Source organism: Plecotus auritus (assembly GCF_963455305.1).
Source record: "Plecotus auritus genome assembly, chromosome: 7".
NCBI classification, from domain to species: domain Eukaryota; kingdom Metazoa; phylum Chordata; class Mammalia; order Chiroptera; family Vespertilionidae; genus Plecotus; species Plecotus auritus.
This window is the reverse complement of record NC_137774.1, coordinates 59750980-59811927: the sequence shown is the minus strand read 5'-3', so window position 1 is coordinate 59811927 and position 60948 is coordinate 59750980. Positions and strand designations below refer to the sequence as shown.

The 60948-nt window shown below is 45.8% G+C and overlaps 1 protein-coding gene and 1 pseudogene across 3 annotated transcripts; one reads left to right on the top strand and one right to left on the bottom strand.

The window, feature by feature from the left end:
• The first annotated feature begins 8601 nt into the window (after positions 1-8601).
• ERI2 (ERI1 exoribonuclease family member 2) lies at positions 8602-15208 on the top strand. 2 transcript variants are annotated; one of them, XM_080681874.1, is made up of 9 exons: positions 8602-8659; positions 8884-8951; positions 9034-9117; positions 9741-9868; positions 10369-10525; positions 11589-11689; positions 11948-12029; positions 12820-12908; positions 13113-15208. In XM_080681874.1, exons 1-9 carry the CDS (start codon positions 8637-8639, stop codon positions 14436-14438), a joined length of 2058 nt encoding a protein of 685 aa, XP_080538000.1. In that variant the 5' UTR covers positions 8602-8636; the 3' UTR covers positions 14439-15208. The 2 variants fall into 2 exon arrangements, with proteins under 2 accessions (XP_080538000.1, XP_080537999.1); XM_080681873.1 differs by lacking the exon at positions 8602-8659 and having other exon boundaries at positions 8739-8951.
• Positions 15209-15477: 269 nt separating this feature from the next.
• LOC308255050 (acyl-coenzyme A synthetase ACSM3, mitochondrial-like) lies at positions 15478-57376 on the bottom strand (annotated as a pseudogene). The gene is made up of 11 exons: positions 57139-57376; positions 53997-54207; positions 37966-38172; positions 32497-32706; positions 29836-29959; positions 26171-26251; positions 23506-23607; positions 22487-22614; positions 22295-22382; positions 17949-18071; positions 15478-17599 (listed from the first exon to the last, which is right to left on the bottom strand). The product of its transcript is annotated as an acyl-coenzyme A synthetase ACSM3, mitochondrial-like (transcript).
• Between the last annotated feature and the right edge of the window lie 3572 nt (positions 57377-60948).

Sequence of the window (60948 nt, the reverse complement as noted above, 5' to 3'; positions counted from 1 at the left end):
AGACAGAACGGACACCATCCAGAACCACAGGAAAGCTGGCTGAGTGAAAATTCTACAACTAGAAGGAAAGAGAAAAGCTCACAGAGAATTGGAGGTACGGCAAAGGGTCTTTGTGCACGCAGAGAGGAAGGGCGGCTGAGAGCCTGGCTGACTTTCTCTGGCGGAAGGGGGAAGGAAGCCCCCGACCGCACTGAACCCCAGTTCTGACTGCACTGAACCCCAGTCCCGGGCAAAACCCCGTGGACCCAGGCTCATACAGGGAGTGTCTGGTCTGTCAGGTAGAGAGAAAGGCACCCGGAGACTCGGAGACCCGGGGGAGACCCAGGGAAGCCCCAGCGTGCCAGTGTGCACAAAGGCTGCGGAGGTTGCCACAGGCTTTCCCTAGCAGAAGGGAGTCAGAAGCTCCTGACTGCACTGAGCCCCAGTTCTGACTGCACTGAACCCCAGTTCCAGGCGAGCCCCTGGGGACCCATGCTCTTACGGGGGGAATCTGGACTCTCGGGCGGAGACTCGGGAGCCGGGGAAGGCAAATGTCGGGAGGCGCGCGCATGCCAGTGCGCACAAAGGCTGCGCAGGTTGCCACAGGCTTTCCCTAGTGGGAGTCAGAAGCTCCTGACTGCACTGAGCCCCAGTTCTGACTGCACTGAACCCAAGTTCCAGGCGAACCCCTGGGGACCCACGCTCTTGTGGGGGGAGTCTGGACTCTCGGGCAGAGACTCGGGAGCCGGGGAAGGCAGAGGTCTCCGCGTGCATGCAAGGGCAAGGCTGCCAGGAAGCCAAGACTGTCTGCTCCGCCCTGAGACTCCACCCCATCCAAGCTGAGCACAGAGGCTATTGCAATTTGGCAAGTCTAATCCTATAAGGCTGTCTCCAGCACCGAACTTCTCCCAGCGTAGACACAGCTGATCCTTCCAGCCAACTGGCCTGGAGGTCAATTCCTCCCAGTGATACCAACAACAATCAAGACTTAACTACAACAAGGCTGTACACACAGTCCACAAAGGGGTGCACCAAGAGTGTCCACCTCAGGTTAACTGGGGAGGCCGAACCACTGGGCCATATAGGAAACCTAGCACACAAATCTACCCTACCAACTCAGGGAATCAGTGAAAATGCGGCGTCAAAGAAACAGATCACAAACTAAAGAAATGGAGGAAAACAAACGACTGGACATAGAATTCAAAACCACGGTTATAAGGCTTTTCAAGAATATCCTAGAAAAGGCCAATAAATATAACGAGACCCTCGAAGATATGAAAAACGACCAACTAGAAATTAAACATACACTGACTGAAATAAAAAATATTATACAGAGACCCAACAATAGACTAGAGGAACACAAGAATCAAGTCAAAGAATTGAAATACAAAGAAGCAAAAAACACTCAACCAAAAAAGCAAAAAGAAAAAAAAAATCCAAAAAGTTGAAGATAGTGTAAGAAGACTCTGGGACAACTTCAAGCGTACCAACATCAGAATTATGGGGGTGCCAGAAGAAGAGAGAGAGCAAGATACTGAAAACCTATTGGAAGAAATAATGACTGAAAACTTCTCCCACCTGGTGAAAGAAATAGACTTACAAGTCCAGGAAGCGCACAGAACCCCAAACAAAAGGAATCCAAAGAGGACCACACCAAGACACATCATACTTAAAATGCCAAGGGAAAAAGACAAAGAGAGAATATTAAAAGCAGCAAGAGAAAAACAGTTAATTACCTACAAGGGAGCACCCATACGATTGTCAGCTGATTTCTCAACAGAAACTATGCAGGCCAGACGGGAGTGGCAAGAAATTTTCAAAGTGATGAATAGCAAGAACCTACAACCAAGATTACTCTACCCAGCAAAGCTATCATTCAGAATTGAAGGGCAGATAAAGAGCTTCACAGATAAGAAAAAGCTAAAGGAGTTCATCACCACCAAACCAGGATTACATGAAATGCTGAAGGGTATTCTTTAAGAAGAGGAGGAAGAAGAAAAAAGTAAAGATAAAAATTATGAACAACAAATACATATCTATCAACAAGTGAACCTAAAAATCAAGTGAATTAAAAACCTGAGGAACAGAATAATCTGGTGAATATAATAGAATCAGGGGCATAGAAAGGGAGTGGATTGACAATTCTCAGGGGGAAAAGGGTATGGAGGGGTTCAGGAAGAGACTGGACAAAAATCATACACCTATGGATGAGGACAGTGGGGGGGAGGTAAGGGCAGAAGGTGGAGTGGAAACTGGGTGGAGGGGAGCTATGGGGGGAAAAAGGAGAAACAATTGTAATAATCTGAATAAAGATTTATTTTTTTAAAAAAAGAGTGTTTGGGGGACAGCTTCACTGAGATAAAAATAATGGGGTTGAGCCTTGAAAATAAAGTCAGCCAGGTAGAAGGAAACATTGTGTCTAACCATATAGTTTGGTTTGGCCAGAGCCAAGATTGCATGCTGCAGAGCAGTAGAGATATGACAGGAGAAAAGCAGGAGTCAGACCACAGAAGATCACATGGTCTAAGCTAAGGAGTTAGACTTTATCCTAGGGCAACAGGGAGTTCAATGACGCTCCACTCCTCCTTAAAAGAGCTCTGCACTTACATCTGGTTATTAAAATAGTACTGGCCTGGTTCACAAAATTCATGCATGGGTAGGGTCCCTAGGTCTGGCTGGTGATCAGGGCCGATCAGGGCCTTTCAGCTGCTGGCTGGGGCCTTCCTTCCCTGGCTGTCAGCTGCCGGCCAGGGCCTTTCTTTGTTCAGCGCTGCCCCCTGGTGGTCAGTGCACATCATAGCAAGTGATCAAACTCCCGGACTCCTGATTGAACTCCTCAGGGGACACTTTACATATTAGCCTTTTATATATATAAATATTGTGCTTATGAAAGAGTCAGATAATAGAGAAAGGTAAAATAGATGAAAGACAATCAATAAAAATAAAAGTCACCTGTCCTGTACTTGTACAACTCAAGAGATAATTACCACTTTCATTGTAATGAAGGAGGCAGCAGAGTATAGTGGTGAGGAGCTCACACCCTGGACTCAACAACCGGAGTTCAAATACCACTTTTACTATCTGGACAAGTGCCTTAACCTCCTTAAGATGCAGTTTCTTCAACTATATAGAGTTATTATAATTCTACCCCATGAGATTGGAAAATCAATGAGGTAGTGCAAGTACAATAGACTGAAGCTAGTGCCTAATAAACATCAGATATTATTATTGCTATTTTTCCCCAAGACTTTTTAATTTTAATAGTCCATTCTCTAAATTTACATAAAAATTTGTAATTTATCTGAAAAAAAAATCCCTATTGATGACACTGTTTTTTTTTTTAAATAATTATAAACAGTGTTATCAGTATCCTTGCGTAGATATCCTTGCACATCTATTTTCTTAGGATACATTCCTGGTCAAGATAAATATATATATATACTGTCAGTCGGACATCCCTTTCACAATCCAGGACTGCTGGCTCCCAACTGCTCACCTGCCTGCCTTCCTGATTGCCCCTAACTGCTTCTGCCTGGCAGCCTGCTCACCCCCTAACCACTCCCCTGCCAGCCTGTTTGCCCCTAACTGCCCTCCCCTGCCAGCCTGTTTGCCCCTAACTGCCCTCCCCTGCAGGCCCGGTTGCCCCCAACTGCCTCCCCTGCAGGCCTGGGTCCCCCCCAACTGCCCTTCCCTGCAGGCCCGGTTGCCCCCAACTTCCCTCCTCTGCTGGCCTGGTCACCCCTAACTGCCCTCCCCTGCAGGCTTGATTGCCCCAAACTGCCCTCCCTTGCTGGCCTGGCCCCTCCCAACTGCCCTCCCCTGCTGGCCTGATCGCCCACAACTGCCCTCCCTTGCAGACCTGGTCCCTCCCAACTGCCCTTCCCTGCTGGCCATATTGTGGCAGCCATCTTTGACCACATGTGGGCAGCCATCTTGTGTGTTGGAGTGATGGTCAACTGGCATATTACTCTTTTATTAGACAGGATTATATAGGATAGAGGCCTGGTGCATGGGTGGGGTCTGGCTGGTTTGCCCTGAAGGGTGTCCCGTATCAGGGTGGGGGTTCCCTTGGGGTGTGGGGTGGCCTGGGTGAGGGGCGTGTGGTGGTTTGCAGGCCAGCCATGTCCCCCGGCAACCCAAGCAGGGGCCCTGGGATCTGGGATTTATTTATCTTCTATAATTGAAACTTTGTAGCCTTGAGCAGAGCCAAGCCTCCTGCTTGCTCCGTGGCCACAGCCATTTTTGTTGGGATTTATTTATTTTCTATATTGAAACTTTGTAGCCTTGAGCAGAGACCAAGGCAGGCCAGGGCAAGTGGAAAGCTTGGCTTCCTCCATTGCCGGGGGCAACCGAAGCCTCCTGCTCTCTCCAGCTCCGTGGCTGCCGCCATTTTTGTTGGGATTTATTTATCTTCTATAATTGAAACTTTGTAGCCTTGAGCAGAGGCCTGGGCCCACCAGGGCAGGCGGAAAGCTTGGCTTCCTCCATTGCCGGGGAAACCCAAGCCTCCTGCTCTCTCCGTGGCTGCAGCCATCTTGGTTGGGTTAATTTGCATACTCGCTCCTGATTGGCTGGTGGGCGTGGCTTGTGGGTGTAGCGGAGGTGCGGTCAATTTGCATATTACTCTTTAATTAGATAGGATGACATTCTGACAAATATTACTAACTCCTAAAGGAATGTACCAATCCTAATATATAAAAAGCCAGGGGCCACCACAACCTAAACAACCAGATGGATGACCAAACAGCAGGCTGCGTGGGGTGACCAGGCTGGCAGGGGGGTTAGTGAGGGATGACCAAATGACTGAATAGCAGGCTGTGTGGGGTGACCAGGCCAGCAGGGAGGTTATTGAGGGACGACCAAATGACTGAACAGCAGGCTGCGTAGGGCGACCAGGCCAGCGGGGGAGGCAGTTGGGGGCAACCAGGCTGGCAGGGGCGGGCAGTTAGGGGCGATCAGGCAGGCAGGCAGGTGAGCAGTTAGGAGCCAGAGGTCCTAGATTGTGAGAGGGATGTCCGACTGCCGGTTTAGGCCCAATCCGGGATCAGGCCTAAACCGGCAGTCAGACATCTCCCGAGGGGTCCCGGATTAGAGAGGGTGCAGGCTGGGCTGAGGGGATCACCCCATCGTGCATAAATTTCGTGCATTGAGCCTCTAGTCCTATATAATAAAAGGCTAATATGCAAATAGACTGAATGGCAGAACAACTGAACAACTGGTCGCTCTGACATGCGCTGACTACCAGGGGGCGCGTGTGGAACATGGTGGGTATGGGCAGCAGAGCGCGAAGCATGGTGGGCATCGGCCATGGCGGGATGATGGAGCAGATGAGCAGGGGCACCAGACCAAGGCAGGATGCTAGTTGCTGATATCAGGACGAGCCTCTGGTGGTTACTGAAAATCTTTGCTCCCAAGCGCCGTGGTCCTGCCCAGCACTCACACCTGCTGCCGGTGCCAGCCCCACTCGCACCTGCTGCCGGTGCCAGAGTCGCCGCTTACACCCACTGCCAGCGCCGGAGCCTCCATTCGCACCCTCTGCCGGCGCCGGTCCCGCTCACACCCACTGCCGGTGCCCAGCACCGGTCCTGATCGCTCGGTGCCATCAGCAGGTGCAAGTGGCGGCTGCCAGCCCTGATTGCCCCTGAGGACTCCTCCATCTCCCCCTGCTCCTGAGGGGTAATCAGGGCAGCAGCTGCTGCTGGCACCCGCTGCTGGCGCCAGCCCCAATCGCTCCTCGCCATAGCAGGAGGGGCCAGGTGGGGCGCGGAGGATGGGCCAAAACCCGCCCCTGTGCCCATCACAGCCTCGCGGCCCACAGTTCCTTTCAAGGTGCACGAATTTGGGGCCCTAGTTTATATATATCAACCAAAAATGTGTGAAATTGATAGGTGGAACTGAGTGAGGTATGGGTTTATACAGTTGCCAAGCATAGGCTGTCAGAACCTGAGAAGGGTAAAGAGGACATCCTATAGGGCAGATGGTCCAGAATTGGGGTAGGCATGCAATACACACACAGGAAACCAATGTGGGGTGTCAAAGCCTGAACAGTATGAGGAGGGCATCCGTGCAGTGAGAAGGGAAGAGCAGTGACCTAGCATCAAGTCAGAAACTGTTTAGGGTAAAGGAAGACATCAATGCTGAGGGACCACAGTGGTATCACAGGATTCAGAGCCTGAACAGGGTGAGGGTGTTCATGTGAGAAGGATGAGGGTAGCAGCCTGTCACAGTAGTGATGAAGGTCTTCACACAGCAGGCTAACCTGGTATAAGGTGCAGAATGACTGAGCCCAGGCCAGATGCAGAGGGTGTGGGGTGTGGGGCAGTTGCAGCAATGGGGGACTAATCAAACATGTTGAAGATAATGGGAGTTAGGTTTCTCAGAGAAGGAAATTATAAACATGAAACGGGAGAAAATCAGAATGAACTCTGTGGAATCTAATTGAAAGTAGAGCTACTGATATGAATTCATGGTTTTTCATTACATATGGATACATATTTAATGTAACAGAAATTATATATTTAAATATTAATTTAAATGTTTTTATGTCTAAATTATAAACAACTTTTATAAATAAGATTAACTTGGTAATATGAATTACATATTTACATATATTTAATGTTATAAGACTTTGGCTGTAAACATGTGTACATGTGTGTTTGTATATATTTCCTAACTCTCTTTTGGGAGTATTAACATCCTATTTGCAATGAGCACATCTATCATCCAAATCTTCAGTTGCTAAATGTCATTCGTTACTAAAAAGAACCAAGTATTTAGGAGAAATAGCTGATTCCAGGGCTGGGGCAGGGAAAGCACGGATGAGCTGGGAACATCTGTACCAGAGAAATGAAGAAATTCTCAAATGATGGGGTCATGTCAAAAGGACAAAGAGCTAGCTCAACAGCCAAATCTGAGATGTTTTCAGCATCAAAACATGAGAATGGATTATAACCCAAATACAATAGGTAACCATGAGTTCATACTGAGGAAAAAAAGAGACAATTGCAAGTTTAATGAGAAAGCATTTCACCACAAAATTAGAGAAAAAGAGTACTTTAGAGTAGTTTAGTACTCACTACCTTAATCAACTAACCAAGATAATAAATATGACCCAATGGGACAATCAAAACCGTATATAACCTGATAAAATACAAGAGAACAGAGTATCACTTCTGTGCTATTCCTGCCAAAGATGTACAACCTGAACCAATCAATGAGCAGCCAGCCAGCTCAGTTGGTTGGAGCGTTGTTCTGTGAGCCAGTTGGAGTCCCCGTGGGGGAGGGGCGAGAACAGAGGCAACTGATAAGATGTTTCTCTCTCTCTCTCCCCCTCTCTAAAAATCAATAAAAGCATATCCTCGGGTGAGGATTAAAAAATAATAAGCAAACAGACAAACCTAACTGGAGGGACATTCTAAAAAATAACTGATTCAGGACTCTACAAAAACAGGAAGACCCCGAACATCAAGGAGACTGAGGGACTGGATGGACTGAAGGGGACAGGACCCCTGAGCACAGCACACCCCGCTGCGGAGTCTGAGCGCAGGCCGTCCTGTCCCGCAGGCCCGCGGGTAGAAAACACTCCCCAGCACCCCCGCTCTCCGGCACCCCCGGCGGGGCGGGGTGGGGGGGAGCTGTGTGGGTGAGCACTCCCCGGCACCCCAGGGGGCTGTGTGGGTAACTGCGGCCCAAGGTTGGCTGGGAGCGTCCTTGGTACTGTTCTGTAAGTTTAAGATTATTTTAAAATAAAAGTGAGGAGATTGTCAATTTCCGTACATATTTTTAAATCCTCATCCGAGGATATTTTTCCATTGATTTTAGAGAGAGAGTACGAGAGAGGGAAAGAGAGAAACATCCATTGGTTGCCTCCAGCACGAGCCCCGACCAGGGCCCGCTGGGAGGAGCCGGACGGGAACCGAACCGGAACCGAACCGGTACCCTTGGTCCTCAGGCCGAGGCTCTATCCACTGAGCGCACCTTACACTTTTGGCTCCTTACACTTCTTACCACATATACTTTTAAAATTGTTGGCCAGGCTGTAGCCGGTGTGGCTCAGTGGATAGAGCACCGGCCTGTGGACTGAAGGGTCCTGGGTTCGAGTCTGGTCAAGGGCACATGCCTGGGTTGCGGGCTCGATCCCCAGTGCGGGGCATGCAGGAGGCAGCCGATCGGTGATTCTCTCTCATCACTGATGTTTCTCTCTCCCTCTCCCTTCCTCTCTGCAGTCAATAAAAAAATAAAAATAAAATTGTTGGCCAGTCTGACAGGCAAAAGAAAGGCACCCCACTTAATAAAGGGCGGTCACACACTAATTCCCCTCCGATCCAGGAGTGACGGACCCACCCTCCCGGCCCTCCCGCAGTGACTCGCTCCCTCCGCCCCGCGGCCGGCCTTGCCCTGGGCAGCGCGCTCCCCCTCGACAAAGCGGAGAGCCGGTGGGAGGCGGCGCTGGCCCGGCGCTCACCTCGGTCTGGGCTGCCTCTCCTCACGCTTCCAACCGCTCCCCTTGCCGCCCGCCGCGCCCCCGCCGCACCGCGAGGAGCAGCCGCCGCGACAGCAAGGCCCCGCCCGCCCAGCTGCGCGGGAAGTTGGAACGGAGCGGAAGTGGACGCCGGAGACTTCCGGCAGCTGGGCGGCGGGAGGAAGGCATAAGTGGAATGGCGACCAAGAGGTTGGCGCGGTACGGCGCGGGCGGCGCGGGCGGCGCGGGCGGCGCGGGCGGCGCGGGCGGCGCGGGCGGCGCGGGCGGCGCGGGCGGCGCGGGCGGCGCGGGCGGCGCGGGCGGCGCGTCAGTTTCCTCTCAGGCACAGCACATGAGTGATGAGGAACATCATTAATCTGTTAGCCTACCCAAACAGGAGTGGGAATGAATGTGTTACCTGACCGACTGTTTGCACCTTGCAGGCAGCTTGGATTAATCAGAAGGAAGTCCCTGGGACCAGCAAGTGGGAATCTAGCGGGAAGCAGAGGCAGTAAGTAGTGTGCCAGCCTCTTGCATTTTGCAGCTTGCACTTCTAACACTGGTGACGCATAGGACACCCTCATCTTTTGCAGAGCAGTTATTTGACTACTTAATTGTTATTGATTTCGAGTCGACGTGCTGGAATGATGGGAAACGCCACCAGACCCAGGAAATAAGTAAGTCTGAACTGCCAAAGGCCAAGCTAGCATTAAATGAGTCATTTTAAAGTGTATAGATGTAAACAAGTCAACAGTTAAAGAAAACAAGATGGTCTATGAATTAGTAGTTTACTATAAAACCTGACTTACCAAAAAAAAAAGGGGGGGGGGGTAAAAACTTAATGCCTAAATGTGTCATCATATAAAATATTTTTTTAGTGGGGGAAGGTAGAAGAGGGCATAGGGGGGATAAGTATGAAGGACAGACTTGATTTGGGGTGGTGAACATGAATACAGATAATGTCCAATAGAATTGTATATCTGAAACCTGTATAATTCTATTAACCAATAACATTTTAAAAATTAGAAAAAATAATTATTTTAGGATTGCATTCAAAATCTAAATTGCATAGAAACTAAAAAAACTTTTGCAAAAAGGAGTAAGTACATTTTTGCTTCCATATGGCTTTTAATGGTGAAAATATATTTGAATTTTAAGTACATATTCGACTTTAATATTTTGACATTCTTTGGCATAACTTTAATTATAACCATTACATCACATTGCTTTGGTCATTTTAGTGTGTTTTTACTGAAACAGTGATAATTATTAAGTGTCAATTGGTGATTCTTTCACGTAGTTGAATTTCCAGCAGTATTGCTGAGCACATCAACTGGAGAGATTGAATCTGAGTTCCATGCTTATGTTCAGCCTCAGGAACATCCAATTCTTTCTGAATTTTGCATGGAGCTGACAGGCATAAAGCAGGTATGCCCTTCCTTACTTCTCTTTTCACTGCCCCCAGCCCCCAAACAATAAACAAGCAGGTATGATGCAAATATTAAAATTCAGAAGTCAATTTCAAAAAGAAAATAAAAGTTATATACCATTTGGAGCTAGGTTTATTCAGTATTAGAAGAAATAATGTCCCCTCCAGAAGGCCATTAGAATCTTTAAAAATTAGAAAGAATAGTGTGGTAAAAATGAATATCAAATCTATTTTATGGAAATTAAATACATCAGATTTCTGGTGGTCTGGATTATTATTTTTCTGTGCAATTTTAGATTGGTAACCTAATTTTTCTTACTTTATAGAGTTCTAATCATTAAATTATCTCTTTCCCATGTGTTACAACATTTTTTCACTAGGTAAATTCTTTGTCAGTAGAACCTCTTCTTTGTTATATACCCCACAGTGCCTAATTACTAGTTATGTGGTCAATAATTATGAAGTTTGATTGTTGAATTCAGATTTTGTGACTATTCAGGCTCAAGTTGATGAAGGGGTCCCTCTGAAGATTTGCTTATCTCAGTTCTGTAAATGGATTCAGAAGATTCAGCAACAGAAGAAAATTATTTTTGCTACTGGGGTTTCAGATCTATCTACTTCAGAAGTAAAATTGTGTGCATTTGTTACTTGGTCAGGTAAAAAAAGTTTGTAGCATCACTCTTATGTAATATGTAATTATTTATCTCTAGTAAGAATTATACTTGTTAACTTTCTGGACCAGGAAAAGAAATGCAAGTGCCCAACAGAAAAGTAAATTTATTCATATTTTTTAAATTACCATTCTGGGATGCCTGAAAACTTTAAGCCTTAACTTTAAGAATCTTTCTTGATTGTTCCTCTGAATCCGGGTAAAGATTATTTAGTGAAAACTCTTATCATGCTATTTTATACAATATTGAATAAAAAGAGTCCTTGTTCAACTCATATGCTTTGCTTTTTTTTTTTTTAATATATTTTTATTGATTTTAGAGAGGAAGGGAGAGGGAGAGAGAGAGATAGAAACATCAATGATGAGAGAGAACCTCCTGCACGCCCCCTACTGGGGATCAAGCCCACAACCCAGGCATATGCCCTTGGTCGGAATTGAACACAGGACCCTTCAGTCCGCAGGCCGACGCTCTATCCACTGAGCCAAACCGTCTAGGGCATATATCCTTTGCTTTTATTTCACACTTACTAATGTTGACATCAAGGAAAAAACGGGCCATTTAAAATAGATCTTTTGTATGCCTGTGATACAGCATTGCCATTAATAGAATGATAGCGCTGTGTCATTGCTGCTTAGCATTAATAGGTGTACTTGGTTTCTGGTTGCTATGTTTCTCAATTACATGAATATTCTCTTAGAATGTTAAAAGCAGATAACCTTCTCCATATAGGCCTTATAATTTCACATCTTACTCTTTCTGAAATATTCAGTATGTCTTATTGGATCTTTAATAAATCATTTTGAAGCTTAGTTACCAATCTAATTTCTTAACAGTCAGTTATGTAAAGTGAATAATTGTTAGATATTAACAAGGCAATTAAATCTTACTATTATATACTAACTACGTTATTATAGTATATATATAGTATTACATGTTATATGATTCTAAATCTTACTATTTTATATAATTTTTCAGCACTTTATAAATGATGATAGCATAAAAACTGCTGGCATCATTGCTTTGTTCTATTTTAATATACTTAATGCAGACTGGGACTTGGGTGTTTGCCTGGAGTATGAGTGTAAAAGAAAACAGCTGTTTAAACCTGTGTTCTTAAATTCTTGGATTGATCTCAGAGTAACTTACAAGGTAAGGGTCAAAGGTGGGGGCATGTTCATTTTCCTTCTTTTGAAAAATGATTAAACTTTATTCCACACATAGGTATGGATTTCTACAAATAAAATATTTTCTTTTGAAACATTCACATAAATGCATTTCTTATAGCATGTGAAGACAATGTAACAAAAATAAGCAATTCAAATCTAGAACTAAAAATTATGAAGAGTGGTTCATACAGTCTTCCAAATAGTAACCATTTTCTTAAACATGTCTTCATTTATTTATTAGGTTTTCTATAGGAGAAAACCAAAAGGACTGAGTGGCGCCCTGCAGGAGGTGGGAATCGAATTCTTGGGACGGGAACATTCTGGTTAGTATAAACTGAAAATCATTTTATTATGTAAGTAATTTTATTTTTTATAAAGTCTTTTATGTGAATCTCATTTTTTGTGATGTCATTAATAAGGAATATACTTCAGCCTAGAAAAAGTTCCTTCTAATCTATACAATTTAAATTATTTCTAAGACTCAAATGACCATTTGCGTGTAAGATAAAGATTGCCATCTAGTGGCTGTCCAGTTGCTAAAAAAGAATGAAAAGAATTAGCCAACAAATGGAATTAAACAAATGCCCAAATAATACAACGGACTAGTGCAGTGGTCGGCAAACTGCGGCTCACGAGCCACATGCGGCTCTTTGGCCCCTTGAGTTTTTAGCAAAAGCCAGCTTAGGAGTACCTTAATTAAGTTCATAACAGTGTACCTACCTATATAATTTAAGTTTAAAAAACTTGGCTCTCAAAAGAAATTTCAGTCGTTGTACTGTTGATATTTGGCTCTGTTGACTAATGAGTTTGCCGACCACTGGACTAGTGGAAAACTAAGCAAAACTCACGGAACATGGCCCCTCAGAATCGTGGTCACATTTTTGTGAACTGTCTAACAAATTTTCACCTCTTCCTCTGTAAATGTGGGAGACCTTGTCTTTCATTGGTAAGGCTACCACAGCTTTCCACAGACCAACTTATCATGATCAAAACTAGTAGATGGTCATAAAACTAACAGTTCCAATTTCCATTTAAGTGGTGGGTTTTTTTGTTGTTATTGCTATATTTCTTTTTAGTGGTGCTAAAGATAGTGTTTGTTATTTATTTCCTCAGGATTGGATGATTCTCGGAATACTGCACTTCTTGCTTGGAAAATGATCAGGGATGGTTGCTTAATGAAAATTACAAGGTCCTGGAACAAGGTCAGTGGCATCTAACTCCTATATTCTGTCATCTCAAATTTCAGAAGTAATTGTAGGGTCATTGAAATGTAGATGTCATGAGTGTAATAATTTATGTCAGTCAATGATGGCATTTTTCTTTTTTTGTCATATCATATCATGTGTACTAAAGAAATTCTGAATGCACAGTTGCTGAAGCTATTGGATTTGTTTGTGGAATCATAGGTTCCCACTAAGAAGAATCCCAACATTTTGGGCGGAAATTTGAATACCAATCAAGTTGAAGAAACATCAGCCTGCAACAGAAGCAGTCAGGGTCCCAGCACATGTGATAGGGAGCCTAAAAATACAACACATTATCATGAAAAAGTTCAAATGAGGTCCGTTGGTATGAATTCCATGAAAGTAAACCAAGATGAGTTACAACCAAAGAGCAATTTAAAAGTGGGTCTTTGCAGCGTCAGAAACTGTTTCTCTCTCTTTATTCCTCAGTCCTCTACTTCTCTGGGGCAGCTGCAGTGCCCCAGCGTCGGTGCACCTGTGCAGAAACAAATAAAAGACGAACATCATGCATTTAATACCAAATCTAAGGCTTCAACAATGGGTTCCAATTTGGTGCTTGTTTCAACTACCATTTCGTCTGTCAATCATGTTTCTGATGTGGAGATGAGTTCTGCTCTTGACTGTTTGCCTATGTTGACTGATTGGGAGGATGTAGCTTTACTGCCAGCATCTCAGCCTGAGCAAAATATAGATTATATGCCTCTCATTAGTGACTCAAACTTAGCTACTTCATTAAAGTCTGGAGAAAGGTTAGTGGTTCTAAAAGAATCTGAATTGCTAAGTTATGAGAACTTGGAAAGCACAGAAGAAACTCCTCAAAAATCTGAGACCTCTAAGTTGGTTGTGTATAAGAGTCCACATACTACTATTTATAATGTAAAAGAAGCCAAAGATCCAAGGTCAGATGTTTCTAACTTTAAATTACCTGAGTGCAAATCAAGCAGTTTGAACAGTGTTAAGGCCAGTATGTCTTACCCTTCAGTTCTGGGGAAATGTCTTCTTTTAGGTGGTACTAAAAGGAATCCACCCAGCCCCCCAGTTTTCCCCTTAGCTAAAAAGCAACCTTTCCCTATTCATGAAGAAAAGCCTACATCATGTGATGGCTCCCCAGTGAGCTCTTGGAAGCTCCACTCCTCTGTCTTCACTCCTACAGTTAACCTACAAGAGCCTTGGAAGAGTGGGAAGGTGACACCTCCATTATGCAAGTGTGGCCGAAGGTCTAAGAGACTTGTTGTTTCTAATAATGGACCAAACCATGGGAAAGTCTTCTACTGTTGCCCTATTCGGAAACACCAAGAAAACAGAAAATGTTGTGGTTATTTCAAATGGGAACAAACACTTAAAAAGGAGAGGGCCAACAGCACAATTTGGCCTCATTCCTCAGGAGCACTCAACTCTAGTTCTCCAGAAACAAGCCATGTTTGTGACCAAAAGGTAAATGTTTCTACTAAAAATTCTTTGAGACTCAGACCTTCAATGAGGAATTGATGATCTTTATATCTAAACTATGTTTTTACTTTAGTGTGACTTTAATGTAAAGAGAAAAGCATATAGGGCTACAAGTTACGAGAACAGCATTATCTGAGCTCTGTAGACTGCACTTGGACTATTACACGCACACACACACACACACACTGAAAATAGAAAAACAAATTTCACAGGCTTCTAATTTCAGTCACCAGCTATCTTAACTTTTGTCTTTTGTTCATGTATGAATCCTGATTGTTCCTTGAATTCCCAAACATGAGTAATCTTAAAATGCCTTACACTATTTTATTTATATTGCATATATTGGCATTTGCCAAATTTATCATACTTTGAAGAACCACAAGTGAAATATTTTGTAAACTGCATTTATTAAATACTAGAGGCCCGGTGCACGAAATTTGTGCACAGGTAGGGTCCCTAGGCTTGGCCAGTGATCAGGGCCCATCAGGTTCCTGGCTTCCCCACTTCCTCCTTCCCTCGCTCCCTTCCTGCCCCTCTGCTGCCGCTGGTTGCCTGCCATGTTCCGCACCGCTCCCTGCTGGTCAGCGCACATCATAGCAAGCGATCAAACTCCCAAGGGGACAATTTGCATATTAGCCTTTTATTATCTATACTAATAAAAGCCTAGGTGGTCCTCGCGCCCTTGCGCGATGCCCTTATGTCATCACAAGATAGCCGCCCTCATGTCATCACAAGATGGCCAGCAGGGGAGGGCAGTCGTGGGCAATCAGGCCGGCAGGGGAGGGCAGTTGGGGGTGAACAGGTCTATAGGGGAGGGCAGTTACAGGCAACCAGGCCGGCAGGGGAGGGCAGTTGGAGGCAACCAAGCCGGCAGGGGAGAGCAATTGGGAGCGACTAGGCCTGCAGGGGAGGGCAGTTGGGGGCAACCAGGCCGGCAGGGGAGGGCAGTTGGGAGTGACTAGGCCTGCAGGGGAGGGCAGTTGGGGGTGACCAGGACAGCAGGGGAGGGCAGTTGGGGGCCATCGGGCCTGCAGGGGAGTGGTTAGGGGGGTGATCAGGCTAGCAGGCAGAAGGGGTTAGGAGCTGATCAGGCAGGCAGGCAGGCAAGTGGTTAGGAGCCAGCAGTCCTGGATTGTGAGAGAGAAGTCTGACTGCCGGTTTAGGCCTGGACTCAGGCCTAAACCGGCAGTTGGACATCCCAGAAGGGGTCCCAGATTAGAGAGGGTGCAGGCCAGGCTGAGGGATACACCCCCCCCCAAACACAAATTTCGTGCACTGGGCCTCTAGTCTACACTAATAAAAGAAAGATGCAAATTGACCATACCTTCGCGACGCCCACCAGCCAATCAGGAGTGAGTATGCAAATTAACCCAACAAAGATGGCAGGTTAATTTGCATACACAGGGGCAGAGCGGCGGGACGCTTGCATCACTGCCATGGCAACACACAGGCTTTCCGCACCAGCCTAGCCACTCCTGGCCTCTGGGCAGCGTGGGAAGGCAGAAAGGCGGCTCCAGGCCAGAGCAGAAAGGCTGCTCTGGCCTGAGCGAAGATGGTGCCGGCAGCCAGGGGAACGAAGGCCCATTCTTTTTGTTTGTTTGTTTTTTTGTTTTAAAATATATTTTATTGATTTTTTACAGAGAGGAAGGGAGAGGGATAGAGAGCTAGAAACATCGATGAGAGAGAAAAATCATCGATCAGCTGCCTCCTGCACACTCCCCACTGGGGACGTGCTCGCAACCAAGGTACATGCCCTTGACCGGAATCGAACCTGGGACCCTTCAGTCCCCAGGTCGACGCTCTATCCACTGAGCCAAACCGGTTAGGGCCGAAGGCCCTTTCTTGCACGAATCTTCATTCGTGCATTGGGCCACTAGTCTATATATAAAAAACCCTAATATGCAAATAGACCGAACAGCAGACCAACTGAACAACTGGTTGATATGATGTGCGCTGACCACCAGGGGGGGCACACAGAATATGGCAGCATCAGCTGCGGTGGGATGGTGGAGCAGGTGAGTGGGGGTGCCAGACCAAAGCGGGGGTGTCAGTCATCATCAGGGCGAGCCTCAGGTGGTTACTGAAAATTTTTTGCTCCCACAAGGCGCAGTCCCGCCAGGTGCTTGCACCTGCTGCCGGCACCAGCCCCCCTTGCACTGCTGCCAGCATCGGAGCCACCACTCACATCTGCCAGCGCTGTCAGTGGGTGCGAGCAGCCGCTGCCAGCCCCGATCTCCCCTCAGGGCTTCTCTACCTCCCCCTGCTCCTGAGGGACGATCAGGTCTGGCAGCCGGCTCTCACACTCGCTACCAGCAACAGCCCCGCTCACACCCACTGCTGCACCAGAGCTGCCACTCACACCCACAGCCGGTGCCTGGTGCCGGTCCTGATTACTCAGCGCTGACAGCGGGTGAGAGCAGGGCTGCTGGTAGGGGATCAGGGGACCGTGGCGGGAGGGGCCAGGTGAGGGCGCTGAGAATGGGCCGGGACCCACCCCTGTGCCTACCGCAGCCTCACGGCCCACAGTTCATTTCAAGGTGCAGGAATTCATGCACTGGGCCCCTAGTATAAGATAATAAGCAATAATAGCATATGATATCTTTTATAGTTAAACCTTAAAACTAATTTTGAACTATTTTAAGTTATTTGAATAAAAATATGACTAATAAAAATCCGTAAACTATTTTTCAGGTCAATATTTCTACTTTGAGAATTATAGTAACTTGACTTTTTTGTGCTTTTAAAAACTTACAAATTATTCAGTTTTGTTTCAATGCTTGAAGATTGGTTCTGATTTGTATATTAGCATATTAGAAGAATTATTCAACAAAGATTTGAAAACGAACAGGTCAGAGATTTGGTCCATAAACTGTTCCTATATTATACGTTTTAAAATTTCTCATCAATAGATGGTATTCTTTTTGTATTATCAAGTTATAAGAACACTGACACCAATGCAGAGGAATTTACTATTTTATTTCAAAATTCAGCCTCTTATGTTATAACCACAAGGTATTTAAAATCAGTAGTTTATAAGCATACTATCACATTTTTATCACCTCTTCATAATCTTGTGATTTTTACAGTCTTTGTTTTATGGATGCTGTGATAATTAATGGAATGGATTTAAATAGTTTCCCATTCTTTCTTCCTCAGTTCATTTCTTTTTATCTTCCCACTTGGCAGCTCTTGAACAAATTCTACCTGTTGGTATCAAGGGAAGAAAATTAGCCCAGAAGTTTTCATTTTTAGACAAAGTCAATTATATGAACTCTAGGTGGAGAATAGGACACACATTGGGATGAGATTTTGGTAACACTGAAAAGGGAGAAAAGGGGGACTGTTGAGATTTTCCTTGGTATTTAATATTTCACTCCCAAGTCTGATGATGAGCCAGATGACCCAACAAATTTGATTTAAGAGTTTCATTTAATCTCAAAAGTTCTGATTCTTACCATGTCATTTGCTATAGTATGTTTGAGGAGAATGTTCATTAAAATAAAAAAATAAATTTTCCAAAACACTAAGCAAATATCATAATTAGAATACCTTCCTTTCTAGGGTATCTGTAAGGCACTGTATTGTTTTTTACATGTTCCTGAGTCTCTTTTTTAGTTGTTCTTGGCCGTGTGACTTGTAATTGGGGTTCAGAACAATAAAAGCCTTTACTACCTAAAATAAATATTTGAAACACCAATAAGATCAGTTGTGTATTTTTATGCTTTAGTGTGTCCTGTTTACTTTCTCTGACTGGGAATCTAAGTGCTTGGTGGAGGGCCAGGTTTAACAGTGTTTGATCCTGACTCTGGGCTCTTCAGCCAGCCAGTTGGCTCTCATACCTCCTGTTCTGTATCTAATACAAGAGTTTCTGGGACCCCTGCTTTATGATCTACACTTGAACCTTCTCATCTAACTACATCTTGAACTCCACTTTGTTACCTGTCTCTGTTCTTATCAAAAAGTTTCCTATTTCCCTGGCCAGTTTTGCTCAATGGATAGAGCATCGTCCTGTGGACCAAAGGGTCCAGAGTTCGATTCCAGTCAAGGGCATGTACCTTGGTTGCAGGCTCCTCCCCAGCCCAGGCCCTGGTCATGGCTCATGCAGGAAGCAACAAATCGATGTGTTTCTCTCACATTGATGTTTCTGTCTTTCCCTCCCTCTTCCACTCTCCCTAAAACTCAATGGAAAAATATCCTCAAGTGAGGATTAACCAAAAAAAACAAAAGTGTCCTGTTGGCAGTACACTAAGCACAGTCTCCAGGCTGCTGGAACCTAGCTTCTAGGTCCCCACCTGATGACAGTCCCCCTGGGCCTGCCTGATGCTTGTTAAAGGGACACTGCATGGAGGCCATGCACTCTATTCCAGACACTTCTGTGGCACAAGGTGGTGAAGATTCCCACAGCCAGTTTGCTCTTGTTCTGACCCACTTGCCTGACCCTGAGGAACAAGAGTAGATGTGGGGTGGCCTTGCTCTCTAATTGGCAGAACACAGGGAAGCTTTCATCACTCTATGCTCAGAAATCTAGCTCAAAGTTCACCCTTCCTTGAACTGTTTTGTAAAGCCCTGCCCAGAGTGTTTGGACCTTTTGATGGAGAAGGCGGAAGGCCACCCTCCTGTGTAGCCACTTCAAGAGTATATTGAGATTCTAAGTGTTACCCCAGCATTGCCATCACTGCCTTCCCGAGGGGCAACTCTAGGTGAGTCAAATAGCAATGCGCCACCAAATCCAACCCACCAGCCAGCACTCTGTGGCGGGGCACTTCCTCGGGGCACGGCTCCAGGAGGCGCCTGTAGTTTTTATGATGAAATACCCTGCACTGAGCAGGCTGAGACCTTACTCCCAGTAGGAAGCAGAGTTTGAGATTGAATGAGTTCAGCTTGAAGGTAAGTTGCCAGCGTTACCTATCCACCACAGTCTGAAAGCAAATATTGATCGAAAATGAACTGGTTGAAACAGTAAGCCACTCTGCAACCAGGTAGTGAGAAATGATCATTGTAATACCAGTGATCAATGTTACAACATTTTATGAGAAATTATTCAATTTTGTCTTTACCAAAACCCCTTGAACATTTCTAATTTACATGTGCCATGGGGCAGTTGTGCAACTATGTGTGTATGTATATGCATGTATATAAATTTATCCTATCCATATTTTGACATTTCTTAAAAATCATTTGTATTTATGCCTGCTCTGCTACTTTTTATCAACATTTTTATGAATTTTTTTTTTAAGTATCCTTACTGGCCCTGGCCGGTGTGACTCGGTTGGGTGTCATCCCATGTGCCAAAAGGTTGCTGGTTCAGTCCCGTCGGGGCACATGCCTGGGCTGTGAGCTCGAGCCCCAGTAGGGGGTGTGAAGGCAGCTGCTCTGTTTCTCACATTGATGTTTCCCTCTCTCCCTCTTTCTCTCTAAAATCAATTTAAAAAAATATTTTTAATTTATCCTTGCTATAAGTGAATTGTTCATTGAGAGGCAAATTATATTTGGAACTAATGTTTGTAATTACTGATTTGCGTATTGGTGACTTCTATGCCTCAGATAAAATCTACCTTTTTAAAAGTCTTTATAACCATTACAGAAAAGGATAAATTAACAAGGAACAACCTGACCTGGTGAAGAGCATGGACCCAGTGTGACAACTTGGGTTCCCGTCAGACATTGCTATATGATCCTGGCCAAGTGAGGACACCTGTCTGTGCCTCAGTTCCCTTCTCTAGGAAAACAGGATGTAGGACTTATAGCAATACCTGGAACATACTAGGTCCTCAAAAAAAGGTGTTATTAGTTGTCATAGTAGGATATTTTAGCCCTAAGTGTGCTTCAAAGTTTTTCTGAAATACTATGCAAAATGTTGCATGTTTATAGGAAACGTCTATAGTTGTACTATTCCACCTGGTAGCCACTAGCCACATACAGCTATTTACATTCAAAATAAAGTGGAAGGTAATAAAATTTCCTCAGTCGTACAAGGGTGGCTACTGTGTTGGATGGTGCAGATATAGAACAATTTCATCACTGCATTGGTCCAGTGGCCCTCCAATTTCACACAGCTGTGTGATCCAAAACATCAGGAACCCAGCAACCTGGGTAACCCTTTCTCTGCTCTTCATTTCACGTTCCCATGTTAAAGCAGTACTTCACATCTAGATGTTCTCTTCAGAAGAGACAGTGGTAACAAAGCCACCCACCCCTTTGTCCCTGTTGGAAGTGGTGTCTTTTAAAGAAGCCTTGTGGAAAATACACATTTTTGAAAATTGTGAAAATGTAGCTAAATAGGCAAATTAAGTCATTGGCTGAAAATAAAATTTGAAAAGCAAAGTAACAGGCCTGGCTGGTGCTGTTAAGTGGTTAGAGCATAGGCCTGTACACCAAAGGGTTGCGGGTTTGATTCCCGATCTAGAGCATGTACCTGGGTTGCAGGTTCAATCCTCAGCCCCAGTCAGGATGTGTGCAGGAGGCAACTAATTGATTGCCTCTCTCACATGGATGTTTCTCTCTCTCTCTCTCTCTCCTCTCCCCCTCTTTCTCTCCCTTCCTTCCACTCTCTAAAAATCAATGGAAAAAATATCCTTGAGTGAGGATTAAAAATAAATAAATAAAAGCAAAGTAACCACATCAAATAACTAAAAATTATTAAAATGTGAAAATCAACTGAGAGTGCACAAAACTATCCACACAGGAATTAAATTAGGGAAATATTTTAAACCCATCTGCTTTTGGACAGTTTACCCGAGAAAAATTAAGTTATCATAAAACTGTCCAAGTATTTATGATTAGCAAATAGCATTAGGAATTTTAAAGCTAAAACATTGCAAAGTAGACAATAGTGTGAAAATGCACGTAAGTTGCAAGACTATGGTAGGTAGATAAAAATGATCAATATTTTGGGTATTGTCCTAAAGTCTTCATCTTATCTGTTTGATAAATTCTGGAACTTGCTCCTCAGTCCTAGGCCTGGAGGATGAGGAGCGCAGCTAGGACATGCCTGCCACCAGGAGGAGCTGCCTGCCGCCCCAGCACAGGGCGCCTCCTGTAGAAGGTGTTACTGCTCACCCACATTGGGAAGTGGAACTGGTCAATCTCCCCCTCACTTGATCCCTGTGTGGGAAGTGGGGGACCAAAACCCACTTTGTTGCCTTATACTATGAGCTGACTCCCAAGCCAACCCAGTCCTAAAGGCTCAGCTGTCAAGTTAGTTAGCCTCTGTCTGGATGGACACAATTAATGATGACTGAGGCTGGGGCAGGTTCAGGAGGAGCCAAGATTCAGGAAACCCTTCTGGTGGAATTCAGCGCAAAGGGACAAACTTCCACCGTCACTGAATCTCTTCCCTGCTCTTATCCATCTCGAATATTGGGAGTCTGCCTGGCAGAGGGCGCCTGCAGAGTGGCATGGAACCTTTAACCAAACTGCCAGGTGGTCAGCCCCATAGGAGTGAGCTGTCAGGACTCCTGTCTTATTTAGAGCTTATTTCCTGAACCTCTGCTCATTGACCTCTGCGGCCTGCTTCTGGCTGCCTTGGCTCCTGTCTCTGACCTTGCTCCCACCCTGTTCTGATGCCAACCTGTTCTCAGCCACTCCGGGCCCGTGTGGTTCCCAGACCTCTGGGCACCAGCATGTTCCTGACCTCTGACACCCTGCCTGGTGCAGGCTGGGCTGTTGGCATTCATGCCGTCTTTGCCCTGGCCCTCCATGGAGAGGAGTAAAATTCCTTGTAGTATGTTTTGCAGTTTTATTCTGTAGCAATTCTTCCAGACCAGCACATTTCTATCTGACTTTCACAGCAAGTGGATGAATCATTTGGGTAATTCTGTTTCAATGAACTATTATTTAAAGTATGTGTCAAGCTGCTAACACATTATACAGTGGAGACGAATTCGTTCTTTTACTTCTCTGATGGGGTCTGAGCTGCTGACAGCAGCCGACTCCGCCACCGCGGGATGCTCTGCCAGGGCCTCAAATGGTCCAATTCAGTAGCTGGAGGTAAGACATACAACAGGCGTTTATAATGTGAGCAGCAGGTTCACTCTGGAACACTGATGACCAGTTCACATAGACATATGCACAGCTGCAGAAATTACCCGGAGGATAATATGACATCATCCGATCTCCCAACAAACCAGAAATCTCCGTCTTCGTCCATATAGCCTCTGTCCCCAGTGATGCAGATGTTGCCTCAGAGATTTGAAGCTGTTTTTGTAGGATTATCCTGTGAAACAAATAGCATTTTGTTTAGTGAATGTGGCTTTTCTGTTCCACTGAACTCGTAAGTGTTCAGGAGGAAGAAGTCTGTACCTTGGAGAAGCCTTAGAAGGAAGAGCCAGCCTGTGAAATAAGGAAGGTGAACTAGTTACAAAGACTTGGCATGCTTCTACCCAGAGAATTCTGTAGAGTAAACCCTGAGCTCCACTCAGAGGAGCAGGCTGCCTTTGGCTAAGTGGCTAATATCAAACACTGGTGGGAATGAGAGAAGGAACACTCAGAGTTCAAAGAAAGAACCAACACCTAATAATTCAAAAGACAGTCAGTTGTTTTGTCTGGTTTTACACGGAAATAGAATTGGCTCTGTAACTTTGGCAGGAAAAAAGATGATACGTTGCTAACTTATTTAAAATTCACCAGCAAGTAGAGCCTGGGCCTTGGATGAACTGATGTAAACCTGGCACTTATTTGTATACTGTGATTAGGGATGGAAATACATTTGTAAGGAGCTTGGAAGGCCTTCAGTGGAAGAAGTGCACTTGCATTACTGCCCCATTCTCTGTCCCTCACACCCCTCCCAAGAAGGGAGACCACGTATTGGATCCCAGGGCAATGATGGTGGTGTTGGGTGGCAGAGAGGACTAGTGTGGAGTAAGGGGCATCTTCTTTCTGGGCTGCCCGCAGCCCGCGGCATGGCCGGAGGCGTGATCCAGCCCGGGGAGCCCGAGCCTTCTCCGGCAAGCATGGGGCACTTTTCCAGTTCTCTGTCTTAGGACATGGGTCTCTCAAGAAAAGGCCAAGTACCTCTCTTAGGTATGTTTTGTGGCAAGTAGAGATAATTACCAAGGACTTTTGAGAAACAAACAGAAAAGAAGAAGTTATTTAATGAGCCTCTTACTACATAATGAGTGAAAAGGCCAACTGGTCGCATAGGTACAACTTGAAAGCCAATGTCTCCTTCTTGTCCAGGAGGTAGAACATTGCCATTTGCATCTAAAATCTAGGATAAAACAGAACAATTGAAGGGGATTTTTACTTAATGCCACCTCTTAATCTTTGCTTTGCTTGTTTTGTTTTAATTTATTGCCATTTAAAAAATTCAAACAAATTTTAAGAATACTTTAAATTCTTTAGAGAAATGTACTTAGTTAAATTCTTATTGCAAAATATATAAAATGCAGGTTATCAACATGTGAAAAAAGAATAAAAGTTTTAATTCTACCATCCCATAATAATCACATTTTGGAAATATTTTTGGAGACGATATAGACATAGGAAAAAATAGGATCAATGTACTGTTTTTGCAAACTGCTTTTATTATTTAGCAATATATCTTGATTGTCTTTTCCTCTGAAATAGACCTTCACTACTGGTTTTCAAACTTTGTGGAACAAACAGCACCTGGCTTCAGCACCGATGTAAGGAACCAGTGAGGGTAAGTCCTTTCAGCCTTGTCCTCTGACCCTTCCCCAGGCCCCTCAGAAAGTGAGCGTTTATTGAGCATTTATTCTAAGTACTAAATCCGAGTGCTTTATGAACTGCAGATGTCTTATTTTCTTTAGTCCTTACAATAGTCCTGCTTGATTAGAACTATAGTTAAGCTCATTTTACACATGAAGAAACTGAGGTGCAGAAGTTTAGGTAACAGTGCGTGATTGAGCGGAATCAGAGCTCAGCACTCAGGCGCCAGACCCTGCCCTTGCATCTACACTCTGGAATCTCTCCAGGAGCGCAGACCAAGGTGTTTGTTTTTTTTTTTTGGACTCACCCAAGGATATGTTTTAGAGGGGAGGGGGGAGGGAGGGAAGGAGAGAGAGACAGAACAAGAGAGAGAAACATTGATGTGAGAGAGAAACATCGATTGATTGACTCCCATATAAGCCTCAACCTGGGATCAAACCACAACTTTCTGGTAAACAGGATGAAGCCCCAACCAAGTGAGCCACCAAGACAGGGCCAGTTCAGATTTTAAAAATCCAAATTAGCATTTCCCAGATTGATTGCTTATCTTATGTACCAGATTTTGCTCTAAATGACTTTAGCTGTTCCCAAGTATGAACACTCAACGGCCTTTATATTCATCCACCGAGAACCTTTAAGCCTGAGATGTGGCTTGTGTGGAAAAGGAGGACATAATTCTTAGCTGGCACTTTCCAGAATGAAGAGGACTTATGTCCTCAATGAGGAACTTGAAAGGCAAAGGAATTCTGAATGTACAATCTTACCATTAAGTTCTTATAAATAAAAAAAATATGAATTCCAACCCAATCATCTAAAGAAATATTTGGTTCCAGGAATCAGGAATTACTGATAGGGAGGAGACATTTTAGGAGCTGCAAATGCTCTTTACTGACGGGAAAAGACAAAATGCTCTGTCTCTGGAGTCACATTCCTCATAGTTCAAGGGTCCCAAGATGTTAAACAAGATTTGGGCTTTGAAGTTGCAGGAACTTGATGTCCAGCTGGTTGGGACACATCCCCAGATACCAGAGTGTGGGTGCGGCTGCTCGTAGCTGGGTACCAGCTTACCAGACTCCCCACACGAACAGCAGCCAGACCTAAACCACTCGGCAATCCCATCTTTAGACAAGATTCCCACAGGCCAGTTAGAGGGGAGGAAAGGGCCCAGCATCTGGTTTATATAAACAGTGATATCAGCAATCAATGTCATCTGCACTTTCTCAAACTCACCTGATCACGAGAACTACCTGGATGCTGTTTCAAACACAGGTTTCAGGCTCCCACCCTAAATCCATTGACTCGGACTCTTCAGGGAAGGGGCTGGAAAATTAGTATTTTCAGCGAGTGCCATGTGTTCTTCTGATCAAATAAGCTTGGGAAGCTTTGGTCTAACCTACAGCCCTCTGTTAAGTTTGGCCTGAGCTCTCCATCAGTTCATCCACTTTGTGTTCTTGTTGCTCCTGTTTTCTTTTACATAGCAGTGCAAGTTCCTTTGCTATCCCTAGCATTGGCTGGGTTGATTTAAGAACAGTTCTAACCTATACAAGGGCGCTGGTGGGATATAGGATGCCACTCAGGGATAAGGGGTGGAGATGGCAGAGGTTACAGGACTGCCTGCAGGCATGCTGCAGCCTCTCCTGCCCACGTGACTCTCCTGGGCACCTAACCCTCCCCGCCAGGAGCTGTGCTGGAGCACAGACTAGACTAGATCGCTTGGGGCTGAGCCCCAGCACCAGCAGCTACTGTCTGACCTCAGGAACATTCTTTACCCTCTCTAGGCCTCATCTGTAAGTGGTTCTAATATTACTCTGTCTCTCATGGGCTTCTGGAAATTAAATGAGCTAATATTTAGAAAATGCTTAGAATTACTTGGCACAAGTAACTGCTTTTTAAAAAAATGGGGTGCTTCACCAGCACAAATACTAAAATTGGAACAGAAAAAAAATGGAGACCAACAAACTAACATTTCTAGTCCATTTCCATCTTTCCATGGAAGTTAAGATAGCATGAAATTATCACCCAAACTAGGAGTGTAAGGGAAGGGAGAAGTGGGGTGGAAGCGGCAGGCTGTTCAATCTCCTCCTGGAGCTGTCTGCACAGACCTTAACGTCATAAGCAGGCGAAGGTTTTCCCATTGAGCCAGGCTTAATTTTCATTCCCTTAATATGTCCACAGATCAGCACCTAGTCAAGAAGAAGAAGGGATTAAAGTAACGTTACCAGTAACATAAAACTTACTCATTTATCCACCATATTTTTGAGAACTTAGTAGGAATCAGGTTCAAAATAAAACAAAGTCTCTGCTCTCATGTCTATCTCATAAAGTACAGATATGAACACTAAGTAAAATATATATAATAAAGTTATAACATGGATAAATTTATAATTACTAAAATATCCATATTTATTAAAACATTTTACTCATATTAGCATGATGCTTATGCTGTTTCTGTTTAATAAATTTGTCAAATTTATTTTTGGTATTTTCATTGTTGACCAGGTACTACATTCTTAAGGTTTATAAGTTGATGCATTGTAAAAAAAGATACAATTTGAAAACATTCTTTCAGCTTTTCCCTTATCTGTTCCATCTTACCCCCCTTCCCTACTTAATTACCACTTCTGTTATTGTTTCTTTTTTTTTAATTTAATAAATCTTTATTGTTCAGATTATTACAATTGTTTCTCCTTTTTCCCCCCATAGCTCCCCTCCACCCCGTTTCCACCCCACCTTCTGCCCTTACCTCCCACCCCCGCCCCACTGTCCTCATCCATAGGTGTATGATTTTTGTCCAGTCTCTTCCTGCACCCCCCATACCCCTTTCCCACTGAGAATTATCAGTCCACACCCTTTTTTTCCCCTTGATTCTATTATATTCACCAGTTTATTCTGTTCCTCAGATTTTTAATTCACTTGATTTTTAGGTTCACTTGTTGATAGATATGTATTTGTTGTTTATAATTTTTATCTTTACTTTTATCTTCTTCCTCTTCTTAAAGAATACCTTTCAGCATTTCATATAATACTGGTTTGGTGGTGATAAACTCCTTTAGCTTTTTCTTATCTGTGAAGCTCTTTATCTGACCTTCAATTCTGAATGATAGCTTTGCTGGGTAATCTTGGTTGTAGGTTCTTGCTATTCATCACTTTGAATATTTCTTGCCACTCCCATCTGGCCTGCATAGTTTCTGTTGAGAAATCAGCTGACAATCGTATGGGTGCTCCCTTGTAGGTAATTAACTGTTTTTCTCTTGCTGCTTTTAATCTCTCTTTGTCTTTTGCTCTTGTCATTTTAATTATGATGTGTCTTGGTGTGGTCCTCTTTGGATTCCTTTTGTTTGGGGTTCTGTGCGCTTCCTGGACTTGTAAGTCTATTTCTTTCACCAGGTGGGGGAAGTTTTCAGTCATTATTTCTTCCAATAGGTTTTCAGTATCTTGCTCTCTCTCTTCTTCTGGCACCCCATAATTCTGATGTTGGTACGCTTGAAGTTGTCCCAGAGTCTTCTTACACTATCTTCAACTTTTTGAATTTTTTTTGCTTTTTGCTTTTTTGGTTGAGTGTTTTTTGCTTCTTTGTATTTCAATTCTTTGACTTGATTCTTGTGTTCCTCTAGTCTATTGTTGGGTCTCTGTATAATATTTTTTATTTCAGTCAGTGTATGTTTAATTTCTAGTTGGTCGTTTTTCATATCTTCGAGGGTCTCGTTATATTTATTGGCCTTTTCTAGGATATTCTTGAAAAGCCTTATAACCGTGGTTTTGAATTCTATGTCCAGTCGTTTGTTTTCCTCCATTTCTTTAGTTTGTGATCTGTTTCTTTGACACCACATTTTCACTGATTCCCTGAGTTGGTAGGGTAGATTTGTGTGCTAGGTTTCCTATATGGCCCAGTGGGTCGGCCTCCCCAGTTAACCTGAGGTGGACACTCTTGGTGCACCCCTTTGTGGACTGTGTGTACAGCCTTGTTGTAGGTAAGTCTTGATTATTGTTCATATCACTGGGAGGAATTGACCTCCAGGCCAGTTGGCTGGAAGGATCAGCTATGTCTATGCTGGGAGAAGTTCGGTGCTGGAGACAGCCTTATAGGATCAGACCTGCAAAATTGCAATAGCCTCTGTGCTCAGCTTGGATGGGGCGGAGTCTCAGAGCAGAGCAGACAGTCTTGGCTTCCTGTCAGCCCTGCCCTTGCGCACGCACCTCCAGACCTCTGCCTTCTGTGGCTCCCCTGAGTTTCCGCCTGACAGTCCAGATTCCCCCCATAAGAGTGTGGGTCCCCAGGGACTCGCCCGGAAATGGGGTTCAGTGCAGTCTGAACTGGGGTTCAGTGCAGTTAGGAGCTTCTGACTCCCTTCTGCTAGGGAAAGCCTGCGGCAACCTCCACAGTCAGTCTTCTCTGCGAGACCCCTGCCCGCCATGGCTCCCCCGAGTCTCCGAGTCTCCATGTGCCTTTCTCTCTACCTGACAGTCCAGACTCCCCCTGTATGAGCCTGGGTCCACGGGGTTTAGCCCAGAACTGGGGTTCAGTGCATTCAGAACTGGGGTTCAGTGCAGTCGGGGGCTTCCTTCCCCCTCCCACCAGAGAAAGTCAGCCAGCCACTCAGCCGCCCTTCCTCTCTGTGCGCCGAGTCTCTGTACCTCAGCCCTTTGCCGCTCCTCTGATTCTCCGTGAGCTTTTCTCTTTCCTTCTAGTTGTAGAATTTCCACTCAGCCAGCCTTCCTGTGGTTCTGGATGATGTCCGTTCTGTCTTTTAGCTGTAGTTTTGAAATTGTTGTGCGAGGCAGCAGTTTAGGTGCTTACCTATGCTGCCATCTTGGTTTTTCCCTGTTTCATTTTCTTTAGAATTTCTTATTCCTATTTCTACAAGCGCTTTAGATGACCCTTTTAGAGTATGCTTGTCATGGTGTTGTCCAGCAAACTCGTAATGTTTTCAGTAATAAGCAACTCAACATCTTCAACTTTGATGCAGCCTTGACTAAGTTCCCTTTTATATATGGGGAAATCTTTTTATAACTCTAGTAATTTTTTTCATTTAAAAATATTTTAATGCCTTTACCTTGATCAGTTGTATAGCAGTTTTTCTTAATGAATGGCTATTTTTATTACACAGCTCCAGGTTGTAATGTTAGGCTATTTAACCAACTGTGTCTGTGTGGGGAAGCACGGGACTTGATTGGAAAGTTTGTAAGGAGGAAATTCCAAAAAGGGGAGTTGGCGGAAGGAGGCCACCCCTGTTTCTCAGAATTCTGACTTAGGGGAGTTGGCGGAAGGCAGCTACCCCTATTATTCCTTTACCTTTCCAAAAAAGTCTGTGCACATGCAGACCCTAGGGTTTTTACTGGAATCCTTACGCTTAATCTTTAGGTGTCCTTGCTTAAAGGACACTGCAGACACATGTGTCCTCCCAAGATTACTTACCCTACTAATTGTATCCAAAAGTTAAATCTTATCTCAAACTGCTGTTACAATAAAAGCCTGAAGAGGCAGGCTGTCTGGTTCCTCTAGCCAGGTAGTCCCTTAGCCCTCTCTTTCACAGAAACATGTGTCAGAGTAATCATTCATCCGTCGCTCAGGGTCTGCTGGTCAGCCCCGGCATGTCTGTTACAGGGCTTTTTTTTATAACTAGCTTCCCTCAAGCTTTTTAAAAACTGCTCTGACCACTCCATTCCCCGCTAGCCCTCACACAACCCTAGGTAGATAATGAGCCCTTTGGTTTCTATGCATCGGACTACATGGGATCCAGCCCTGTCTGCCCAGGGAGGTCTGTACCGTCTCAGACTGTCCATATCCTTCATAGATCTCCAGCCCCGTCCAGCTTCTACACTGCTCAGTCACTTCAGGGCTGATGGGTTCCCCAGCACTCACACAGTGTTTTAAGCTTTTGAACTTAAAGCTTCTCAGAAGACAAGTCACAGATTAAATTTAGGAGGGAAAATGGGAAGAAATGGAAATTAAGATTATTTATAATGAAAAGTCAACATTAATTGTGTTTTATTTATTTACTAGAGGCCCATTGCATGATATTCGTGCAAGAACATGCCCCTGGCTTCACTCCCAGCCGCCCGGGAGCTGGCAAGTCCCCGCTCCCCAGCCGCCTGGGAGCTGGCATGTCCCTGCTCCCGGGCTGGCCAGAGCCGGCAAGTCCCCGCTCCCTGGGCACCTGGGAGCCGGCACATCCCCACTCCCTGGCCGCCCGGGAGCAGGCACATCCCCGCTCCTACCGGGAACCGGCAAGTCCCCACTCCCTGGCCACCTGGGAGCCGACACGTCCCCACTTCTGGGCCGCCCGGAGCTTCTGTCTGGAGTACCACTCCAGTAGCTCCCTCCGCCGCCCCCCTTCCCCTCATAGCAGGCTTCACACCACTCTGCGCCTGCATATGCAAATTAACCTCCATCTTTGTTGGGTTAATTTGCATACTCACTCTGATTGGCTGTGGGCGTAGCGGAGTGATGGTTAATTTGCATGTTTCTCTTTTATTAGGTAAGATTGTCTGAAGTTTTACATATGTCTCCTTTTTCCCCAGTTGACCACCCCGCCCCCACCCCAGGCATTCTCCAGTGTCTGTGTCCATTGGTTTTGCTAATATGCATGCATACAAGTCCTTTGGTTGCTCTCTAACCACCCCCACTCCCCTGCCATTTGTCTCTGGATCTATTCTTGTTCATCAGATTATATTGATCATTATATCCCAGATATGAGTGAGATCACACCATTAATTGTGTTTTAGTTCTTAACTCCCCTCTCCAATACAAAATAAACCATTCTAACATCATAAAGCGAATCCCCACACACCAGTTTTTCTTTTTTTCTCCCTTTTATTTGGGGGATGGGAAGCATGATTTATTGCAAAAAAATCCTTAGGGAAGATACCACACATGGTAATCATATTTAACTAATATGTTAAATCAGGATTAAAAGTTTTCTACTTGTCTGAAATTGAATATGAAATATTTATACAATGAATAGTATACAGCTGTAAAAAAAGAACAAGGACATTCCTGGATGGTGCTGTCCAATAGAGCTTTCTGTTCCATGGAAATTTCTCTCATCTTTGCTATCCACTTAGTGTCCTCTAGCTCAGTACAGCTACTGAGCACTTGAACCATGATTAGTACAACTGAGGAACTGAATTTTATTTTTAAGTATAATATAATATTAAATTAGTTTCAGGTGTACAACATAATGATTCGATATTTGTATATATTGTGAAATGATCACCACAATAGATTAATTAATATCCGTCATCCTACATAGTTACAAGATTATTTTTGTTTGTGATAAGAACTTTTAAGATTTACTCTCTTGCCGAAACCGGTTTGGCTCAGTGGATAGAGCGTCGGCCTGCGGACTGAAGGGTCCCGGGTTCGATACCGGTCAAGGGCATGTACCTTGGTTGCGGGCACATCCCCAGTGGGAGGTGTGCAGGAGGCAGCTGATCGATGTTTCTCTCTCATCGATGTTTCTAGCTCTCTATCCGTCTCCCTTCCTCTCTGTAAAATATCAATAAAATATATTAAAAAAAAAAGACTTACTCTCTTAGTCTTAAAACATGCACTACAATATAATTTATAGTCTGGAACTTAATTTTTAATTTAAAATTAAATTTTAAAGACTTACATGTGGCTAGCTGTCACTACTTTGGACAGCACAGTTTCAGGATATATAGTTAGGGGAAAAGGTGCAGCACTGTGTGCATATTATATTTCCATTTATATTTATAAAGAGGGGAAGAATATATGCCTGCTGATTTGCGTACGAATAGATTTCAGGGAGAAGGAGAAATGAGACTGAGGACAAGGTTTGGAAGAAGAATTTCAATATAAATTCTTATATACCTAGAGGCCCGGTGCATGAAATTTGTGCACAGGCAGGGTCCCTAGGCCTGGCCAGCAACCAGGGATGATCGGGGCCTTCTGGCTACCGGCCAGGGCCTTCCTTCATTCCGCACTACCCCCTGGTGGTCAGTGCATGTCATAGTGAGTGATTGAACTCCCAGTCTCCTGGTTGAACTCCCAAGGGGACACTTTGCATATTAGCCTTTTATATATATAGACTGAATTTTATGTTATGTGAACTTTAAAAATAGTTACCAATTCACCTTGTCAAATGGAATCAGGACCAGAGTAAAATACATCCATGCTGTTCCCTGTTTGCTGGGACAGGGTTCCAAGTAGGGGTGCTTCTTTACTGTCCCAGGTCGGAGGATGGTCCTCATCCCCTGGGCTCTCAGGCCATGTACATGGCCAACCCTGCCCTGGATGTGGTAATTATTATCACAGAGGAGCAAGAAGATGGAGAGGAGAAGAGATTGCTAAATCCCATACCTATGAGTCTGGCATTATGTGTTTAGGCAGAAAGATCTTTTATTTTAGACCTTCCTCTTTCTCTCCTCTCTCCCCATTATGTGCCTCTTTACCAACTTTTCTTACCTGGTCATAGCATTTTGCACAAGCATTCAGTATACAGTTGGCACTGAACAGAAGACTGTGAGGCTACCTTCCATTTACAGATAATCCTAAACTGTAACTGCTGGGGTGTGTGCAGTCATTTTAGGAGATCCACTCATTCTGCTGGTGAAGTAAATGGCCATGGTCTCATCGTGTCTTGTCTCCACACATGTGTGGTTGTTAGTGGCACGTCCAGGAAGGAAGAGCAATGGTGAATGTGCATGTTAAACATGTGTGGTTGTTACTGGCATATGGAGGAAGAACTGCAGTGATTCTGCACATTAAACACCACAGGACAAACTGTCGGCACAGAAAAGGATCTGAGAAACCATCCACTCAGACCGCTGGTGTTCCCCATTGGTCAGGCCCCCAATGATTTGGATTGAATTCAAGGTGAATGTCATCTCCCTCTCCATCTTCTAGAATCAGATTAACTGCCATCGATAGCCCATTTATAATGGCCAGTTTCATAGCCTTTTATTGTATTACTAGTGGCCCGGTGCACGAAATTTGTGCACGGGGGGGGGGCGTTTCCCTCAGCCCGGCTTGCACCCTCTCCAATCTGGGACCCCTCGAAGGATGTCCTACTGCTGGTTTACAGAGATCGGGCCTAAACCGGCAGTCAGGCATCCTTCTCGCAGTCCGGGACTGCTGGCTCCTAACTGCTCACCTGCCTGCCTGCCTGATTGCCCCTAACCACTCTGCCTGCCGGCCTGCTTGCCCTCAACTGTCCCCGCCACCGGCCTGCTCACCCCCAACGGCCCCCTGCTGGCCTGCTCACCCCAATCTGCCCCCCTGCTGTCCTGATCACCCCCAACTGACCCCCACTGATGGCCTGCTTGCCCCCAACTGGTCCCCCTGCTGGCCAGCTCACCCCCAACTTCCCCCCCCTGCCAGCCTGATCACCCCCAATGGCCCCCCCCCCACCGGCCTGATCACCCACAACTGCCCTCCCCTCTTGGCCTCTAACTGCCTCTTACTCCATGGGGGCGTGGCCAGCCTGGGTAAGGGGCTGAGGGCTGTCTTCAGGCTGGCCACATCCCCTTCAGGGTGGGGGTCCCCACTGGGGTGCCTGGCCAGCCTGGGTGAGGGACTGATGGCTGTTTTCAGGCTGGCCAAGCCCCCCAGCGGGGACCCTCATCCCATGGGGGTGTGGCCAGCCTGGGTAAGGAGCTGAGGGCTGTTTTCAGGCTGGCCACGCCCCCCGGCGACCCAGGCCCCCAGCCACTCCTTCAGCAGCATCCAGGGCGTCTCCTGCTCGCTCCAGCTCCATGGCCACTGCCATCTTTGTTGGGTTAATTTGCATACTCACTCCTGATTGGCTGGTGGGCATAGTGTCAATTTGCATGTTTCTCTTTTATTAGTGTAGATTAAACAGCACATTTTAAAACCTCAAGAGTTGCATCATTCCTGCAACAGAATGAGAATTCTAGGGTGTTGTAACCACGGATTTGTGCAGATCTGCCCCTTCACCATGAATGCTTTAAAATGTGATTTTCTTTCTTTTTGTTAATCCTCACTCGAGGGTATTTTTCCACTGATTTTTAGAGAGAGTGGAAGAGAGAGGGAAAGACAGAGAGAAACATCAATGTGAGAGAAACACATCGATTGGTTGCCTCCTGCACAAGCCCCAACCAGGGCCCAGACTGGGGAGGAGCCTGCAACCAAGGTACATGCCCTTGACTGGAATTGAACCCAGGACCCTTCAGTCCACAGGCTGACACTCTAGCCAATGTGCCAAACCAGCTAGGGCAAAATGTGATTTTAAAAAATATATTTTTATTGATTGTAGAGAGGAAGGGAGAGGGATAGAGATAGAAACATCAATGATGAGAGAGAATCATTGATTGGCTGCCTCCTGCACACCCCCTACTGGGGATTGAGCCCGCAACCCAGGCAAGTGCCCTTGGCCAGAATCGAACCTGGGACCCTTCAGTTCGCAGGCCAACACTCTATCCACTAGGCCAAACCTGCTAGGGCTGATTTTTTTTTTTAATAAATTAGTGTATTCATGGGTAATCTATACTAATAAAAGGAGAATATGCTAATTAGACCGGACATCTTCCAGATGACCTTCCAGACGTCCTTCCGAACAAAGCCATGGTGGCGGGGCCGAGGCAGAGGTGGTTAGGTGTAGACAGCGCCTGGGAAGGCACATGGGCATTTCTTTAATTATTGTCAGCTGAACCTAAGGTGACAGGCAAAGCCGCATCTTGGATACACATTTACCAAAAAGGCAGATGTGTTATCAGCACTGACTCTTACCTTTGCCCAGGTGTCGGGGAGTGTGTTTTTGATATGTAAATCCAGTCAAGCACCAGGAATGCTCAGGCCTACTCAAGAATGCAAATAATCTCCTTTGTCTTGACTTTTGGTGAAAATTCCTGGTATTTGGGGGTATAAAATAAACACGCTGCATGGGCTTTGGGTCCCTGTCCCTTCATCAGAAGAGGACAGTGGTCCCACCCGGTCCCAGCTTTTTCCTTCCATTTGTGTCTTGTTTCTTTCTTTCTTTTATTTCTCAATCCCCAGCTCCTCTACTCAGGAACTGGACCCGCTCTCTAGCCGCACTGGACGCGGAAAAGAGAGAAAATAGTTACAGTTAGGGGCGATCAAACTGGCAGGGGAGAGCAGTTAGGGGCGATCAAACTGGCAGGGGAGAGCAGTTAGGGGGAGCAGGCCAGGAGGGGAGGGCAGTTAGGGGGATCAGGCCAGCAGGGGAGAGCAGTTAGGGGGATCAGGCCGGGATGGGAGGGCAGTTAGGGGGATCAGGCCGGGAGGGGAGAGCAGTTAGGGGGATCAGGCCGGCTAGCAAGTGAGTGGTTAGGAGCCAGCGGTCCCGGATTGCGAGAGGGATGTCCGACTGCTGGTTTAGGCCCGATCCCGCACCAGCAGTCAGACATCCCCAGAGGGGTCCCGGATTGGAGAGGGTGCAGGCTGGGCTGAGGTACCCCTCCCCCATGCATGAATTTTGTGCACTGGGCCTCTAGTCTATAATATTAAAAGTGTAATATACTAATTAAACTGGACGACCTTCCAGATGAAGCCGGAGCTGCGAGGGAAGCCCAGGTCCTGGTTCCCTGCCAGCAGCCAGAGGGAAGCCCAGGTCCCAGGTGCCAGAGGGAAGCTGGGGGAAGGAAGGCCTACTCTTGCACGAATTTTGTGCATCAGGCCTTTAGTGGTATATAAAGCTGGGGTCGCCAAACTATAGTCCATAGATCAAATCAGGCCCACCTCCTGTTTTTTTAAATAAAGTTTTTTTTTAAATGAAGTTTTATTGGAACAAACAGCCATGCCCATTCATTTACATGTTGCCTATGGCTGTTCTCATTCTACAACAGCAGAAGTGAGCAGCTGTGACAGAGATGGACTGCATGGCCTGCAAAGCCTAAAATATTTACTATCCACTCCTTTTGTAGGAATTGTTTGCTGACTTCTGAAAGGATTGTTTTTCTGTTTCCCACATGAGCATCAACATGGTTCTGAATACAGTAAACAGTAACACTTAAGCGGATCTAAGCACCCATCCAGGGAAGGAAGGACCCCAGTTAAAGAGAAAGAAAGCATTTAGTTCTGAAGGATAATTGGGCTGTTATGTAAGTCAGACATCAGGGCAGCTGAGAGTAAGCAAGCTCTGCACACCCAGCGTCTACGAAGCATAGAGAGTTTACCAGGCCAAAGCTGAATGAATCAGAGCAGCCAGGCCATGAGAAATGTAGGAAAGCTGTTTTGTTTTTTAAATATATTTTTATTGGTTTCAGAGAGAGGATGGGAGAGGGAGAGAGATAGAAAAACCAATGATAAGAGAGAATCATTGATCGGCTGCCTCCTGCACGCCCCCTACTGGGGATTGAGCCCGAAACCGGGGCATGTGCCCTTGACTGGAATCAAACCCAGGACCCTTCAGTCCATAGGCCGACGCTCTATCCACTGAGCCAAACCAGCCAGGGCAGGAAAGCTGTTTTCAAAGCCTAGCAGAGCTAGACCAAGTGTGATTGATCTCTGATTCCATAATTACTAGTATCTTTCTTAAAAATAGGTAGTACCTAGAGCCTGTGCCTGTCACTCCTATCACAGATATGGTTTCTTTTGAAGCCTGAGGCAGAGTTACCATATCAATCTCTCACTACTAGAGCCCTTGAACATCACAGACAGGAGTATGGGCTCAGCAGCCACACTGCCTAGGTTTGAACCAGCACCACCAGATGCTAGCATCTGGCCTTATTCATCTGTATAATCACAGTGTCTACCCCCGAGGCAGTGAGATTAATGAGTTAATATATCTCAAGTGCTTGGAACAGTTTTGGCATACACCAGAGCCACAGACATGGCAGCTATACTGTAACTATAACATTATTTTTATTAGAACAGTCCTTGGCCGTTGGTAAGAACTCAATATATGTTAGCTGTTTTAGAGAAAGTGGGAGCATGCTCCCAAACCCTTGAGTAAAGCATGCTCATTCTAGACAAGGAATTTGCAGTTCGCCTGAGGCTGAGAGATAACCAACACCTGACATGAGCCCTGGAAGCCGCCCCCGCAGGGCCTGGGCATCAGAATAATTCAGTTTCATAACTGCATTCATGAATATTGAGTGTTCTATATTCATGAGTGTCCTATAAGCCCGGCAGCAGTGTTGCTGTACTTGTTTTTGGGAGCTGCTCCCAGCTCTGCGGTTGATGCTGTGGCACCTGCTAAATCCCGCTGCCGGGATGGAAGACTTACTCGGAGCCCTCTGACAGCTGCCTTCCCCAAGGCCAGGCCTCCTTCTGAGACAGCCCCCATCTCATGACTGGCCATGGGCATGGCAAGGCCGGCCTCTTACTTTAGCTGGGAACTGCTCTGAGGGGCTATCCAAACTCCATAGGCCTCAGTGGGTCGGCTGGAGGCTTTTTGGCAATTCACGGCAGATAAATTTCTTCCTTTGCCCAATCCCACATCCTTTGCCTTCCTTCACAGGTGTTGACCCCAAGATAACTTCTTAGTAAACTTCTTAATACGACTAATCTCTGTCTCGGGTCTGCTTCCTGGAAATCCCAACTATGAAGACAGGCCAAGCTCCTGCCTGCCTCAGAGCGCTGCATGCCAGCACAGTGCTAATCACCAGCTGCTCCCTTTGCCCGGTGTGTTTTTTAATATATGTTTATTGATTTCAGAGAGGAAGGGAGAGGGAGAGAGAGATAGAAACACCAATGATGAGAGAGAATCACTGAGCAGCTGCCTCCTGCACACCCCACTCTGGGGATCGAGCCCACAACCCAGGCATGTGCCCTGACTGAGAATCGAACCGTGACCTCCTGGTTCATAGGTCGATGCTCAACCACTGAGCCATGCCGGTCAGGCTGCCTATTGTTTTCGTCATTTTTTCTGATCACATGACTCGTGGGCTGAGTATCTTGTCAATGTTGTCTTTCTTTGGGGGAAGCTATTCTACAACAATGATGGTTACTCACTTCATCATCTCCTTGAGGTCCCCCCACCCCTCTCGGGGGTTCTGAGACACAATGAGCTTGGAGCGCAGATTTTCACACTGAGATGCCACCGCATCTACTGCTGGGGCGACAGCGTCATGGGTGACAATGCACTTGGCTTTTGAAGACTGCAGTCTGTAGAGGATGTCTTTCTGGGTCAGCTGAGTGTCCCTGGAATTGAAACTGCACCTAAAGGAGCAGAAAAGAAACAATGTTTAGAAGGAAGGCTTCCCCATCCTGTTAGGGTGTGTAGATAGCTCCATGCATTCTGTATTTCTCAGAATGGCTTCATCCATTCCCCTGGCAAGGTGTCTTCTATTTGTCTTCCTTTCATTACCCTGCTTTTGCCTTTCATGGGATCTCAAAGCTTTGGCCTAAAGTGAAAGAATGTTAAATGCTGGATAATCATCATCTATCTGAAGACCATAACATTCACCTTGAAGAGGGTTTTGATTGAAAAGTGTATTACCCAGCACTTATTAAGTACTTGAGTGCCAGGTGCTATTCTAAGTGTTTTTGCATATTTTAACTCATTTATAATCCTCACCCAAAAACTCCAAACACTAAAGCTATGAATAACTTGCCCAACATCACCAAAGCAGAAGGTAGCCATGCAGGACTGGTCCCTGCAGCCTCCCGAGCTAGCTGTGCACGAGGCCACTTCATCCAGTGCCTCTTAGAATGCATGGACCGTTCTGCTCCTTCCCAGAGCGCAGGACTGAGGCAGCCACCCTGCTCTGTGCCGCTGCGGCCGCCTGCTGTAACTGCTCTGCAGGTGAAGGTTAAGACTGAGTGCCTGAGCCAGATACTGATAGGTTGGCCTTGGACAAGACACTTCATCTCCAAGAATGCCAAGTTCTGCAGCTGTAAAATGGGGATTATAATAATAGGTGCTACCTTCTTTATAGGATTGCTGAGGATTCAATTAACTAAAATGTGTAACAAGTTTAAAATAGTGCTGAACAAATTTTAGCTATTGTTTTCTCAAAGGATGAATGGACTTTCAAGACTATACCTTTATATATCTAATCTGCCTATAGCCACACCCCAGGCTTCACCACTCGAGTTCCAGACCTTCCCAGAGCGAGGAAGGCACGCCACATGCCTTACTCCTCCCGGCGACCCAGGCTCCACGCTGACTCCTGTCCACTTCAGAAAGGCTAAGCCCTTCCAGTGGAGTTCTGAAGGGACAGGCAACTGCAACCACATAGCCTTGTGATGGGGTCCTGGTTGTGAAATACCTTCTCTTTGTAACAAGGTGATGCTTATGAGGTGTAACTCCAAGGCTATTCCTTTGAGATGTTTCACCTGGGGATAGGTAGCTACCTGACTCTTTCCAAGGTGTGAAGGCACTAACAATGAGTCAGCACATCATGAAAAAGCACAGTATTTATTTTTACTTATTTTTTAATTACATACTAGAGGCTCAGTGCACAAAATTCGTGCATGGGGGTGTACCCTCAGCCCAGCCCGCACCCCTCTCTAATCCGGGACCCCTTGGGGGTTGTCTGACTGCCGGTTTAGGCCCAATGGGATCGGGCCTAAACCAGCAGTCGAACATCCCTCTCACAATCCTGGACCACTGGCTCCTAATCGCTCACCTTACTGCCTGCCTGGTCACCCCTAACTGCCTCTGCATGCCAGCCTGATTGCCCCGAACTGCCCCCCCTGCCAGCCTGGTTGCCCCTAACTCCCCCCTGCTGCCAGCCAGGTTGCCACCAACTGTCCCCCCCCCCCACCGGCCTGGTCACCCCTTACTGGCTCCCCTGCCAGCCTGGTCACCCCCAAGTCTCCCCCCGCCAGCCTAGTCGCCCCTCACCGCCCCCGTCAGCCTGGTCACCCCCAACTGCACCACCCCTGCCAGCCTGATCGCCCCTATCTGCTCCCCTGCAGGCCTGATCACCCCCAACTGCCCCCTCTGCCGGCCTGATCGCCCCACACAGCCTGCTGTTCAGTCATTTGGTCGACCCTCACTAACCCCCCTCCCAGCCTGGTCGCCCCACGCAGCCTGCTTATTCAGTCGTTTGGCCATCCCGCACTAACCCCCCTGCTGGCCTGGTCACCCCACACAGCCTGCTTGTTCAGTCGTTTGGTCATCCCTCACTAATTCCCCTGCCGGCCTGGTCGTAGGCAACCATCTTGTGAGGGTGTGAGGTCAATTTGCATATTACCTCTTTATTATATGTGATGTCCCCTTTTTTTCCCATTGACCCCTTCTAAGCCATCCCTCCCCTGCCACCTCACTGTCTGTGTCCATGGGCCATGCATATATGCATCCAAGGTCCTTGGTGGATTACTTCCCCCCTTGACACCCCTTCCCTCTGAGATTCTGCACTAAGAAGCACAGTATTTAAATACATCACCCTTAGATAATTAACGTCAGCCAATACATAATTCATATATCTTTAAAAGAATCTATTGCTCTAGTCAGTTTGGCTCAGTGTATAGAGCATTGACCTGCAGACTGAAGGGTCCTGGGTTCGATTTCAGTCAAGGGCATGTACTTTGGTTGCAGGTTCCCCAGCCCTGGTCAGGGTTCGTGCAGGAGGCAACCAATGGATGTGTTTCTCTCACGTAGATATTTCTCCCTGTCTCTTCCTCTCCCTTTTACTCTCTCTAAAAATCAATGGAAAAATATCCTCGGGTGAGGATTAACAGAAAAAATAATAATTATTATGAAATCTCAGCTGCAACCAGGCTTATTGGGTCAGAATCCACATTAAAACATATTTTTTATTAAATTTCTTGGGGTGGCATTGGTTAATACAATTATATAGGTTTCAAGTGTACAATTCTATACTATGTCATCTGTATATTGTATTGTGTTCACCACCCAAGTGAAATCTTTTTCCACTGCCATTTATTTGACCCCTTTTACCCTTTACTACCCTTTCCACCCTCTTCCCTCTGATAACCATATTGTTGTCTGTGTAATAAGATTCCCAAGTGATTCATGTGCACATCGAAGTTTGAGAAAAATGAACTAGGTGATTTTTAAGAACTATTCCTATTTGAAATTTTATGAAGCTTGTAGCAAATGTTGGCAACTGCAAGTCTAGTTCTGACTTGCTGAGTGACTTTGGGCAAATGACTTAATGTTGTGTGTTTTTTTAACTTATCTTTATTATTGAGAGTATCACAGATGTCCCACCCATTTTGTCCCCACTGCCCTTCCATCTGGTTCCCATCCCTCCCAGGCCTTCACCACCCTATTGTCTGTGACCACAGGTTATGCATATATGCATATACATTCTTTGGTTAATCTCATCCCATCCCCGTCCCCATCCCATCTCCCTTCCCTCTGAGATCCGTCAGTCTGTTCCATTTTTCCATGCCTCTGGTTCTAATTTATTCATCAGTTTATTTTGTTCATTAGATTTCACATATGATTGAGATCATGTGATACTTACCTTTCTCTGACTGGCTTATTTCACTTAGCATAATACTCTCCAGGTCCCTCCATGCTGTTGCAAAGGATAAGAGATCCTTCTTTTTCACTGCTGCATAGTATTCCATGGTGTAAATGTACCACAGCTTTTTTATCCACTCATCTGCTAATGGGCTGTTTCCAAATCTTAGCTATTGAAAATTGTTCTGCATACATTCTTTCTGATTGGTGTTTCGGGTTTCTTAGGATATATTCCCAGTGAGATTACTGGGTCAAATGGGAGTTCCATATTTAATTTTTTTAGGAAATCCCATACTGTTTTCCCTAATGGCTGCACCAGTCTGCATTCCCACCAGCAGTGAACTAGGGTTTCCTTTTCTCCACATCCTCGCAGCACTTGTCATTTGTTGATTTGTTGAGGGTAGCCATTCTGATACCTCATTGTCATTTTAACTTGCATCTCTCTAATGATTAATAACGTTGAGTATTTTCTCATATGTCTCTTGGCCATCTGTATGTCCTCTTTGGAGAAGTGTCTATTTTAGGTCCTTTGCCCATTTTTTAATTGGATTGTTTGTCTTCCTTTTGTTGAGTTGTATGAGTACTTTATTTTTTTTCAGTTTCAAGAAAAACGATTTTAAATATAATAATGTTACATGCAATAAATCTTACATCTCAAGAAAAACCATTTTAAATATGATGTTACAGGCAATAAACACCAATTATTCAAGAAAAATTATCTTACATATATTACATGCAATAAACATTAATATTTCAAGAATAAAAGGATTTTAAGAATAATATTACCAAAACTGTACTAACAAAAGTTCTAGGAAATATTAAAAATCTTCTAATAACAGGATTACTTCTATTATATTCTAGTATTCTTTTTCCCCTCTGGTTTTTGTTCATCAGTTTATGTTGTTCATTACATTCCACAAATGAGTGAGATCATATGATATTTATCTTTCTCCAACTGGCTTATTTCACTTAGCATTATGCTTTTAAACTCTATTTTGTTGGATGTGAGTATTGCTACTCCAGCTTTTTTTTTTCTTTTCCATTTGCATGGGAAAGATTTTTTTCCCATCCCTTCACTTTCATCCTGTGTGTCTTTTATTTTAAGGTGGGTCTCTTGTAGACAGTATATACTTGGGTCATGTTTTTATATCCATTCTGCTACCCTACACCTTTTGATTGGAGCATTTAATCCATTTACATTTAGGGTTATTATTGAGAGGTACTTACTTATAGCCATTTTAATTCTTCATGGCTAGGTTTCTCTCTCTGTTTCCTCTTCTCAGCAATCCCTTACAGCAATCCCTTTAGCATTTCTTGTCATGCTGACTTGGTGGTGATGAACTCCTTTAGCCTTTTTTTGTCTGGTAAGCTTTTTTTAATTTTTTTTCTGGTAAGCTTTTTAGTTGACCGTCTATTTTGAATGATAGCCTTGCTGGATATGGTAATCTTGGTTTCAGATTCTTGCTTTCCATTACCTTGAGTACTTCATGCCATTCCCTTCTGGCCTGTAGAGTTTCTGATGAGAAATCAGGCATCAGCTGTAGTAACCCACATTTGGGCTCCAGCTGCAAGTGTCCCCCCACACGACCTGCGTGGTTCAGGGTTCGGGTTCTGGAGGAGGCCGCACACAAATGAAAGAGACTAGAAAATATTGATTTGGATTTATCGGGGGCCAGGCGGAAGCCCAACTCTAGGGGGAGGACTCCTCTTTGCTCTGGCCTTGCGATCCCTTTTATTAAGGTTTGGGATCCACCATAGCCAGTAATAGCCAATCAGCAAGGATTTACATAAGACTAAAATGTGGGAGTTGCTTTAGCTACCATTGTCTCAACTAGACAGTGAGTGGTTGGCTGACCTTTCAGAGCTTCAAGGTTGACCAGCCTTCCGGGTTCCTTGTCCACACCTCTCTGCTAGTGAGGACAATGGGCAGCTTCCGACAATCAGCCTTATGGGAACTCCTTTGTAGGTAACGGTTTTATTTTCTCTTGCTGCCTTTAAGATTCTTTGTCTTGCCGAAACCGGTTTGGCTCAGTGGATAGAGCGTCGGCCTGTGGACTGAAGGGTCCCGGGTTCGATTCCGGTCAAGGGCATGTACATTGGTTGTGGGCACATCCCCAGTGGGAGGTGTGCAGGAGGCAGCTGATCGATGTTTCTCTCACATCGATGTTTCTAGCTCTCTATCCCTCTCTCCTCCTCTCTGTAAAATATCAATAAAATATATATTAAAAAAAAAAGATTCTTTGTCTTTAATTTTTGGCATTTTAATTATGATGTGTCTGGGTGTGGGTCTGTTTGGGGTTCTCTGTGCCTCCTGAACTTGTGTGACTTTTTCCTTTACCAGGTTAGGGAAGTTTTCTACCATTATTTCTTCAAACACCTTCTCTGTTTCTTTCTCCCTTTCTGCCTCTTCTAGCACACCTACCATTCTAATATTGTTATGTTTCACATTGTCCCACAGCTCTTTTAAGCTGTCCTCCTGTTTTTTAATTTCTTTTTCTTTTTGGTTCTCTAATTGAGTGATATTTTCAACTCTGTCTTCTAATTTACTGATTCAATCCTCAGCTTCCCCTAATCTGCGGTGTATTTCTTCCAGTGTGTTCTTTATTTGTGCTATGTCATTCTTTATCTCAGACTGTTCTTTTTTCATAGTTACTATATCTTTTTTTATACTGTTGAGCATTTTTAACATCATTACTCTGAACTCTGTTTCAGATAAATTTCTCATCTCTGCTTCATTTATCTCTTCTTCTGGAGAATTCGCTAGTCCTTTCATTTGGGGGTTGTTTCTTTGTTTCCTCATTTTGGTTGTCTGTTTGGGTTTGTGACAAGTTTTAGGTAGATCCTCTATACCTCTCAATGTCTAGTGCACGACAGTGTTAAAGGCTGTTTCTGACTAATTGGACCAGGCAAAGACTCAAAGCCTCCAGAGACCACCTTTGCCTACAGACTGATAGGATTCTGACTTGAATTGCCCCCCAGACAATCATCCTCAGGTGTGGCCAGAAATTATTTTTAACAGGGTGGGGCAGTTGCTTCTACCTGGAGGCTAATTGTTACTTTTAATCTCTTAAGTGGCCTCAGGGCAAGGTGTTTTCCAATAGGGTGTGTCGACTGTCTTCCCTCCAGGCAAGGCAGATGTCTATTTGGGAAAGACTCAGCCCAGGAAACTTGGGGTGTCTGCCTTCTGAGCTCTATTCCCCTGAGTACCCAGTCCTGGTTTCTGCCCTCACAGCTCCAGTCCACTTCACACACCCTCTGCTGGAGCACAAGGTGAGTGGCTTCACAGGGAATTCTTGTGTGTTGGCTCTTTAAGAGGGTGCCCGAACTTTCAGCTGCTACTCCCTGGCAGACAGCACCCCACTGCTTTTCACAGCCAGATGTTATGTGGGTACTCTCCTCCGTATGGTGTTCTCTGCTGGGGAGCCCAGCTTCAGAATTAGATCCCATAGTTCTCAGTGGCATCCCCCTGCCCACTACCAAGATATCTCTCTGGGACTTCAGTTGCCATCTGTGCATGCCTGGCCAGCCCTTTTGTGCCTCCACCCCTCCTACCAGTCTCTATGTGGTCTCCACCTTCAGTCCTTGGATATCAGGGTTCTCTCCTGTGAGTTTTCCATTGATTATTCAGGAAGCCTTCCCATATTTCAGTTGTAATTCCAGCTTGTTCCTGGGAGCATGTCCGTGCAGCATCCTCCTACTCTGCCACCATTTTTAATCTTCCATATGAGTACTTTATATATTTTGGAAACTAACCCCTTATCAGACTATCATTGGCAAATACATTCTCCCATACAGTGGACTCCCTCTTCATTTTTTAAAAAATATATTTTATTGATTTTTTACAGAGAGGAAGGGAGAGGGATAGAGAGTTAGAAACATCGACGAGAGAGAAACATCGATCAGCTGCCTCCTGCACACCCCCCACTGGGGATGTGCCCGCAACCAAGATACGTGCCCTTGACCGGAATCGAACCTGGGACCCTTCAGTCTGCAGGCCGATGCTCTATCCACTGAGCCAAACCTGTTAGGGCTCCCTCTTCATTTTGATGCTGGTTTCTTTTGCTGTGCAGAAGCCTTTTATTTTGATGTAGTCCCCATTTGTTTATATTTTCCTTTGTTTCTCAGGAGAAGTTTTGGTGAAAATACTATGTGAGCTGTCTGAGGTTTTGCTGCCTACGTTTTTTTCTAGGATTTTTATGGTCTTGTGACTTAATGTTTTTTTCTCCCAATCTATGAAAGCTTTGGCCTTCCTATTTATAAAATACTAGTGGCCCAGTGCACAAAATTCATGCATGGGGGTTGGGGGTGGTGTCCCTCAGCCCGGCCTGCACCCTCTCCAATCTGGGACCCCCTCAGAGGATGTCCGACTGCCGGTTTAGGCCCAATCCCACAGGGCCTAAACCAGCAGTCAGACATCCCTTTTGCAATCTGGGACCACTGGCTCCGAACCGCTCACTTGCCTGCCTGCCTGATCACCCCTAACCACTCTGCCTGCTGGCCTGATCGCCCCCAACTGCACCACCCTTCTGGCCTGATCACCCCTAACTGCCCCCCCCATCTGTTAGCCTGACTGCCCCCAACTGCACCCCCCTGCTGGCCTGCTCATCCCCAACTGTTCTCCCTTGCCAGCTTGATCACCCCCAACTGCCCTCCCCTGCCGGCCTGCTCATCCCAAACTGCCCCCTGTGCTGGCCTTCTCACCCCTAACTGCCCCCCCTTGCCAGCCTTATCGCCCCCAACTGCTCCCCCCTTCTGGCCTGCTCGCCCCCAACTGCCCCCCCCCACTGGCCTGATCACCCCCAACTGCCCTCCCCTCCTGGCCTGATCGCCCCTAACTGCCTCTGCCTTGGCCCCACCACCATGGCTTTGTCCAGAAGGTCTCCCGGTCTAATTAGTATATTACCCTTTTATTAGTATAGATGGGTCCCCCCCTCCAAAAAAAAAAAAAAAAGAAAATCATAAGGCTCTTATGAAGATTGAATGAGCAAAAAAATTTTTAAAGCCAGTGGGGTCACATACATTATAGAAACCTCATAAAGATCTGTGAGCTGATAATTGGCTATTTCACTAGCTTTGTGTGGTAATTAACACTTAAAAAAAGGGACCAGCTCATTGGGAATTAACATTTTAAAATAACTATATATACTAAGATTTCTGGTGTAACTGGATTTGGCTTGTAAAAATACAAAAAGAGCCGAAACCGGTTTGGCTCAGTGGATAGAGCGTCGGCCTGTGGACTGGGGGGTCCCGGGTTCGATTCCGGTCAAGGGCATGTACCTTGGTTGCGGGCACATCCCCAGTGGGAGGTGTGCAGGAGGCAGCTGATCGATGTCTCTCTCTCATCGGTGCTTCTAGCTCTCTATCCCTCTCCCTTCCTCTCTGTAAAATATCAATAAAATATATTTAAAAAAAAAACATTTAAAAAAAATACAAAAAGAGTTTGAAAATTAAAATGTTATATAACAGAGTATGTTTTTGAGGGCTGTCGGATAGAACTGAGAAACTGGAAATAAGGGAACTAGACTGTCTCTGAAGAGCTAAACTATAAACTCAACATAAACGAGGTCAGAACAGAGACATGCGAAGCCAGTGGAAGCAGACATGATTCACAGAGGAGCAACCTGCACCTGGTACATGCTATGTTAGCAGAGGACTGGGCTCAGGAGGGCCCTTGCACCACAGGGCAGGCGGGAAGGACACTTGCTGGGCATCCCGAGTGCACCCATCCAGGCCTGTCTAGAGGCAGTCACAGGTAGGGTATTTCACATGTTAGGTCCTGGGATGCGGTGATCCCTAGCCAGCACCCATGTTCACACCAGGTGCTTTATGTTCCAAACTTACCAGTCACCTCCTGCCTCAGCACCTTTGTGCATGCTCTTCCACTTGCTAGAATGCTCTCATTACCCACCCTCTCCACTGGCGGAGTCGTCCCTCAGGTCTCAGCATAAACACCCCTGACTTTCTCAGTCTCAGTGGTCCCTCTTATACACTCCAATGGCTGCTGTGTTCTCTCCTAGGACTTGTCACACTTATACAGTATGTGTTTATCTAACTCGTGACTCTCCCCCACTGGGCCCTACACCTCATCGCTCCTGAAATAGAGCAAGTGCCCAGTGACCATCTGTTGCATGGAAATATGGGTGGGTATAGAGGGATTCGTGAATAGATTGGGCTTTCAAATCCTGATGCCAGTAAATGATGAAAGTTACTGTTCTGTACACCAAACACACTTCCAGCTAAACTTCCTCTTTTCGTGCAGGTGCCTTAACAGGGAGAAAGAGCTACTCATACCAGTCTTTTGGTCCTTCATGCAAATAGATAAATTGGTAGTGTCATTTTATCCACTCTATAGCATAAACATGGTAATGAGGGCCCCTCACCGCACCCCAAGATCCTGTGCTGTACTCTTCACGCACTAACATGGACCAGCTTCTGACCTGCCAGGCCAGTGCCCAGCTCTGGTCAATATCAGGCAGGGCCGTGAGGTCTGCAAGGCTTCCAGTCGGAGAGTCTCCCTCCTCTGCTCAGTGGTTCTCAAACCTGACTAGGCATCAGAACCACCTGAAGGGCTTGTTAAACACAGATTGCTGTGTTTTGCCTGTCTCCACCGAGTTTGGGATTCAGTAGATCTGGGGCCGGAGAATTTACATTTCTGACCAGTTCCCAGGGATGCTGATGCTGCTGGCCCAGGGGCATGAGAGCCACAGCTTAGCACTGTTCCTCTGTAGGACTCGGCACCTTTCATTTTGGGGAAACACAGTATAACTCATCCCAATCTTCTCCCATTTAGTAATGCATTTCTCAACTTTTTAAGACTCCTCAAAAGACACCATTCAATTCTACATTTTTAATTATTATTATTATTATTGATTTCAGAGAGGAAGGGAGAGGGAGAGATAGAAACATCAATGATGAGATAGAATCATTGATCCGCTGCCTCCTGCACACCCCCCACTGGGGATTGAGCCTGCAACCCAGGCATATGCCCTTGACCGGAATCGAATCTGGGACCCTTTGGTACACAGTCTGATGCTCTATCCACTGAGCCAAACTGGCCAGGGCCATTTTTCTTTTTTTATTGCAAAATATGCCAAACATGCAACAGAATTTATGCAGTGTATCTATATGATTTACTTTTTTTTTTCTTTTGAATACTTTTTTTTAATTTAATAAATATTGTTCAGATTATTACAATTGTTCCTCTTTTTCCCCCCCCATAGCTCCCCTCCACCCGGTTCCCACCCCACCCTCTGCCCTTAGCTCCCCCCCACTGTCCTCATACATAGGTGTATGCTTTTAGTCCAGTCTCTTCCCGCACCTCCCACACCCCTTTCCCCCAGAGAATTGTCAGTCCACTCCCTTTCTATGTCCCTGATTCTATTATATTCACCAGTTTATTCTCTTCATCAGATTTTTTATTCACTTGATTTTTAGATTCACTTGTTGATAGACATGTATTTGTTGTTCATAATTTTTATCTTTACCTTTTTCTTCTTCTTCCTCTTCTTAAAGAATACCTTTCAGCATTTCATATAATACTGGTTTGGTGGTGATGAACTCCTTTAGCTTTTTCTTATCTGTGAAGCTCTTTATCTGACCTTCAATTCTGAATGATAGCTTTGCTGGGTAGAGTAATCTTGGTTGTAGGTTTTTGCTATTCATCACTTTGAATATTTCTTGCCACTCCCATCTGGCCTGCATAGTTTCTGTTGAGAAATCAGCTGACAGTCGTATGGGTGCTCCCTTGTAGGTAATTAACTGTTTTTCTCTTGCTGCTTTTAATATTCTCTCTTTGTCTTTTGCCCTTGGCATTTTAATTATGATGTGTCTTGGTGTGGTCCTCTTTGGATTCCTTTTGTTTGGGGTTCTGTGCGCTTCCTGGACTTGTAAGTCTATTTCTTTCACCAGGTGGGGGAAGTTTTCAGTCATTATTTCTTCAAATAGGTTTTCAGTATCTTGCTCTCTCTCTTCTGGCACCCCATAATTCGGATGTTGGTACGCTTGAGATTGTCCTAGAGGCTCCTTACACTATCTTCAACTTTTTGGATTCTTTTTTCTTTTTGCTTTTCCGGCTGAGTGTTTTTTGTTTCTTTGTATTTCAAATCTTTGACTTGATTCTTGCGGTCCTCTAGTCTGCTGTTAGGTCTCTGTATAATATTTTTTATTTCAGTCAGTGTATATTTAATTTCTAGTTGGTCCTTTTTCATATCTTCAAGCGTCTTGCTAAATTTATTGGCCTTTTCTAGGAAATTCTTGAAAAACCTTATAACCATGGTTTTGAACTCTATATCCAGTCATTTGTTTTCCTCCATTTCTTTCATTTGTGATCTGTTTCTTTGTCTCCTCATTTTCGTTGCTTCCTTGAGTTGGTAGAGTAGCTTTGTGTGATAGGTGTCCTCTAGGGCACAGTGGCTCAGCCTCCCCAGTTACCTGAGGTGGACACTCTTGGTGCACCCCTTTGTGGACTGTGTGTACAGCCTTGTTGTAGTTAAGTCTTGATTGTTGTTGGTATCATTGGGAGGAATTGACCTCCAGGCCAGTTGGCTGTGAGGATCAGCTGTGTCTATGCTGGGAGAACTTCTGTGCTGGAGACACTCTTATGAGACAAGACTTGCAAAATTGCAAAAGCCTCTGTGCTCAGCTTGGATGGGGCAGAGTTTCAGGGCGGAGCAGAAAGCCTTGGTTTCCCGTCAGCCCTGCCCTGTGAGGCCCCTGGGTCTCAGTGTCCCTCGGTAATCACTGCAAGCACCTCTGAGAGAAAGCTGCCCTCGAGTTTCACCCATTTCCAGGTAGTCCAGTTTCTCCCCGAATGAGTCGGGGTTCCCAGAAACTTGCCCGGAACTGGAGTTCAGCGCAGTCAGGAGCTTCCGTCTCCCTCCCGCTTTAGAAAGTCAGCCACACACTCTGCCTCCCGTGCATTCAGCAGTCAGTCCTCTCTGCACACGCATGCCTCCGGACCTCTGCCTTCCGCAGCTCCCAAGTCTCAGTGTGCTTTCTCTTTTCCTGACAGTCCAGATTCCCCCCGAATGAGTCTGGTTTCCCAGCATCTCGGCCGGGTCTGGAGTTCAGTGCTGTTGGGAGCTTCCTTCTCCCTCCCGCTTTAGAAAGCCAGCTGCACACTCAGCCACCCGTGCACACAGCCGCCTGTCCTCTCCGTGTGCGAGTCTCCGTACCTCAGCCTTTTGCAGCTCCTCTGAGTCTCAATGTGCTTTCCTCTTTTCTTCTAGTTGTAGAATTTCCACTCAGCCAGCTTTCCTGTGGTTCTGGATGGTGTCTGTTTTGTCTTTTAGTTGTAGTTTTGATATTTTTGTGTGAGGCAGCAGTTTAGGTGTTTACCTATGCCACCATCTTGGTTTCTCTCCTATGATTTACTTTTAAAATATAAAAATATGCATTACTTACCACCCAGTTTAAGAAAAACAATTTAACAATATGTGTGAGGCCCCATGTGCCTGGCCCCTGCTTCCCAGAAACTATTGGACAAATTTGTGTGAAACATTCCTTTGCCATTCTTGATCATTTTATCACATACGTATATAACCCTAAGAAATATGTGAACAACTGAAGTCCTTGTAAATATTTCAATTACCTAAGGTTTCTTAAGAGGGAAAACTTATTAGGAGATTACATAACTCTGAGCACATTTCCAATTCTGCCATAAGGACTGGCATAGTTAGTTGCCGAGAACCAATTCCAGCATGTAATAATTACAAGAGTTCCGTCAAAAGGTTGATGGGACTTAGGTGGCTCAATAGGGTGAGCCACATATGTAGTTTACCTGTTGGAAACGGCTAAAGGGCACTTCCCCCAAACCTGAATAGAATGACTGCTTGCTGCCAGACGGCCAGCTCAGGGCATTTTATTGCCTCCTGTTGGCCAAACACCTGAACAGCTGTAGGCTATTCCCCAAACTGATAATGCTTCTGTATTCTACCCTTTGATACCTTACCCTTTGAAGTGTATATTTCCACCTTGCCTTGGGACAAATTGTGTTTAATAAAAGCACGGAGTCCTGAGACAAGGAGAGTCTTCTAGCTCCTTCAGCTGAAGCTCCTCTGACCCCCAATGCCTCTCAAATTTATATTTTGTCCATGGACTCTTTAATCATCTACACGCAGCCCCTTTCTCCAGAATGCTGAACCCTTTGTAAGGCTGGGAAAAAGAACCCCGGCATTATGACGCCCTAACGAGGGACACCAACAGTTAGTATAATAGACTTATCATTCATCACCTTCCTCTCCTTCTTCCTTCTAAGAGACTCTGCTTGCTCTCTTGCCCACAGCCCCAGGAACCATGTTCTATCAGATGAAGCTGCCTCTGACCACATCTGAGCGGCCTAAGCCAAGCTGTGCCAATCAGATTCTGCCTCAAGTATTTGATTTAAGAGACGGAGTGGATTATTGGTTGGGACATATTAGTATAGGGTCAGAGCCCGAGGAATCTGTGTGGCAAACAGTTAAGTGCCAGCCAAATGAAAGGGAACAGAAAAACCATGTGTTAGCAGAAAGAAGTCAACGGGGCAACGCTTGGACGAGGAAGACAAGAGCCCTGTGGCTCCAGAGCACGAGAGAGAAAGCCGCTGCCTGCTGAAGGGCCTGGGTCCTTGCAGAGACCACTGTTCTTCCTGCACTTCATTTCAGCAAGGTTCTCAGTAGGAGTTCAGCAGTTCTCCCTGCCTGAACTGATGGGAATGCATCTGGCAATCAGTCTCTTAATAAGACAATGTGCTTACACAGCATTTGTGAATGCAATCATTTTGTTTCAAAAAACTGTCACAGTGGACTATGTAGACACAGACAACAGTGAGGTGATGGCCAGAGGGCAGGGGTGGGGGCTGGGTGGAGGTGGGCGAAGTGGGGGAAATGGGGACATCTGTAATAGTCTCAACAATAAAAGTAAAGTAAAAATATATAAATAAATAAAATTAAAGTGGACTATACAACTCCAACATATAACTTAAATGTACACATGAGATTAGAGCATATAACTCTCTGCAATGCAAGTAATGATTATAATAAATTAATAATGGCTACTTACTGTAATGATTTATTATGACAATAGGGATATTAATTCAACAAACATTTTGCTGAGCATTTACTATATGCCAATCACTGGCGATCAGAGATGAATGTATCATAGTCATTGCCTTTTTTTTTTAAATATATTTTTATTGATTTCAGAGAGGGAGGGAGAGGGAGAGAGAGTTAGAAGCATCAATGATGAGAGAGAATCATTGATTGGCTCCCTCCTGCATGCCCCGACTGGGGATCAAGTCTGCAAACAGGGCATGTACCCTTGACCAGATTCAAACCTAGGACCCTTGAGTCCACAGGCCAATGCTCTATCCACTGAGCCAAACTGGCTAGGGCAGTCATTGCCTTTTGAGAACTACATAGTCCTATGAGAATGACGGAGGTAGGAGCAAATACACCAGACAATAGAGCACAGGTTAACAGACATGCATGTTTTTGGGGTGAGCCTAAAAATGAAAGCACCTAGAGTGGAGCAGCAGGCCGGGTTGCTTGAGGAGCTGACATGAAAGCCAGGCCTTGAGGGTCTAACAACAATTGTCTAGGTCAGTGGTCGGCAAACTCATTAGTCAACAGAGCCAAATATCAACAGTACAACGATTGAAATTTCTTTTGAGAGCCCAATTTTTTAAACTTAAACTTCTTCTAACACCACTTCTTCAAAATAGACTCGCCCAGGCTGTGGTATTTTGTGGAGGAGCCACACTCAAGGGGTCAAATAGCCACATGTGGCTCGCGAGCCACAGTTTGCCGACCACAGGTCTAGGTGGTGAGTGTGGGGAAGGCTTTCCAAGTGAAGGAAGCAGTGTGCCTAAGCACCTGGAGACAGGAAAGGTAGCAAACCTTATAAGAAACCGTTTGACATGGAGTAAGAGGGGAGAAAATGAGAATAAAGAGAAGCCAGCTAGAGCCTTCCATGACACCTGAAGGTCAGATTTTATCTGGGAGGCAACGGGGAGTTATGAAATAAAGTCAAGCAGCCAACTGCTAGGATAAAAATGAGTGTTCTAGAAGGAACACTGACAATGGAGGATGAATTGGATTGGGGAGGACAATATAGAATTGGGGAAACTTTGGGGAAATGCATTCAGCAGATGGCAAACATGTGCAGTGAGATGAAGCAATGAAATGGGAAAAGAGGGGCTCTGGAGGACATTCAGAGGTCAGCTTTCCAAGGTGCAGGAACCGGTTGGAAGGCGGAGTCACAGTCGCGGAGTGATGGCAATAATCAGGGGGAGCAAAGGCATGCCCAGGGGCTGGGGGTCTCTTGAGTCTGTGGTTGCATTGGGTTTCAGATGACCATGCTGGTCCTCAGGAGGAGAAAGCAGTAGGTATGAGCGTATTTAATTGTTGAGTGGCACTCACTTCATGAAAATATTACATTTTGAAAAACCCAACTCCTAGTTTAGGTCAAAAGATATGACCTATTCCAACATATTTCTACGGTTCCTGAGAATAATTCTATCTTGTGTACAGTTCCTCAAACCACTTGCCCAAATAAATGTCTCACGATTACTTAAATGTTTTGGAAAATCTCCCACTTTAAATGTGATCAGTTTTCAAACATTACTAACTTGTTTGAAAGCAGGCTACATTTGCAAGCCACCACTCTGGGATCCTGGGCAGAATTACAATGACTCAATCTCCCCTTTGCAGGGCACAGGCTTCTGTAAGTATATTGGCAAATTTCTTGGACAAAGATCCCAGTTCCTCAAAACTCCATCTCACTTCTTCTCCATTTCCGTTTATCCACCAGAAGGCTGGATTGTAGGGTCTCTTTCCAGCCTGAGGAAAGATAATCTAGTCATAGACTTAAAGTTGCTTACCAAGCTAAATCCTATTTTAACAGACGAGTGGAACATTTTCCTGAAGAAGTCACAGGCCGCTCATTAGGACACACAAGGAGTATTTGGAAAGAACTCTGGATTCTTATTTCCAGACTAGAGGCCCGGTGCACGAAATTCATACACGGGGATGTGTGTCCTTCAGCCCAGCCTACACGCTCTCCAATCTGGGACCCCTTGAGGGATGTCCGACTGCCCTCTCACAATCCAGAACGGCTGGCTCCCAACCACACGCCTGCCTCTGCCTGATTGCCCCTAACCGCTTCTGCCTGCCAGCCAGATCACCTCCTAACCACTACCCTGCCAGCCTGATTGATGCCTAACTGCTCCCCTACCAGCCTGTTTTCCCCTAACTGCCCTCCCCTGCCAGCCTGGTCACCCCTAACTGCCCTCCCCTGCAGGCCTGGTTCCCCCCAACTGCTCTCCCCTGCAGGCCTGGGTCCCTCCCAACTGCCTTTCCCTGCAGGCCTGGTCGCCCCCAACTTCCCTCCTCTGCTGGCTTGGTCACCCCTAACTGCCCTCCCCTGCAGGCTTGATCGCCCCCAACTGCCCTCCCTTGCAGGCCTGGTCCCTCCCAACTGCCCTCCCCTGTTGGCCATCTTGTGGCGGCCATCTTGTGTCCACATGGGGACAGGATCTTTGACCACATGGGGGCAGCCATCTTGTGTGTTGGAGTGATGGTCAATCTGCATATTACTCTTTTATTAGATAGGATAGAGGCCTGGTGCACGGGTGGGGGCCAGCTGGTTTGCCCTGAAGGGTGTCCCGGATCAGGGTGGGGGTTCCCTTGGGGTGTGGGGCGGCCTGGGCGAGGGCCCTGCAGGGGAGGGCAGTTAGGGGTGACTGAGCCAGCAGAGGAAGGCATATGGGGACGACCCAAGCGGAGGCCCTGGTATCTGGGGTTTATCTTCAATTGAAACTTTGTAGCCTGGAGCGGAGCCAAGCCTTCTGCTTGCTCCATGGCGGTAGCCATTTTTTTTGGATTTATGTATCTTCTATAATTGAAACTTTGTAGCCTTAAGTGAGGCCTGGGCCGGCCAGGGTGTGCGGGAAGCTTGGCTTCCTCCATCGCCAGGGGCAACCCTAGCCTCCTGCTCTTTCCAGCTCCATGGCTGCCACCATTTCTGTTTGGGTTTATGTATCTTCTATCATTGAAACTTTGTAGCCTTGAGTGGAGGCCTAGGCCGGCAAGGGCAGGCGGAAAGCTTGGCTTCCTCCATTGCCAGGGAAACCCAAGCCTCCCTCCTGCTCCCTGTGGCAGTAGCCATCTTGGTTGGGTTTATTTGCATATCCGCTCCTGATTGGCTTGTGGGCGTGGCTTGTGGGTGTAGCGGAGTGATGGTTAATTTGCATATTACCCTTTTATTAGATAGGACTAGAGGCCCGGTGCACAAAATTCGTGCACTGGGGGGTAGGCGGTGTCCCTCAGCCCAGCCTGTGCCCTCTTGCAGTCCAGGAGCCCTTGGGGGATGTCCAACTGATGGCTCAGGCCTAAGCCATCAGTTGGAAATCTTTAGCGCTGCACCAGAGGTGGGAGAGGCTCCCTCCACCACCACTGCACTCACCAGCCATGAGCCTGGCTTCTGGCTGAGTGGTGTTCCCCCTATGGGAGCGCACTGACCACCAGGGGGCAGCTCCTGCATTGAGCATCTGCCCCCTGGTGGTCAGTGCACATCACAGCAACCAGTTGTTCCACAGTTCAGTCGATTTGCATATTAGCTTTTATTATATCGGACTAGAGGCCTGGTGCACGAAATTCGTGCATGGGGGGTGTGTCCCTCAGCCCAGCCTGCACCCTCTCCAATCTGGGACCCCTCGAGGGATGTCCAACTGCCCGTTTAGGCCTGATCCCAGTGGGCAGTCGGACATCCCTAAACGGGCAGTCAGAAATCCTCACAATCCAGGACTTTTGCCTCCCAACCGCTTGCCTGCCTGCCTGCCTGATCTCCCCTAACCACTTCTGCCTGCCACCTGATCACCCCCTAACCATTCCCCTGCCAGCCTGATCGACACCTAACTGCTCCCCTGCCTGCCCGATTGCCCCAAAATGCCCTCCCCTGCCAGCCTGGTCACCCCAAACTGCCCTCCCCTGCTGGTCTGGCCGCCCCTAACTGCCCTCCCCTACAGGCCTGGTCCCTCCAACTGCTCTCCCCTGCTGGCCTGGTTACCCCCAACTGCTCTCCCCTCCAGGCCTGGTCCCACGCAACTGCCCTCGCCTGCAGGCCTGGGTCCTCCCCAATTGCCCTCCCCTGCAGGCCTGGTTCCCCCCCAAAATCTCCTCACCTGCAGGCCTGGTCATCCCCATATGCCTTTCTCTGCTGGCTCAGTCACCCCTAACTGCCCTCCCCTGCAGACCCGATTGCCCACAACTGCCCTCCCCTGCCAGCCATCTTGTGGCAGCCATCTTGTGTTCACATGGGGGCAGCCATCTTGTGTGTTGGAGTGATGGTCAATTTGCATATTACTTCTTTATTATATAGTATGTTGGGAGCCAGGAGATTCTCCCAGCACGGGTCACTTCTAATTTAGCCTGAGGGTTAGAATCCCTTTATATTTCTCCCAATGCTGTATCTATGTCCTTGGAGTCACTTTTCACTCTACTCCTTTTTGTATTTTTAAAAAACTAACCTATAATAATACATTTCTGTGACCCAGGTTTCCTCAACCACAGAACCATTATCATGTTGAGCCAGATAAACCCTTTGCGGTGGTGGGGGACTGGTCAGTGCATTCTGGATGTTCAGCAATACCCCTACCAACTAGCCACACCCTCCCCCCAAGTCATGGCAACAAAATGGTATCCAGACATTGCCAAATGTTCCCTCGGGCAACATCACTCTGATGGGAAGTGTAGACTGGTCCTGCTATGTACCTTTTCCACATTTGTCCAAGATATCTTTAGCAAAGTTGAAATATTCTGGAATATCCAGTTTGAAGTCCTTTTTCATGGACTCATAGTTGGAAAAATTCTGAGGATTAACTGTTCTATAATCTTTATGCAACACTCTAATAGAACCAGGAATTGCTAGGCGCTGAAAACACTTGGAACAAAGCAATATCTCCATTGTGACAAGAGACAGCATCAGTTTGGTTGGTCCTTTTAGTACCCGAGCTTTCTTATGGGGACCAATCCACATAAAAGACAAGCAAAAGGACATGCGTTTGTTTCTGTCCTGAGGTAGCCATACCCCAAAGTAGCAAAGTTTCATTATTTATTATTCATCATCATCATCCCATTTTCTGAGCACTCACTAAGTTCCAAACACCATGCTCAGTATTTTACTTACACACAATTTTTCATTAATTCAAAGTAAACCTGTGAGGTAGATACTATTATCATCTCTATTTACAGATGGAGAGAATGACTAGTTAGAGGCTGTCTAGTCAGCTCTGGAGGCCATTATGAAATACCAGACATTTATTTCTCACCGTTCTGGAGGCGGGAACATCAAAGATCATGTGCCGACCCATTTGGTTCTGTTTCTGGCTTGCTGATGGCTGCATTCTCTGTGTCCTCACATGGTAGAGAGAGAGAGTTCTGGTCTCTTCCTCTTCTTATAAAGACACTAATCCCATCATGGGGGTCTCACCCTCTGACCTCATCTAACCCTAATCACAGCCAAAGAGCCCACCTCCAAATACTCTCACACTGGGGGGACACAAACATTCAGTTTGTAACAGAGGCATTGGTTGGATTTGAACCAGGAACCGTCTGGTTCCAGCCTCTTCTCCTGACTACTATGTGTGTATTTCTAAAGAAGGAAAGATCTGGGTCACCCAGTTACTCTCAGTGAAAGCAAAGGGCTAAGCCTTCTCACTAATCTCTTTCACCTGCATATTTCAAAGTAGTGCAGAAATGTCACGGAGAACTTTCACAGTGGAGAATTCGCAGAAGAAACCAAGAGGACCAGTACCAATGAGGCACAAAAGCGCTGTCAGAACCCTCGAGTTCAGAGGCTATGGTTCCCACGCTCCCATTAGTCCACATTGCCTTCAGTCCTGGCTTGCAGCTCTAAGTACCGGACATTGCAATAATAGGGCTTCGACCACTGGACTTTGTGGGGTGGGCCCTCCAGGACACCCAGCCTCCCTGCTTCTGTGGGAAATAATTTGATCATGATATCACTTACATGGCTGAGAGCTCATAAAAAGACCAGGTCTAGGTACATTAGGGTTCACTTCTTATATTTTCCACAATCTTCTAAATTCCTTACAATGAAACACTACTCTCACAATTATTTTTTTTTTTAATATATTTTATTGATTTTTTACAGAGAGGAAGGGAGAGGGATAGATAGTCAGAAACATCGATGAGAGAGAAACATCGATCAGCTGCCTCTTGCACACCTCCTACTGGGGATGTGCCCGCAACCAAGGTACATGCCCTTGACCGGAATCGAACCTGGGACCTTTCAGTCCGCAGGCTGACGCTCTTCCACTGAGCCAAACCGGTTTTGGCTACTCTCACAATTATTAAATCATTTTTTGTGTGTTTTGTTTTGTGTTAATCCTCACCCCAGGATATTTTTCCATTGATTTCTTAGAGAGAGTGGAAGAGAGAAGGCAAGACAGAGAGAAATATCGATTTGAGAGAAACACATCGATTGGTTGCCTCGTGCACACGCCCCAGCCAGGGCCCAAGCCGGGGAAGAGCCTGCAACTGAGGTACATGCCCTTGACAGAAATCGAACCTGGGACCCTTTGGTCCACAGGCCGATGTTCTAGGGCAGTGGTCGGCAAACTCATTAGTCAACAGAGCCAAATATCAACAGTACAACGATTGAAATTTCTTTTGAGAGCCAAATTTTTTAAACTTAAACTATATAGGTAGGTACACTGTTAACTTAATTAGGGTACTCCTAAGCTGGCCTTTGCTAAAAACTCAAGGGGCCAAAGAGCCGCATGTGGCTCGCGAGCCGCAGTTTGCCGACCACTGTTCTAGGGCTATTAAATCATTTTTAACTGAAATTCTAGCTGTGTAATGTGTGAGGCAGTATGGTTATGGAAGCATTTCTGTATTGATAAGTGGCAAAACCATAATAGCGGGTGCCACCTAAGTGGACCTGGTGCTGGGGCATGGTGTTGCTGCACCCAAGGCACTGGGAGGCCTGGGGTTCTCCTGGCCGCCTGCCCTGTGAGGGCCTGATGAGTCAGTGAGCCGGCGCCCTCTGAGAGCGTCTGGCAGAGTGAGAACTAGAAATTGCCATCAGTTGGCTCTTGCCGTCCAATGAGACTTTAACTGAGCCGTGGTTTTCAGCCATGCTTTGTATTCATAAGCAATCACCAGGAAAGCTTTTTTAAAAAATATGCCTGGGTTTTAGAGGAGGGGAGCTGGGCATCATTTTAAAAAAATATATTTTTATTGATTTCAGAGAGGAAGAGAGAGGGAGAGATAATAACATCGATGAGAGAGAATCATCAATCCACTGGCTCCTGAACACCCGCACTGGGGATCGAGCCTGGAACCTGGGCATGTGCCCTGACTGGGAATCAAACCCTGACCACCTGGTTCATAGATCAACGCTCAACCACACTGGCCACAGTCTCTAGTGCAACTGCTTAACTCTGGTGGGGATAGCCATTGACAGTAGATAAACAAATGGGCCTGGCGGTGTTTCCCCAAAAACTGATTTATGGATACTGAAACTTGAATTTCATGTGTCATGAATTATTCTTTTCAAAATTTTAAAATGTGAAAGCCATTCTTGGATCCCAGCCCGTGCAGAGCTGGATGGCTGGGCTGGCCCAGCACCTGCTGACCTTTGCACTGCAAAGTAGCTCTGTGAAGGTGGGGCCCTGCCTTTCCTGTTCTGGTACCCTCCCTGGTAATGATAATAGCATTTGGTCCATAGGAGGGACTTGATATCTTTTGAGTGAACAAATTACTTTAATTGAGAAGGAAGAACTTTTGGATGCATTTATTTCAATAATTTAGGACTACAATAGAGTTGAGACGTGCCTCCACCACTTTAAACCAGATATATCTGACTGTGTGCACCACTCATGTGTGGTTACTTAGATTTAAATTAATTTAAATACTATTTAAAAATCAGTTTGTTAGTCACACTAGCTCATTTCATGTGCTTAGCACGTGGCTAGCAGCTACAGAGTGAGGCAAGGTGTGCAGCGAGGCGGCCAACGCACCCCATCACGCAGAGCACCTGTGTGGGCAGTGCTGCTCTCCACTGATCCTGGCTCAGAACCGGACTTATCAAACATCACGCCCCAGGGGCATTGAGGGGAGGGTTCCAAAGATCAGATTTTTCTAAGGACTCAGGTTTAGTCAAGTGCCCAACCCTGTTCTCTTGACTAAGGGCTGTGGGAGGGGGAGTGTCCCCTGGGAGAGAAGCTGCTGTTCAGATGGAGATGACCCCTGAAGCACCAGTCAGTGGGGCAGAGGGGGGGTGGTGAGTGGAGGGTGCCTCCCTGCTGTGTGCTGGCAAGTGGCAGCCTGCCATCCTACAGTACTAACATCAGGCTTCCTTCAACCAAAGGAAAAAGTTAAGTCATTAACACTACGTTTTTATAGATCACTTTTCTCTCTTGGTTTTTAAGTGTTTGGATAATGCTGCCAAGAGGTTCAAGAAGCAGAAGGCACACAGTGAGGACAGTCACCAATTGCAATGCAGCTGCCAGGTTCGCCCCACTCCCACTCCCACTGTTAGGGCTTCTGATGGGGAAA

Coding starts and splice junctions, on each gene's coding strand:
- ERI2 (XM_080681873.1), top strand. CDS start 8,846: ATGAATGTGTTACCTGACCGACTGTTTGCACCTTGCAGGCAGCTTGGA. Junction 9,118..9,740: donor CCACCAGACCCAGGAAATAA/GTAAGTCTGAAC, acceptor TCTTTCACGTAG/TTGAATTTCCAGCAGTATTG. Junction 10,526..11,588: donor TGCATTTGTTACTTGGTCAG/GTAAAAAAAGTT, acceptor TACTTAATGCAG/ACTGGGACTTGGGTGTTTGC.